Source organism: Glandiceps talaboti, chromosome 12, assembly GCF_964340395.1.
Source record: "Glandiceps talaboti chromosome 12, keGlaTala1.1, whole genome shotgun sequence".
NCBI lineage: Eukaryota > Metazoa > Hemichordata > Enteropneusta > Spengelidae > Glandiceps > Glandiceps talaboti.
In genome coordinates, this window is record NC_135560.1 from 18,395,380 (window position 1) to 18,455,023 (window position 59,644).

Here is a 59,644-nt window from a genome sequence, read left to right on the forward strand (position 1 = left end):
TGAACATTCATTGAACTATAATGGTCAAGGTAGCAAAATAAAGTTAAAGTGATGTGCTTATGAACTCTATAGTGTCTGACATTTGTACCAGGTTTGGTTGAAATCGATCCGAGTATGACTATCAGAGATAGGGTTGTCTACAGACGGATGGACCAATGACACACGGACAGAAATGGGTCATTCCTATAGCCCGCCCTCTCTTGGCTGCACCTTTGTGGGCTAAAAATGACAATAATAATCCAGCCAGTATCCTATATTGCATTCTCACTGTTGTACATTAAATAATTGAAGGCAATGTAACTATTCAACATTCATCATTAATAGCTGATCATTCCTGATTTCATTAATGACTGTTGTTTCAAAACTCACTTTATCACAAGAATCTGTGATGACACAGTATATCACACATCTATTATCTATCTGACATTTTAATAAAATTTGGAACTTTTTTTTTCAATTTTTAATATCTGCTTGTAAAAATCCAAACTCTTTCATACCTATTATAAACAGCACCAATATATTACTTACAAAAACTCTTGAATTTATTAATAATTAAATTACCAATAACAAAAAATATCTTTGCACTAATCTATGACGTTTTTTTTTTGCTTTCACTGCATTTTTTGAAGGACATAGGATGGATCTGAAGAGCTTACAAACCGAGACTCAATACTCATTATCATGCCAAAAGAGCATGTAGTCTGTCAAATCACTTGCGCATAAAATTAGTATAATATTGAGGTATATTTTTATGTAAATTTGTGTGCAGAGAATGTGATTTTGCACATTGTAACTGTAATCACACACATTTGATGCTCAAATTTCCATAAAAATACCCAAAATACTTCATGTGACCACCAACAATCCAGAGCACGTCTCATTCTTTTTTACAATGCATGTATTTATTGTTTGTACAACAGGTAAGATGGTGAGGTACATGAACACCCTACTATGACCGACAATAAATATAGACAAATATCGTTCTCACTGTCCTATATATTAGCATATTTCAAGAAAGAATAAAACTATTTCTAAATGAGTTGACTTCTGCCCCTTTATTCTCCACATCAGCTAACCTCATGCTTCAATCTACAAAAATTCATGAACATGAGTTGCTAACTTTTCGTGGCAGAATAAATCTGTCGGTGATCAAAAACTATATGATGTTACAAAATATTGCCAACAAAACTAGAATACTTTTTCATTTTTAAGTAGTCACCATAGATGAATTCATTCTTTATATGTAAGTTTTTGCTTTGGAAGCCGATGTTTTTGAAATATTTGGGATGACATCGTGCCTAATCTTTACTGCATTACCTGACTGGTGTCATGATATGCAAATAGTAAATTTCTTCTGCAGAGGCAGTTTTAAAGCTGAAAAGGAAAAGCTAGCTTACTGCCAAAATATCATAGTTTCTTTATTTTTCATGTCATTGAAGTTTACATGAATATCTACTTTGGGAGCTTAGTTTATTTTTTTATTTAGAAACCAGAAGATGGAAATTCCCAAACCGCAAACACCCAAAAGTAAAGTTTCCCACTAACAGGTGTACTTGACATTCAAATGTGAGACACTGGCAATATATGCTCGGAGTAAATCAAATTACAAAATTACGTTCAAATGGCATTGTTTTCACAAAGCCTGTTTCAAGTGTATTCAACTGTGATGAATACAGTCAACTTGTTCACAATTTTAAAGTGATTTGACATGTGACATCCCTAAGTAGTGAGAAAAATGAGGTTGAGCCTTTACTTAGTTTTCATTTCAGAAAGGATTTCATTGAAGCTTAACAACAAAATATTACCCCTACGAAAAAAGTATGCAGTACAGTTTTAAACCCTTTATCCTCATCAGAAAAGTAAATATAGAAGTTTCCTTACAACTACCTCTATCACAATGGCATATGCATCCTTGTTTAATAGCAAAGCGTTATTTCAAAACATTGCATTATCCATTACTTTATCTGGTGATTACTGCACTTGACAATTCATACATCAGTATGTCAACATCTGCTATTCTTGTAAATATTGGTATGAACTTACACGTGTGTAAACTTTACTCAAAGATAAATGCCCCTTCATTAGCTATGCTTTAGCATAGCTGTAGCTTTGTCTCACCCCTATCTAAACCCTCACCTCCTTCCCCCACCACACCACACCTCACAACCATCAACGTCTACATGAAAATGTCACGTACTACAACTAAATTCTGCCTGAAACAATCTCACAATTTACAACATACTAGCAACACAGAGACTTGCTATATGTTTGACACATACATTACATTCTACTAAAAATGTCATTTCTTAGCCTATAAAGAGGATGGTCGCAAAACTAAATAAAAGTTCCTCACAGTTGTAAACATTTGTAAATTAATCAAGTTTTGTTATGTAATCATTGCAAGTACATTCCGTGGATCTGAGTGCATCTCCATTCAAAACTCATTATCTGATGCATCTCCTGTGTCTGTATTCCGGGATAACATGTAGTTGTCCATATCTATCGATCTACAATTGTTGATAGCATATCGTAACTTTTCTGCCATCATATGTTGACTTGTGTACGGTGGAATTCGTAATTGAAAGAAACATGTCTGTGCTGTAGGTAAGCCATCAAGTGCCTGTAACAAAGGTAAACAGGTATAATAATAATTTAAAAAAAAATTAAACAGGTATCAATAATTTTTCCCCTTCTGCAAACATTTTAGTACAAAACACATTTACAGTAAATGAATTGCAAAACCTGAGGTAAACCACATCATATTATCATATACTTACATGTAAAGATTTCAACTTTCATAACTTTTTGATGCTTAAAAAGACCAATATTGGATAACGATTAAAATTTGGGCATGGAAAGCAGTTATCTAGCAGAGTTCATATAGAAAAAGTTGGTCTAGAACAGAATGATCCCATCTAACCCTTGCGGCCAAACTGATAACATAACACTACTACAACAACATAGGAGTCAACCATTAACTTCATACAAATTTGACTATTATTATAAAGTTATGATCAATTTCAATATTCAAAATATTTGAAAAGACAAATTATATTCTTACCCTGTCAACTTTCATAATTTGAAACCTCTGAGATATATCGGCAACACTGGCAGGGAGACGAGATCGCCCAGACACAAACCTCATAAATAGTATTCTTTCATCATTGGTGTATTCTTCAAGTGTTTGCCATAACCATAGCACTAAGTGATGGTTTTCATCTATTTCTCGGTACCTGTAGTCAAACATTGATTTTAGTGGTTTTTCTTAAAAATCAATAATTTTGAAATTTTATCTTAAACCTGCACTATCTGTAACTGGAGTATTATTTCATTAATCTGACAACCACCAATATATTTTACTGAAAATTGTTAAAATACCGATAATGAGGAGCGCGGACAGGTAGTACAACCGTTCGTATGATCATTTTTGAGTTTGTACGAGTTGCACCTCCAAGTGGATTCACTGATTTTCACAGGATAAGACAGGTGGACTTTCTTTTCACTTAATATTTTTCTATCACATTACATTACATTGCACAATTTATACATCAATTGATTATTTCCCACAGATTAAACAGTGTTTGATGGCCATTTTGAAATACAATATGAGTACATGTATATTTCATATAATTGTGTTCTCTAGTCAGTAATATTGCATGGGGACCCCCTAAGTTTCTTCTTGATTTTAATAGGGAACTTGCAAACCCACCATGTTGAATGTTGAATCATGGGAAATGTGATGATAAATACTAATCAATTAGTATTATATTATAAACAATAATGTTGCGTTGTTTTTAACCACAAATAACCAATTCATAGTCACCCTAATCGTTGTGGGAGGTTTATTTCATTGGTACTACATGGTAGCTCCAGATTATGTATTACGATAACCACAGATAATCCCATAGTCCTTTGTGTCTGAGCATGCTCAGTCTGGATTGCAAGTTCCCTATTATGAATGGCCTGGTAGTTGTTTTGGATGATGTAACAGCACAATCTGAACACTTTTATTTCTTAGGCGTGTACTACCTTAAAGTAAGGTCAGGGGTCACGTCAACTTACCTTACAACCTTTTTCAGTACACTGACAGAAATGTTAGGTAGACCACACACCATTTGTTCTAACTGCTGCATTGTTAACAGTGATAGAAGTGGTACAGGTATGACCCAAGACATGCCTTCTCTGACGGCTGCCACCTGACAATCCATTTCATGAAGTCGATAACGCAATGCCCTTTCTACATACTCTTTCCTGTTATGGAATGTCAATGGTAAACTCCTACCACCCGGTACAACAGGTACAAATTCACCATCTGCACTCTGACATTCAAATGTTTCTAATGGTATAACCTGTAAAACATTCCACAAATCAAAACAATTACTTCATATGTTAAAACAACTGCTGTCTGATTCACACACCTTGGATCCCAAGCTACAAAAGCCTAAATAGCAACTAGGGATGCTAGAAAAAGACTGTTTCTGAGTAGAAATAAACATAATTTACAAAAGACTTTTGCCCTAAATGACTGTTGATCTAATGGAAATAAGCCAAATTCAATATATTGGCCAGAAGTTGGGAAGGAGAGAAGCTAACATAATGATCATGACATGATGTATTGTGTCTGTTACCCGACAAAAAGCACTTCAATCAGACATGCATATCTGACAGTTCCTGTGGTACCATAATATGTCTGTTAATAACCGACATTTTGAGGAAAGTATTCTCAGTCAAGTTTCAGTCTCAGTTTGAAGTCTTCTACTTTCACTGTCAGTATCAATATCTATGATGGGTCTTTGTAAAATGGTCGAAGTCAAACCAGACAATATGAATGTAGACAATTAAATTAAGTCTCTATGTACCACAGTTTATACGACATTGAACATACTTTACATGTAAATATTTACAACATAGTGGCTGCAAAGCAGCAAATGTGACGTGATTGAAAAAGAACAAAATATATTGCATATGCCCCATTGTATATCAACTTACAAACTTGAAAGAAAAAATGGCCTCCTAGACATGGCAAATAAGTGGCCATAGATGAATGTACACATGCAGTGATATGACCAGTTGGGCTGATGAAACGAAACAAAGCATGAAAATTATGAATGGACAACATTCGCATCTTTACCTCATGGAAGGTATCTTCTGTAACACCACTTCTATCAATGTCTTTGATGCCTCGTAAACTTTGCATAAATAAAAGGTCAACCTCCTCAAGGTCATCGGCAGTTAGAGGCATTCCACAAAGTTGCTTCCAAACCATAGGAGCAAGATGAAGGTCTAATGGCTTCTTAGTTCTTATAGCTACTCCAAATAAAATACCCAGGAACTTGAACATCGATAACTGTTCTTCAGTACTTGATGACGGTTTGAATATAAACCTACACAGATAAAATCAAATAGGGATTGTAAATTCTTGGCAATTGTAATAGTATTTTACCTCATGCTAGAGGGTTGAAATAGAACAAGAAGGTTGACTTATTCTCGTGTGTGTTTATAGCAATGAATTTGTAGCATGTGGAGCAGAACTCATGATGAGATTTTTACTTTCATGACATGCTTAACTGGTAAAGTAATGACAATTATTACATATGTACCAGTTATCACTTCCACCAGTATGTGTGCAAACTAGTGGTATTTGCTATGCAGTGCAATACTGGAAACATGATTGCATACCTGCATGCAAATTATACGCAAATGAGTATGCAATCGTTCATTGAACACAAAATCGTGTGATCTTTTGGATAAACATATGTAATGATAACAGAACCCCATAACGTGTGAGTTCCAGTGTGGGAACTCGGGGATATTTACATTACTTGCAGTGTGTTCTGTTGCACTTTCACTCACTGCGCTAGCAGAAGTGCGATTGTAGAGAACACCACATGCACTATTGCACATACCCTTAGCACATCACACTTGCACTCGCACATCAAGGGATTCTGTTATATTACCAATCAACAGTTCCTGAACAGTAATCTTTCTCCAACAATTTATTTACATCAAGTCCTGAGACTGAAATAAACATATAACATCACCTTTTGTGACAAAACTCACCTGTCCCTGTTTTGTCCGGCATCTGAAGATGAGTTTGGTGTAGGTATGAGTAAGGGAACAATACCAGTTTCTAATTCTTGACACATTTCAGTTATGGTATCATCAAAGACACCACCAGCATCATCAGCACCTTCTCCAACCAGTTTAACTTTCCATGCCCTTGCTGGTAATCTCAAATCAGCAGGCTTCAGTTTCACCACCTGTTTGGCTATCTGAGTATATATGGGTTTGCACTTCCTACCCCTGGTGGGAAGAATGAGAAAATAACATTATACAAGTGGGTATACCTGGGTTTGCATTTCCTACCCCTGGTAATAAGAATGGGAAAATATCCTGTATACAATAACTCAGAAAGGAATAAAATAGAAGGTAACATAGTATATTCTATGGTATTTTACTGAGAGTACTACATTTGGTTTAATTTTAACACAGTTTTTATACAGAGTGATGACATACACCAAAGATTTCTTGTAAAAGATAAGCTAACCATACAGTACTTTACCTTGTTGCTATTCTTTTAACAGTTATCTGTGGACCATAGTTTTTACCCTGTACCATGGTCCTACCAAGAGACCGAACTAATGGCAGTGTGTAAACCCTTGGTGCCAATAGTGGTCTAAGCTGCCCCTCAACAAGACCTCCAATGCCACCTGTGTGTCTACCTATGTTTATCTGTAGATATACAAAGTAAAATCAATTGTTTTTGTTAGCTGGTACTAAAAGTTGAACATCTGAGTGTGCAGATTTTGGTACAAAATTATTGAGTGATGTAGACTAGTCTATGGGGAAGAAGTGATAGGCATAGCTGGTAAGCAATTCACTCTTACAGACAATGTTGTACACTGCACTAATGACTGTGAAAGGATTCAAACTGATCATGTATGGACAGTCATTTGGCATCTGTATCCTGGACAAGACATTCCTAGAATACTATATTATAGGCCAGTATCAACCACATGTTACACCATAGACAGTGGAGGGGAGAACTCCACTGTCTATGGTTACACATGATATATATAGACAAAAATTATACATACCTGGTTTGGTGTAAGATTCAACAGTCTCCATGACGAATATATCAAATCTGAGAAATGATGTAGTAATCGTAGTCTTGCCCTGACTGACTCAACGCTGCAGTCTTTTAATGCTGCATACTGTGGTGGGATAGTCTCAGGGTGTCCTACAGACCAAATATACAACATTAGTGTAAGGAAATGCTGTCTATGATGGTTATTACACAGTGATGATGTCATAGTTACTGTGTACAATACCAACATAAGGTATACATTGTGCCATGACTTGCTATCCATAGAGTGATAATAGTCATCAAACATGAACTTACTTTCGAATACGTAACATAGAATTCAATTGCACTTGAAAAACTTATGGAACATGAACACAGCATACAATGTACACACAGAATTCAGTTCTTCACAAACGTTATAGTACATGAACATGGATTATCCTCTCAAATATATATCATGTGTTTACAAAATTCACACGAAGTGATGATGATGGTAGTTTGTCCTTACCTAACTGTAATGGAGCTGGTGTTCCGGGTTGTCTCTTGGGAGGTGGAGGGGCTGTCCATGCAGCACTATGAGTACGTCCAGCTGATATCTAGTTAATCAAATCACAATGATATTTGACACAATCTTAACAACAGACAAACCTTGTTAAAACAAAAGCCCTGGGCCCATGCCCATATGAGGGTACTAATGCAGTTCAGTACAGTAATACTTTGTTACAAAATGGGGAGGGGTTTTACACTTAGGTTACATGCAAACACACACCTACACTCCCCTCCCCCACACACAGCATGATAACTTTTGTGCTCCATCTTACCTGTCTTGCATTCTTTCCCTGTAGTCCACTAACTATAGCTGGCTCTCTTACAGAATTTGTATGCCCAAGTCCAAGCTGGTGATTTGAAAAAAAAGATAAAAGTCAGCATAAATATTGTGCTTAAAGATTGACAATTACCAAATATGAAACAGTCTCCTGGGCATTGATTATGTCCTCTGTAACCACATAGGATAAAAGTATTCATACAGCAACCTTTGTCCTATCTGGTCCCCAATTATACAGCTGGGATGACTGGACACAATTTTGTGGTTCAAATCTTGCTAAAGGACCTTGGCCATTCAGTGGCAAATCAAGCAGTGGTGAGGCTAGAACCAGCAACTTGCAAGCTATTTTAACCATTTGACTATCATAAGGGATGGATGATGGTTTAGTATAGAAAAATAGAGGAATATTAAAAGTACCTGTCCATCTCCATTGCTACCCCAAGCAAAGACATCACCATTAGATCCTAATGCTAGAGTATGTTCTGATCCCACAGCTATGTCTTCAATAAAATATCCTGCTAAACCCGGTACTTGCTGAGGTTTATTTGTTGGTCTACCTCTGCCTTCAGGGATACCAGTCAAACGATCTGGAAAGCAAAAACTTCATTACATTCATGCTAGGGAAAGGATTCAATGAAGGAGATGTAATTTGATGGCAAATATAACACAATGCACTTCTTATCAAAATATACTTTACAGTGTACAAATAGTCAATGTAATAAACTTTTTTAGGGATAGATCTTCAATGTCAATGTCATAATGTGTTATGACTACATCTACATTTACACTCTAGTCATTGACTTTGAACTGGTAACATTGTTTATGGGTTGATTCTATTCAAAGTGACCATATACTGGACTTCTATTTCAAGCAATTGAAACAAGATACTTTTAGTTTACACTAGATATGAACCTATGTGGTACACAGTAACTTATTAATACTTGGATGTTACAGGTTGTAAGTCTATTATCCAATTTGATAATCTACTGTACCTTGTCCAAACGTGAAGACTTTACCATCCTTAGTTACAGCTACAGAGAATTGAGTTCCACAACAGACTTTCTTGATACCTATACCACACAGTGCATCTACTCTCTGTTTGGATAAAAACATCATCATCACTTCATATTAATACATTAATCTTTGACTTTACACCCCACCGTCTACAACACTGAACCTATCACACTCTCATAAAACTCATGAAAACAAGCAACAGATATGAAATTACTTGCCTTGCTAAATTTACTGTCAAAGCAACAAAGAAATGAAAAATAACTTTACTCTAAACCTTTTTCGTTTTTGTGTTTTGTATTCTGTAGTGCTTCATACTGTGTTGTGTTTAAATCAATGTAAATTAAATTATATGACATTTGAACCTGTCACATTTTTGAAGTTTAGTCACGTTTAGCCTAGTTTATGCAAATAAACTTTGAAAGAAAGATTACTCATTGACATGCAATCATATTAATAGTGCAATCATTTTCTATATGAATATGGCTCAACATTTATTACAATGTCAGATGAGAATTAATTCAAAATGTTGGTCTATAAAACAGTTGTCTAGCAGACCTATAAACAAAGTTCAATGGTCCTGAACAAAAGAATGAATATATTACAGTGTAAAATAACTTTTTTTTTCATTTACCTGTGGCGATGATTTGGCTGTAGAATTACCAAGTCCCAATTTACCGTAGTCTCCATCTCCAAATGCCCAAACAGTTTGACCATCAGCTGATACAGCTAGGGTGTGATTTAGACCACAGGCAACCTATAAAATTCCAGAAGAGTGTACGTTATAGTTCTGACTACTCCCAACAATTGAATGTCAGCAAAAGTATTTAATTCTCATTACAGATAACATAGCCTGGAATAAGACCAACAAGTAAGATATTGGGAAACCCATGAGGTGTGTATGATATTGTGCTCACAGTAGTGTACTCACGATATTTGCATAAATGCTTGCAGTGCTTTCTGTGGCCAAAGTTAGTGAAAGTGTAGCATTAAACTCCTCAAGCACACGCATGCATAATGTCACTCAGGCATGTTGGGGGTTCTAATATTACTACATATGTTCATAAAAAAACTTTGTTAAAAAAATGTGTTCAAGTGATGTAGTGTACATGTGCACTCATTTGCATACAGTGTTTTTGGTACTGCAGTGCATCAAATCCTAATGGTAGGTGTATGTGTACCGATGCTTGTATATATGTGAATTACACTATATCATGTACCATTAGCCTCTCATCTTTGGCTATGTATCTGGTCCAAGTTTCATTTCATACATTATCACCATGTAATCTACACATATCACTGCCTTCTCTGTACTGAGTACATGTGATGTAATTCCAATACGGATACATCACATATACAATCCAAGTTAGCTATCACACACTCTCACCTGACCAACAGCCTGGCCATCTAATGTCAACACTCTTTCTGGTATTTTCTTGTTGGATGTGTTACCGTGTCCAAGTCTACCATAGTCACCATTACCAAATGTAAATAGTTTACCATCTGAAGTTACACAGGCTGAATGTTTGAATCCACAGGCCATCTATAGTAAATAGAACATAGTAGAGGTTATATAGGCATAAATAGACATAGATATACAGACAGACAGACAGACAGACAGATAATAGATAGATAGATAGATAGATATATAGATAGATAGATAGATAGATAGATAGATAGATAGATAGATAGATGTTATACTCTCTTGTCACTCAAGATTGTGAATCACAATATGACAGATCAATGATAGTCAAATTTGCAGATGACACAACTATAGTAGGCTTTATTCTGAATAACAATGAGTCAACATATCGAGAACAGGTGGACAAATTTGTTGATTGATGTGACCATAATAAATTGGAACTAAACGTCAATAAGACAAAAGAGATGATTGTAGACTTTAGAAAGAATACAGTTGATCATATTCCCTTGACAATTCTTGATAAGGATGTTGAAATAGTTCACACTTTTAAATTTCTCGGTACGCTCCTTTCTAATGACTTCAAGTGAGAAAGCAATGTTAATCATATTGCCAAGAAAGCTCAAGAACGCCTTATTTCCTTCATTGTCTGAAGGGTTTTGATGTTTTATCAAATCCTGTACTTACCTGAACTACTTCTTCACCTTGTAAAGCTTCAACCTGTCTTGGTCTCCTTTGTCTATCACTATTACCATGGCCTAGTTTACCATAGTCCCCATCACCCCAACTAAACACCTCACCACTCTCAGTCAGTGCCATGGAATGACCATCAGAACCACATGATGTCACCAACTGTGTCACTACAAAACCTGGTGAAATTACAATTCACAGTAAGATATAAGTTATGAACAAAGAAGCCAATTCTGATATGATATGATTTCTTCTTCTGTAACATAAACTTATAATCAACAAGTGTAAAGTGACTTGCATATGTCCCCAGTAGTGTCTTGACATTTGTGCCAGATTTGGTTGAAATTGAGTTATTGGTATCATGATGGTAGGGCTGTCCATTGATGGATGGATGGATGAATGGATAGATGGGTGTGGATAGGTGGTTGAATGGACGGATGGATTGACACAGGTCACTCCTAATCCTATCTGATAGCTCCAACAGACTGCGCTTGTTTGGGACATTGCAAAGAAGCTAGTACTGATTCAAAATACTTGTAAAATGTAGGCAGGTGAGTGTGTAGGCTTGTGTGTATGCTTGCGAGTATTTCAGTGTAAAGAGTGTGTTGGTTCATGCATGTGTATATATATGTGTGTGTGCATTAGATATATAGAACGAGATGGACAAAGAAATGATAGTAGTTGTAGCGGGCAAATAGAAAACAATGCTTTTACTCTAAAATAACATCTTTTTTTCTGTCCTACCTTGAAGTGCTGATATGGTTGTAAGAGTATGTAAATCATCTGAATTGCCTTGACCAAGTCTACCATAACTACCTTCCCCACAGGCAGACACTGTACCATTAGGATGTATTACAAAAGTACAGTTTTGACCACAGACAACCTGAAACAATCAGACATATCATGCAAATTCAAAAATTTAATTTCCAGAGTAATTACAATACCATATTTTACTCTTTTTTTTAAACAGTAATCTAGAAATTTAAACTTTTCACTGCCATAAAATAAGAAATTGATCATCATTAGTTAATATTGTGAAATACTAAATGATTATGTTACAGTTGTAATCATTGGTTACCTTTGAAAATACTACATGATTATGTTATAATTGCTGTCATTGGTTACCTGTTGTGCATTGCTGAAAGATAATGTTAAAACTGATGTAGAGACACCTCTACCAGTTTCTGCCAGTTGCCCATGACGACCTCCACCCCATAGATATACATCACATTTACCACCCAGCTGCCAGTCCTGTAAAGCACAACAAATTTAGTTAATTGAAATACCACATGTTTATAAATGTACTTTATCATTACCTAATTTGCATATATCTATGGCGAACACCTAGCTACATTTGAATCAAAGTGGTCTTTGGAAGGGCCATAAACTGAGTTTATACTGGGGGGGGGGGGGGGGATTGCTCCTGCACATGACAAGGTACCTGGTAGTATTGTACTTACTGAAGCATCACTTACAATCGGCAAAACTCAAACCTGGTATTCAGGCATACTATATTGAATTATTTAATAACATAATGTAATATATAATATATATACTGAAATGTCAATGAAATCCCTGTCATCCCAACTGTGCTAATAGTTCCAGACAACAATTTTCAATGTCATTGAAGCTGAGCATACATCAACATTGACGTTATACATGTACAAGATCAGTTCAATTGTAGTTCTCTATAATTACTAGGTATACTGTGTCAACCACTCGTCTTGTACAGAAGCTTATAAATTCAGCTTGTACAAACACTTTCTGCATTTTACGGTTTTCTTACCTCAGGTTTTTGGGTAGCCCATGCCATAATTTGTTCATCAACAGACAGGGTCCAGACAGCGTTATCATGTGGTTGTAGAGGGTCATCCTCATTGACTGGTTCAGTATTGGGTACTTTGAAAGTTGATGGCAAAGTTGTTCTATGTAACAGGGAATCAGCTGATTTGACTGCTGTACAGAATGATGCTAACCAACCCCATTCTGGTACTGATATCATATCATTAGGACCTGGTCTATGGTGAGGTGCATGGGGTGTCACACATAACACTTCATCTAAATTGAGACCAAGGGCTAGGGATGCCAGACATTGTAAAAAGGCACTATGTACTAACTGATCACCACAGAGTACATGTATCTGTAAAATTAATCACAATATAAAACTTCAGATCATCTTTTTATCAGTATGATATAATAAGAACCTCCTTCTGAAACAAACAAACAAACAAACAAACAAACAAACAAACAAACAAACAAACAAACAATAACAGCAAAATTTTAAAGCACACAATGTATTTATCCACTCACAGGAAATTCTTCAGTATCCATTGGTTTCCATAATATAAAAGCTAACTTGTCTTGTATTTCATTCCCTTCAGCTAGAGTGTATAACTACACCTACCTTTTCATGAGTGTATTGTTCCTGTAGAATTACCGGCAGTTTTTCCAAGAATGCTTTGAGACAAGGTGCTTGGTGTAATCCTACGATGCCTTGAGACTTCAAAGCAGCTCTAGATGTTATCAGTACTTTATTCCTACTATACCAATCATTGGAATAGTACAGTACAGTCACATCTTTAGATCTACCAAAGCAAGCTACCAGGGTAGAATCTCCAGCCCAACTCATATCTTGTAAGGGACCACTACCAGTCACAGTCTGACAGAGAGCTCCATTCTATACATGAAATGTAAGAAAAATTGTGTAAAGTGTTCATAAAGGATTTATACTACACACAAGCCAAGTTTAACACGTTTGCACAACAAATATGAGATTAATACCCTGATTATTCTATGTCATAGCAATGTGTATCTATACTGTTTGTTGTGTGGTGTTATACATGATACAAAACATTATCAGGTCAGAAAACTAACATCAAAATGTCATTATAACAATTATTACCTGAAATAAAATTTTACCACCTAGGTGCCTTGAAAAAGTAACAGTTACTCATTTTTTAGGTCGATACTATGACATCACACCATATTCCCAGTACTCCACATGTACTCATATGTGGATGCATGTGAGAAAATAAGTCTACCATCTTGTTCCGTTTTAACCCTATAGCATGAGGTAAGGTATTGTAACAAGTATTTTACCTGAAGTGACCATAAGTTAACCAATCCTCGACTACAGCCAGTGGCTAGTACCATACCATTAGGATTGAGAGCTATACAACTTATCCTTGTTAAATGGCCTTTTACTGTCATTACACATTTACAGGCCTGATCTTTCTCAAACACTCCACGCCTTCGGTTTCCTCTTGGGCTACACTTCTGTCAAAATAAAATATTACATACAGTTAGTACAGAACTACCTAGTTAGGGTTTATATTCAGTAGTCGTAAAGATATTCATTCAATGATGAAATACCAATGTGCAAGTGGCAAATTAAGAAACAATAACTAACAAATAAACAGAGAACAACAAAATTAATCACCAGATTGACAAATGAAGAAATGAGTTCATGAATAGATGGACAGTCTGATTAACTCAGTAATTGAACAAATAATATATACACAATTTAAAAGATAATTATAATGAAAAAAAACCATGTGATATTCCAATCTTGCAATATTCCAGCTTGAAATTTATTTCCAAATCTAGAATCGATTCAAACAATAGCTGAAGAAATCCACACCCTGTAAGCTCTGTACTGTTAGTAACTATAGATATCAACTTTTTGAAAAAAGCCTGTTGAGGTGTGAAACTTGTCAGAGTCAAGTCGTTTTGTACTCATTAATGTCCAACTACAGAAATCTACATTTTTAAGCTCTGTAGTGGTAAACATTATAAAACAAAAACACATAATTTGTTACCTGTGGTGAAAATGGTTCATCTCTAGCATGTTCTACATCAACATTAGTACTTTCAATACTGTATTGGTTGTAGGAATACAATGTAATTGGTAGCTTAGCTGAAGTACCAGGTTGCGGTATCGTCCACACACATGCAACTCCGTTTTCACAACCACTGGAAGAAAATAATCACAGTTATATTGAGAATAATGTTTGTTGGTACACAACCATGTTTTTTTCATGTCTATGTTTCAGTAACATAATTAAGTGTTGGCTTCCTCAGGACAAACTGACAACGAACAACAAGGTTTCATCTTGTGCTACTGGTAACTATGTTGCATATTTACAATCAGTTTTCACTCATGTAGCTAGTTATGAAATTACATAATTTCCGTTTTCACTTACGTTGCCAGTAGCAACAATGGTTGTTCTCCTTTTCCAAGTGCTAAACACCAATCCATAGTACCAGCAGGTGAGGAATGGGCTAGACAATAAGCTGGTGACCAATTCTCTCCCATTTTGATCCATAATTTGACCAATTTCTCATCAGCACAAGTAGCTAAGAGGTTACCAGTTGGATCCCACTCCATATAGGATATTGCATTCTGAAATAGTGCAATACATAAAGGTTATATCATAGAAGCTACTCTATGCTTATATCTCAATATATATTCAATGCATATAGGATATTATATTCTGAAATAGAGCAATAAATATTACGTTTACATCTAAGATTCAATGTTTGTGGGATATGCAGTGCAAATATGAACAGTATACACACAAACTGATGCAAGTTATTGCTGCTATGTATGAAATAATGTGCAGTATTTCCATCAAAGCAGTGAGAATTTACAAATAAAACTTACCTCATGAGCATGACTAGTTTGGAGTAGACCAGGTTCATATGGATGTCTGCTACAGAACTGTACCATACCATCACCATAGCCTATAGCGAACTGATGGTCTTCATCATACCATGCTAACTGAGTTACAGATACTAGACACAAAATATAATTATGTTAAAACAGATTTAATAGTGTGAGAATGAATGATTTTGGATTTTGGAGTCATATTAAACATAAAATATCACTATTCACAAAGTCATAAGATTATTGAGATTAATCTCAATTTTTTGTCAATCTACATTATTCAAAATTTTAACATCGAGCTGTTGTCAATGTCCCTTCAGGTTAACCAAATAATGAATTTATCAATATGTAGACTGTACATAGGTCTACAGTTGTAGATATCTCAGCTGATGCATTATAGTGGACTGTGGTAATGAAGGATAAAGCATTGCAGCTTACCTCCTTTTCTACTGCAGTGGTCTAGTTCTACTCTATTAAATGTAGTACTATCAATGACTTCAATCATAGCAACTGATCCATCAATTCTACCAATGAGTAGTAAATCCATTGCTGTTCCAGCTCTGCCTTCAAACAGTGCTCTGTGTTGTGGCCATGTCAGAGCTGTTATCAGATGTGGCTGTGTGTCAAGATGTCCACGTCCACCTGTCAACATAAATATAATGTTACACATCATTGACAGAACAGTCTGTACTACTATGTCTTATGGTCAGCACTTACACCACAGACTGACTATTTGTTTACAAAGACCATAATAGTCTAAAAAAAAACAGTTTTATCCCAGTTTGGTCATTAAAACTTGATCAATATATGCATTGAATACTTACCAGATACTGCCCATATGTTGACAAGATTATCCATACTTCCAGCAATTAGTTTACCGGTAGCATTCCATGATATATTTGTTAACAGCTGACCATCATAGTCATCAGGTGAATACCTATAATACTCTTCACTCTTATTAAAGACACAAGTTTGTTGAAGGAGTGGTTGCATTTTGGCTGTTAGGCTCCAAAGTCTTACAGTACCATCAAAACCACTGAGTAGAGAACAGATTTATAATTGTTAACTTAATGATTAATCACAGTGTATGTAATAAGTATATGGTAGCTGTTTTTCTCCATTACTGCACCACATCTTTGTGCCAGATTTAAATAGAACTGACCTGCAGAAATATGTCTACGTACTGACTCATAGAACCTATTTTAATCCCCTCCATTGCTGCACCTCATCTTTGTGCCAGATTTGAATAGAACTGACCTGCAGAAATATGTCTATGTACTGACTCATAGAACCTATTTTAATCCCCTCCATTACTGCACCTCATCTTTGTGCCAGATTTGAATAGAACTGACCTGCAGAAATATGTCTATGTACTGACTCATAGAACCTATTTTTAATCCCCTGTAGTGCTGCACCTCATTTTTGAGCCAGATTTGAATAGATCTGACCTTCATAAATGTGGCCATGCACCGACTCATTGAACTGATTTCTAACACCCCCCTCCAACAATTGCCAATTGCATCTAAGTGCCAGATTTGAATAGAACTGACCTGCAGAAATGTGGTGATACACTGATTCATAAACCTATTTCATCCCCCCTCCCCTCCGATTAAACTATTGGAAAGAAGAAGTCATATGACATTTGGACTACCTTGTTGCAATGACATTCTTTTTTGGTGACCATTTTGACGACATCACTCTATTCTGATGAGCTTCCAATTTGGCTGATGGACACTTTGGTAGATCTCCGGTGATATCAGCACCAGTTTCAGTTGAACTAAGACTGTCTCTTGCCTGACCAGCTAACATCCGCACAAGTTGCTGTGATGCCCATTCTCGGTGTGTTGAAGGCAGCTTAGCAGACAGACAACATGCAGCCAGGGCATTAGCCAAATGTAGAGGGCCGTAATTGATTCCATGACCTGGTGTAGAAGTACTGGGATCTGTATCATCACTTAGGCCAAGACTAGGACAGCTTAATTCTGTTAGTAGATGGAGATAAGTACCAAACCATCACCACACAGTTACAGGAAAAATCATGCATAGAAAACCTTATTGTTAATACCATATGACCACAAATATCTAACTATAACCACAAATACCTAGCTATAACCACAAATATCTAACTTTGGACGAATACTAACTCTACCCGAGGCTACACTATGGCTTCTGAGTGCTCAGTACTGAAAACATGACACATAACATGTGCTTGGCAACCATTGCTTAGTTAAAACAACCCGTCCAACGAGATCTTGAGGTGGGTGGAATGTACCATATACTATTGAAGTAACAGAAATCAAAACCCAATCTGTCAATGTGTTTCTATCCTACCTAATAAATAATCCAGTATCAGAAAAACAAGGACCTCCCACAATGAATGTCATGATTATAGAGCTGTGCGCTCATAAACCCTGGAATAGGCTGACATTGGAAACAATGTCCCTTATAACAAACGCAATTCCCTAGGGAGCATACACTCAATTGCAACCTCTGTAAGTGAATGCCTGAAATCCTTCACAAAGCACTCTCTGTCCTAACAGGTCCCCATTCGAACAGCTGGGATGACTGAGCCACAATCTTACCCTAAGCCATTAAGAAACAAATGCCAGTGGTGAGGCTGAAACCAGCAACCCTCAGATTCTGAGCTGACCACTCGAACCATTCAACCCATCATGACTCCTCCACCACCTTATAGATGTGCATTACATGTATACTAATTGTGACAGATATTTATACCAAGGCAATATCAAATCTGTCCAATAGTTGGCAGTTATCAATCAATAGACTATCTACACATTGAACATTACATGCACAATTCAGCATTCCATCTAGCTAGTAGTATCATGCGTTATTATCACCATAGCAACACATAAAGTAAATACAAGGGTACGTAATGATAAAACTCCTTGTTACAAACCTCTATACATGGATAGTAGATTAACTTGAGGAAATGCTCCAGTTCCACTATTTGCCAGTAAAGATACAAGGGCTTGGGTGACTGCAAAGTTTGGAGATGACAGTGCTTTTTGATCTGATCCACATGTACTTTCAGGTTCTCTATTCTGTACAGGCTTCTTGGTATCAGTCACTGATGAATTCATACCACAGGCAGCTAACATTAAATCCTGAATAGTATAAGAATGTATATAAATCATATGTAGTTAGAATAGGTGATTCACTTTCACATAAATCAAAACTGAGGATTTTGTGGTCATATTGTGTTAGTGATAAAGCATTTGTGTAAAACAAAGAAGTGGACTTTTATGATGTTGTATTCTTTATGTAATTTTGGTTTAAGGACATCAGGAAAGAAACCAAGTTTTATTTATTCATGTTTTGTCATTCCAGTATCTGGATGACTGAAGTATGAGTGAATAATTGTATGGGTGTGTGGATGGGCGAGTTTGGTAGAGTGTGAGTGAGAATTAATGTTGTATTTAATGAGTGTGGTAGTGCATCAATGAGTGAGTGAGTGAGTGTGGTGAGTTAGTGAGTGAATGTGTGGCGAGTTAGTGAATGAGTGTCATGCAATAGTGAGTGAGTGAGTGTCAATGAGTTTAGTAAGTGTAGGTGACTTATTTAGTGAGTTAATGATGAGTGAAGGGAGAAAGGAGTGACTGAGTCCAGTGAAAATATAAATATCAGTAGTATTTACCTGAGTACATAACTGGATGAGAAGTCTAGAAGCTTGTGGACTATTAGCAGCTAAGGATCCAATAGCAGAACTGAGATAAGACAAACTGGCTGTACATGTACTACGTCCACTATTTGTACCACTTAGATCAGTATTTGAAGTAGACAGTACTCCATCGATAGGACTAGAAAACTCAGCTCTACCAGCTGCAGCCAGACACATTAGTCTAACAACAAGACGGATATCTGCCAACCCTAGAGATTCCAGTCCTTCACTCAAATTACATGCAGATCCACTATTTGTACAGATAAAAAAAAGTTGTGCTCGATAAGACAACACAGTGTGAATATCAAACAAGCCTTCATAGAAGACATACATGTACACCACAACATGTTTGTTGTATGGGCAGTGCCCATTGGATTGCTAATTACACTATAACCAACTGATGATAAAGATATTTGTGACCCTATATATCGCTATGGTTCACATATTTCTTGAATCGGACTAAAAAATTAAAATATACTGCCCTCTATGGCTTAATCATAGAAAACGAAATTTACTGATGGAAAGATGGTGACACCATTGGCATGTTTCTGGGTGAAAATCATTGTCCATTGCTACTCACCCTAAATAATATCTTTACAAAGTTTCACTGCAATCAGCTAAGTAGTTTTAAACTTGAAGTTAATTCCACATACACATCAATACACAGAGAAACAGACAGAGAGACAGAGAGACAGACAGAGAGACAGAGAGACAGAGAGACAGACAGACAGACATCATGCCTATAGCAGTTCAGTTGCCCTAAAAGAGGTCATGCTATCAAAAAGTAAAACTTGTAGACATCACTGTTTTGTTTACCTTATAGACAGTAGAGATAGTGCTCTCATCACCATTGATCTGGCCAACAAGACTTGGGCTGCTGCTGTGGTCTTGTGTAAGGCCAGGGCTCTATCATGACGACTAGTCAACAAGGCAACTTGTTCTCCAAGACTCATCCTCATGCAACTGGATGACTCTCTCTGTCTGGTTCCAACTATAAATAATAATAAAAAAGACAACACACATGATTGATAGGTGACCAAGAATATGATGTTCACAAAATACATTTGCTACATGATGTGACTCCAAAATTTGTCTTCATTTAGGCTAGGAAAGTGTGAGCAAGCTAAGGGGCCTTGTCACTACAAGTCAAAGATGAGAAGTTACAAAACCCTTAGGTCAGAAGTATTTACTTGCAGAAAATAAACATGGGTGCATATTGTATTTATATCTGTGTAAGTGTATGAAAAATCAGGAAAAATAATGGGCAATTTTGAATATGACTTACCACAGAACTAATAACATAGGTGTACTTGTTGTGACAGAATGAACAAACTGGCTATAAATGCTGTATTTTTTGTTCAAAGACATAACACTTGGCCATTCTTTGTGTACCTACAGATGCAAAGTTTATTATCAAACTTACCAACTGATACAGGCATGTCATTTTTATCTCCAATAGCTCTCACAACAGTACTGTTAGCACCTAGTGGATCGGTTTCTTTGAACTGGACAGGACTTGGAATCATTTTCCTTTCTGACAACCCTAGTTTTGTCATTATTAGTTCAAAACTTTCCATCCCAGTCAATTTCAATTCAGATTCAAGGGCATCAATCTCTAGATCATCTATACATAAAACAAAGAACATGAATATGGTATGAAATTTCACAGCTGATTTGTAAAGAAGCTGGAGACTGTTTTCCATATCGCCCAAGCTAGGTATGTGATTGCCTGGTGTAGCACAAACCGTTGTCAATGATTGATATATCTTTGAACCTTACAAATAGATTTGATCAAAAAACAAGTTTGTATTGTGAGAATGTATGTTCATGGAATCTGGGTTCATAGTTACTTTGATATGAAAATTTCTACTCACAGTCAAAAGTTATTTTTTTGATTCCATGAGTCAAACTTTTCATTAGTCAGTTTATAATGCTATAATTCATGCATGGCTACATAGCTTAAGTATAGCCGTATGCCCTCTGAAGCAAATTTGACGTGCCACTGACACTCAGCAGTTTCCTGTGATGCATAACAAATTTGGTGTTCCTCTATATGTGGTGATTCATGAGAAGAAACTTTTTCTAATCATCAGTTTGACCCATACCCAAAAAATATTGTGTTCTCTGAGGGAGCACTTGAGTTGACATCCATTTTATTTTTACACTGAAAATCGGCCTACTGGCAGTTGTTGTTCTAGTGGATAGAATGTATTGATTGTAAGATTGTATATATCATCACTGAAATTTTTGAACATCTGCAACAACTTGACCTTGACCTTTATCCTAGCATATACTTACCATCAATACCTCCATCTGGAGAATTACTGAAGTCAAAGGCAACTTTCTTCTGTGTAGATTTACCTAGGTATTTTTCCCTGCAATCATGACACATCAGATAATAGGGGTTGCCACTTCCACAGGCACCACCAAACCAACCATCCACATAGCAACCATTGCTACGGTAACCTCTCTGTCCACAACTACCACCACAACCTGGGTGGTTGGATCGCATGTGTTTGTTAAATTGGTTGGTAGTTACTCCACAGAGTTCACAGACTACGTTGGTTTCTCCTTCAGAATCTAAATCTCTGGATAGCTGTAATAAAAGTTACACCATGTAATAATAAGTACTGTTTACATAGTGACCAAACTTTCAACATAGAAATATATTCAATTTCATGAATGTTCTAAATCATCTGGGTAGGATGTAAATAATAGAATAATCTATCCAACTAGACTGTTATTGGAGAAAATCCTTAACGATTTTCTCTACCACATGACAATTCAACTCTCTCACATATCATCAATCAACTGTTACAAGATCATTAATCGTCTTGAAGGAATGCCCAGGTTAGGACATGAAACTGTTGCCATTCAAAACAACAGCAACCCCAGTTGCAAAAATTGTAATTATTCTGTAATTAGAAATACTATATTTGGTCAAATGTTATAGAATCTCATCTGCTGGTTTGTTCTGAAGAAAGGGGTCAGGTCTTGAAAGACATATGTCAGATTAGATTTACAGTTCCGATTTCTTTGAAAATTGTTTATACAGAAGTTGATAGATATACACAATCACAATACAAACATAAAACTTGTCTACTAGCAAATTACTAATCAATATTTATCAGCAAGAGGTGAACTTAATATAGACCTAATGTGTAATGGGTAACAGACCACTGTAACTTACCTCAGGGTACCACAATCCCAACAACTCTCTCTCAGATGCAAAGTCAGTGTTGAAAAGATCTTCCATGGGATCATCATCAATCTCCATATCTTCATGGAAATCTTCCAGATATAAAGGATCATACAGAGCATTCCCTTCACCTCTGACATGAGCTCTTTCTGCATTCTCTCTAGAATCACGACCAACTATGTAATAAAGAGAGAAAACAAAATGATGAGTCTAGAATTACAGCTTATGCACATTGACTGCAATAGTTTAAGCCATTATTTGACTGCAACACCTGATACCACGCTTTGGCAATGACTATCACTTAGCTTTGACTGCAATGGCCGCGGTATTTCTTTGACTGAAATGGCTGCAACACTTCTTTAAAGGTCTTACTCAGATAAGGGTTGAAAACACTTGTCTGGCAGAGTTATCAAAAGAAGTTGGTCCAGAACAAAAGTCTTAGGGTTATCCTATCTAATATTCTGCTGATAATTGAGCACTAATGCAAATGGATTGAAACCCTTGACTGCAACTGATGTAGGAATTCTTTAACTACAACTGCTGTACAATGTACTAGGAATTCTTTAATTACACTGGCTACAATTGTTTCAATCACCATGATTATGTTTGTCACCTATCAAGTAGAGTTTATTGATAATTACCCATTATTGTACTATAAAACTCCAAATTGTACACAATACCCACCTCTGTGTGGCATGAGTGATGTTAAATCTGCCATGGCTCTATACCTCTGATGTAAACCTCCTTGCCTTGTTGGTGGACGTTCATTTCTACCTAAATGTGCTAACTCGCCATCAATAAGTTCCCTTTCAGATAATTCCCTAAAAGTAACATGCAAAAATATCAATTATTAATCAATCATTGAAAGCATGAATTCTATTGTGTTTGTAATATACACACAGACATACACATACTACACAGACAAAGACATACACTCACACAGACAAAATTATAGAGACACAGACAGACAGACAGACAGAGTTAGACAGACTAGACAGACAGACAGAGATATATATATATATATATATATATATATATATATATATATATATATATATATATATATATATATATATATATATATATATATATATATATATATATATATATATATATATATATATATATATATATATATATATATATATATATATATATATATATATATATATATATATATATATATATATAGTTTTGGTAGTACTGGAACTCTTTCTTGGGTGTAACTCGGAGTTTCACGCATATTGCGATCATCAGACACCAGACATCAGACAGGTGTCTGATGATCGCAATATGCGTGAAACTCCGAGTTACACCCAAGAAAGAGTTCCAGTACTACCAAAACTATTACGCTCTGCCACTGCGGTATAGAGCACTGTCTTATAGCAGATTGATACTCACCGAGTTATATATATATATATATATATATATATATATATATATATATATATATATATATATATATATATATATATATATATATATATATATATATATATATATATATATATATATATATATATATATATATATATATATATATATATATATATATATATATATATATATAGGCAGATAGACACACACAGAGGCTAGCAGATAATATGAGCTGGATACAGCACAATTTTGTAATGCGATATATGGAGTTGAGTGGACAGGTACTTACATTCTTTCCATTGGTTCTATAGCTGAGCTTTCACTAATTGCCATAGGTGCCTGTGCTTGGCCAGTACCAGTAGACTGAGGTCGGTTTGCTTCACCTTCATTCCTTGGTGTTGGCAAGGGTTCCTCATCTTCTTCCTCCTCAGTACATGGATGCTCAATCATCCAAGTAGCTAACACATTGATTCTCCTTGCATCTACCTCACCTCTAGTACCTGCAATGAACAAACTTAGTAAATCATCCACATATCCAACACATTTGTTCATCTCCAGTCAATTTGAACAAGGAGGTGAACATTTGACATGCCTTTCTCCCTGCCATTACCCTTAAAGTAAAGTTTGACTTTGAACAAAATCATGTGATCCATGGAGAAGACATTGGAGTTTACACTTTGCACAGGGTACGAAGAATATTCAAGTTTGAATGTACTCTATAAGATATGACATGCTGTGTCATACTATCAGCTACCAATTCATATCTATACAATACTGAATACATAAATTCCTGGAACACTGCAACTAATCCTAGTTTCAGCTGTTTAGAGATGTTTGAGAAGAGGTTCTCTAATCAGTGTAGTTTGAAAACAATCTGAATAAGACTTCTTCTTGAAACTGAAAATTTATCAGAGTGAAACTATTAATATGAAAACTTACCTGTTGCAGTCATTGCTGTCTTAATGTGTCTGAGAGAAAATCCCATTTCTAAGAGTGGTGTTGCAATTGGAGGTGGAGGTGGTGATGGTGATCTTCTTTGACTTGTAGGTGGTCTTGAAGGTGGTGCTGAATTTGATGTTGTAGTTGTAGGTACTGTTATCAACAAGTAAATAAAGTATTACAAAAAAGACAACTCAATGTGAGGAATGCAAGTCCACTGCTACATGTTTGTTCTAAATCGTACATGAAACTACACTGGTTTATATTGACTTGCAAACTCAGTCTTTTTGGAGAGTATAATATTATTGTATTATATTTCAGTTTAACTAACTTGCAGTCAGTTTCAAAAGAAAGGTTATGGGAGATTGCTCATGTATAGTGAGGAAAAATGAGGACTAAAATCAACTGACTACCGTACATAACGCAGTCAACAAAATATGGTGCAAACAACCAAGTGAGTTCCTATTAAATGAGCATATAAACATCAGTAGTGATAACTGGCACATAGTGTATTATCAATATGGGTAGGTATTGGAGACACTTTCAGTGATCAACAATAAATCAAAACATTTATCAAGTATTTTAATTTGTTTCTTGATGTAGGATATACCCTTACCAGCTGATTCACTTGTATCCCTCAGTTCCGTTTCACTCTGTCGTCTTGGGCTGGGTGTCAGAGGTGGTGACAGAGATGGTGACAGAGTTGGAGGAGTATCCGATGTACATGTTGCTTGTGGAGGGATAACAAGGCAAGGTGGAGCATTGGGTCTCAAACTACTACGCTGTCTTTGGAAAGCTCTGACAATAGGGCCATCCAGAGAACTATTTAGAGCTGTAGCAAATGTATCCTGGACAGTTGAGGATAGAGATTTCAGTGGTGTTTCTGCTGTCTTCTTGGTCTCTTTACTCTTCTCCTTGACCTGGTCATCTGTTGACATTTAACAAGATTGGTATAAAAAATGAGACACATCACAAGTACACATATCAGTGCTATCTTTCACATTGTGCAAATCTCTAAAGCAAAAGTAAAATGGTTGCTGAAAACTAAGGAAGATGATTATGTCTTCTAAAGTTTGTGTATTTGTTCATGTAAGATTAAATCCTTCATACAGCAAATTCTGTCCTACCAGGTCCCTATTTAATATGCAGCATGGTTGTCTGAGACAGAGCAGTAGTTAAAATTGTGCTCAAGAACTTTAGCCACTGAGAAACAAACAGCAACAGTAAGACTCAAACTACTGATAATTCTGAAGCTGGCAACTATGCTGATACAAAAAAAAAAAAAAAAAAAAAAAAAAAATTGACAAAAAATAGGTTGTTTCTGTGATGAGCTAATACAAAATCAAATCTGACTTACTAAATTTTGCTGTTCCTTCCAAAGTTTCTGTATATTTGCCAATTACTGCCATCTTTAGTAGAACTGAGTGTGCTCTTTCCAATTCTATCAATGAGACATTTCTTTTGATAGGTGAAGGCATAACAGCTCTTTTCACCATCTGTTTCATGACACTTCTCATCACATCTCTTACGTCCGTATCTTTCTCCTCATCTTTCTTGCCACTCCCATCATTTTCTTTGTTGTCTTCAGAGACATCCTTACTATCATCCAAGTCAGTTTTAGGTACTAATAACATTTCAGCGTATCTACTACTACCCAAAATCACACTCAGACTCTTCAAAGCCCCAATTTGTAAATGAGCCATTTGCAACGCTCTCATTTCAGTTTCTCTATACCTAGGAAGTTCTCCTTCACTGGACGACATAAACTGATGTTCAGAGGAATCAGTTTGTGATGCTGGAGTTTGTGCTGAACTTGACAATGAGTGCGTGCTAACACCAATACTTCTCCTTTGTTCTTCACTCTGTGAGCTGATGCTTCCTGATTTTGACAAACTCTCCTGCATATCTGACGACAGAGTCTGAAATACTTCATTCACCAGCTGTGTGGTTATACTTGCTGCAATGGTCTCACCAGGTTGAGTGCCTGTATCTTGCATTGATTTAGAGTCATTCATTGGCGAAGAATCCGATAAACTGGAATCGGAAGAAGTAATCTGAGCAGGTTGTCTGCGTACAGTTCCATTACCATCAGAAATCACAGTAATAGCTGAAGACACTGCATAGTCTAGGGACTCTGGCCCTTCAGTGGTTGACACAACTCTTTCTGCAATATCAGCCTCCTCTTTAGGAGTTGAATCTCCAGAGCTATCATTACTACTATCAGCATTCATGGCACTAGCAATTTCAGCATCCAGAGACTGTTCCAGAGTACCTTGTGTCTTTTCTGATTGAACTGATCTCTCAGTCTTGGCTTTCATGCTGGATGCTAATTTGTGTTCAGCTGCAGCATTGTTTTCCTCTATGGCAGTCAGACTCATCAGCTCTGTCAAATGTATCGCTGAAAGTCCATAAAGTTTTGAGGCATCAAATCTTGGCGGCTCAATGGCATCTAAGTTAGAAATTGCTGTATCACTGCAAATGTTAGATATGATGATAAACAAGATTAGGCAAGTTATGAAGTCTACATTCCTTGATATATATTCTCTCAACTCAACTTTTCAAGTTTATTAAATGAACTAGGATCAATCTAACAACAATTCCAACTCACCAAATATAGTTGACATCAGGTCTTGAAGGAAATACTTAAGTTTGATAATCAGACAAGACTACGAGTCTGGTTCTAAGCTGACTAGTAAAGAAACTTGTACATGGAAACATACAAGAGGTACGCTTAAGTCTCATAAATGTTTTTCTTGAGTTTACCAAATGAAAACTTTAGAGATTTAAGCAGAGTGAGTCAATACACTACTAGTCTAACAATATTACCAGGATTTGGTGAAGTTAGCTTTTACTCATACTCATAAAAACAAAAGCATTTCATTTCCTACCTGATGGTGGCTTCTACATCTTCCCACTGCACTTTAGCAGAGGTGCCTCCTTCTTTGAGAACACCCAATAAAGTGGCTTCTCTTGATGTTTGTCTGTGGATGCATCGACCACCAAGACGAAGTCCTCTGTCTACACCTCCAACAACAGCAAGGGCAGACCAAATATGCTGACATAGAGAGGCAAAAGTTTCTTCATCGCTTCCTTTCTTATCTTTCTTTGTACTATCTTTCTCTTTTTCATTTTCTCCTTGTACGCTGTTGTCCTTTTCGTTTCCATCATCAGTTGATAAAATTTGATCTGGTTTATCTTCTTCCAGTTTACCTGACTCATCACTATCCTCTTTCTTCTCGCTATCTTCATCAACTCTCTTCTCATCTTCAGTTTTCTTCTCGCTGACTTTGTCTGTTTTTTCATTTCTTTCTACTTTGCCATGAATAAGTGACTTCAGTTTGCTAATTGATGCAAATCTATCCAGTATTGAGTTGTTGATTGGTGCTGTCCAGTTGCTCTCTCTGTGAAGGGCTCTGATCAGTGCTACATTGGCTTCTGCAATAACAGCTGGCATTGGTGCACATAACGGATCACCTGGTAGCAGGTCTCTGGGTGCACCTCTCACTTGCATGTCACAGATCTTTACCTAATAAATTAATAAAAACACACAACGTTGTCTCAGGTTATATTTTGTTGAATTTTTCACATCATGAAGCATCATGAGAAGGCACCCAAGGTTTGGTAAAATAAGGGTTAAACTTTTCATCATGTACACCAAACTCATGGCAGTACAACTACAAGAAAGCAGTCAATGAATGTGTGTGTGTGTGTGTGTGTGTGTGTGTGTGTGTGTGTGTGTGTGTGTGTGTGTGTGTGTGTGTGTGTGTGTGTGTGTAAACAAACTTCATGAGTTTCTGAAACTTCAACAATCTACAAATACAGAAGGAGCAGAAGTATTTGATTTAACCAAGAATGGTATCAAGATTTTGTCATGATAATGTTGGGAAAGGATGATTTACAAGATATGTTAAAGTATTACATTGCATGTTGACCCACTTTTGGTCAAAACCAATTGTCCATTGTGCCCCTAGTGGCCAGTAGAGTAGTAACGTAAAATAGAATGTACATGGTCCAAACAAGTTTTTCAAAGGCAGGCATTTCAGAATAACTCTTCTCTTTGATCCCACATGTCTGCTAATAGTATGATTATGACGGTGACAAAGGGGGTTCTTTATAATTCTTACCTTCTCTCCAGGATTACTGCTGTAAAACATAACAACTGGGTATAACTCTGTCACATCCACATCTTCAAAGGCTAGTCTAGGTTCCTGTAAAAATGTCCATAGGATACTATTAATGGGGCAAAAGCTGAGTTTATCTTTTCTGTTTCTTTTTCTTTCTTTTTTTTTTTTTTGGGGGGGGGGGGGGGTGGGGTGTCGGCAGCATATTACTAGTATAATGTTATATATTCTACTAACTGAAGTATACTTAATCATTACTTTCCTATTGGCAGAATTCAAACCTGATATTCCTGTATCGAGAAAGTGTCATCAAATCTGACCTATGAGCAAAAGCTTTATCGATAAAACTTACATATTATGTAACTCTTTTCAGCCAACTTACACAAAACATTAGAATAAGAAATTCTACTGGTATAACTTACATCTCCATTTTTGCCAAATGATATTGTTCTTGCTTCCATGTCAAGGACACAGGTAACATAGTCCCCTTGAGTGAATCCTGGTAGGGTTAGTGAATGTTCACCATTGTGATAAAGGTTACCACTGTATGCCCTGTATAACCACATATCTGAAGTAGTACGGTGACTGAAGTCTCTCACAGGATACTTGGACACACCTACACATGTTCCTTCATTTCCCTTGTTTTCTTTCACTACATAAAACTGTGAATGAAATGTCATAGTTAGTACACATCATGTATGAAAGGTTAGAAATACATTTATCATAGCCTGCAAACAATAACACATGTTAAATTATCCATGAAAACATTTGTAAACCGTGAAAGCTCACCACTGATAATGTGGGTAGACACTTGGCATCTGTTTCTATTAAACTTTTGGCAATAAGTGACAAAATGTGACATTTCTATGGCAAATATGGCCACCATTTTCCCATTAAGGTCAAGGTTGCAAAGTCAAGTAACATGCACATGTACACTATATTGCCTGACTTTTGTGTCAGGTTTGGTTGAATTAAATTGTTGGTGTCTGAGATATGACTGTCCATGGATGGATGGATAAACATGGAATTCCTGTAGCCCATTGACAGCAACATCCTTTTTATGTTGAAACTGAGAGGGCATCATGACAATACTATGGGAGAACTTTCAAAAGCCTGATACTTACCTTCCATTGGTAACACCCTGATGTTATACCAGTTGATCCCAATCCATACCCTCTCCCACCAGATCCATGGACCAATGTATTTCCACCTTCCACACTACAACATACACTTCTCTCTGGGTCAAAGGTCGCTTCCTGCATGGCTAGTTTGTCATCATCATCATCAGGAGTTACCTGTCCTTGTGTTTTCACCTGTTGTTTTTCTTTGATGGCTGTAGTTTGGTCAGGTACAACGTGTGGTGTACACCATGCACTCTCAGCTATGCTATCAAAGAGGATCTCAACTACACATTGGATCTGGTCACAGTGTGTTCCAATATCACATGCTGGTAACACAGCCTCTAACAAATGGACTGCAAGAAGCCTAGTTCTGATATTCTGCACAACAGGTATCACTGTAGATTGCGACAAAGAAATGAAACTTCATTTAATTTTAGGTCCAGTACAGCAACAGTTTGACTTAAAGGCCAGGATTTCAATCCCAGATTCTCACATTAGTAGAATCTTATCAATGGAATTATATCACATCATTGTTTTAGTGGCGATGACAGAGACAAATAAATAACAACAAAAATGTCATACCTGTAGATACTTTGTGACCAGCAATAGATAATAAGAGACAGGTCCATTTTTTGGATGCCATCTTTTCTTGTACAATTCTGGATGATGCTACACGTCTCAGGAAAACTAGAAAATCACCTAGTGAGGTTTCTGCCAACTTCCTAGAGTGTTCACTGATTGGTCTTACATTCCTACCTAGTTAGACCGAGGAGAAATTAAAAAATTAAAAAAAATGGTACTATTTGTGAAATATTTCTAGCCTGTATGAGACAACTAATAACACTTCAAACATAGAATTAAACCTTCTATGAGTAAGAAAATAGTACCTCAATGAACGTCTTTCAATGATTTTTTACATTGAGTAGCTGTTTGCTTGTGTGCTCATGTTTAATTCAAACTCTGTCTTGTTATAAGTATTAATTCAAAATGTCATGAACTTTTTAGGGACTGCTACAACTTTGCATCTTTGAATGTTTTATGTGTTGTTTATGTGTTCATTTCCTACAGACATTATTTACACTTATATAAATTGACAACATATCTAGTGTGTAAATCAGGATGTTAGCAGTTCAGAGACTTATATACTCAATCTTACGAATGGCATGCCCATGTAATAAACTTACTTTTTATTACATCCTCATTTTTGGTATCATGTTCTGGATTCTCTTGATCAGTTTTGTTGTCATCTTTGCCTTCTGACTGTCCATTCTCTCCCGATCTGAAGAGGTTAGTATTTGCTTGATAGCTGTATCCACTTGATACTTCTAGCAGGTTGTTTAGCTGGTTACATAGCACATCAACCACTGCCTGTACAACATTGCAGCTCAGTTTATCAGCATATGTTCTAGTGATAGCACAAAACAAAGATATTACAACCAATTTATCCTCTCATGGTCCTAATTTTAATTTGTAAAAGTTTTTCAAGAATCAAAGGCTAACCGGGACTGTGGTATGCCTAATACTGAAATAATGTTCAATACTTACCATTACGTGGAATATAAAACAAAATACATAAACACTTGGCCACAAACATACATACACACTCAGAAATAGAGAGACAGATGCACAAATACTAAACATACACACACACACACACACACACACACACACACACACACACACACACACACATATATATACATATATACATACATACATACATACATACATTATTACATACATACATACATACAAGTGCGCGCACACGTACACACGCACACACACACATACACATACACATACATACATACATACATACATACATACATACATACATACATACATACATACATACATACATACATACAAGTGCATACATTCATGTATTCATTCATTCATAGACACACATACACAAAATAGACAGACCAACCAGCATAGTGATATAGACATCCATTTTTAAACACAGATATACATACATACGTACATACATACAAGCACACACTTGAGAAATCTGACTAAAGACTTACCCAGTAGTGACAGCTAATATTTGAAGTAATCTCATACTAGCAACTTGTAGAATAGTGTTCACCTGCGATGAACCTCTGGACATCCAGGGTAGTAACGGTCTGATGGCAGCCTGGTGACCACATAGTCTGGACAGCAGTGGTAACATTCCACTGGACACCGCTAGCGAAATATCCACTGGTTGGTATTTGACACTCAATGCAAACACTGTAGTCAGTAAGAGTCTTTGTTTAGCACCTGAAATGATAAAAACAGACAAATCAATCTATTGGAAAGCAACCTCCAAATAACACTTCATACGTAAATATATAGATAATTCTACAGGCATCTATAAGCTCAGGACAAATCTCATATCTTAGATTAGTTGGCTACAAAAGTCTCAATATGATCCAGGAAATGGAGAGATAAGATACTTTGAACTCCAGAAGATTGTTTCTCCGTCTGTCCCTCAACAAATAACAAATGACTCTTACCTTTACCAGCTCGGCTATCATGGGATTTTTCAGACAATGTGCTGACCAAGTGTTCATAAATCTTATGTACTGTTGCTTGAATTTCTTGTTGTGTGGAAGACCTGGCAGCTTTAGCACCATCCTGTAAAGATCAAAAATATTTATTGACTGAAGAAGTGGCAACAAACACACATTATACCACACACAAGTTGTATGCATTTGAACAGAAAACATAGGATTTATCTTGTAGACACGGGCTGAATGAAGAAAACTGTTGGAAAAATATACAGTATCAATAAAATAGATTGAAATAGGTCATAAATTCTCAGTACCTGCGACAGCATGTCACCTCATGTTTGAGGGTCAAAATAGAACAAGAAGGTTGACTTATCCTCATATGCACCTATACTAAATGAAGCGCCTGGGGTAGAAGTTATGGCGACGACCAAGAAACTGAATGTTGGTTATTTTTATGATGCATCTAGGGAGTAATAATCTATTTCAGGTACCGAGAATTCAACATTGTCACTTTAAAAGGCTATAGAGTCTGAGTTCTACTGTACCTGATAGTGATATAGTTGTGCCACGTGGGGTCCTTCCATAATAGGTTCTAATATACCAAGTCCAAAACATCCAAGTAAGAATTGTAGATGAACAGAACTAAGCAGTGAGATGGAACTGAATGGCGGTACCAGGACTCCGTATTTACTACTGGGTTTCTTGTTATCAGTATTGTCATCATCACCACCATTGAGCAGTGACAGAATCTGGTTTACAGCTGCCAGTCTTGTCTGTTACAATCACAACAAAAAACAGTGGGAAATGTTTTTGTATTTAGAAGGCAAAATGGCTCCTATGGGTTATACCAGTATTTGATAGGAATACAAATCAAATCAGCTAGTATACACTGAACCATGCTCAGTAATTTCAATTTTGACAAGTTCTGGGTAGACAGTGGATCCTGCATTTTTCTATAGTTTTCATTTGATTTTTGAGTTGTACCCAAGAAACACTGATGGGTTGGGATAAATGGGATACTTGGCCATTTACAAGTCAATTGTTGTAATGATATTTCAAAGCCCCCCCCCCCCCCATTAAGTTCCTAGCCTTAAGAAGTTACACTTTTCACATGAATGCCATAGCTTTCCATTTTGCACTTGAAACCAGCTTGAATTGACAATATTGTAAAGTAATAATGCATACCAACCTCAGCTCTATGTTGTTGTAGCTCCATGGCAACCATTACTGTATGAGGGTCGGTACACATATTAGTTGTGTCTTGGTAACCATGGTGAGGTTCAGCTTTGATAAATTCACCGCACACAAAGTCTCCTATTTCATTTGTGAGTGTTTTGATTAAGTGTGCTGTGAAGGGAACACTACAGCGTAAACATCAATGTTTTAAATCCCATGGTCTTGGATTCGTTCTGTCATATCAGTGGAGCCATAGTATTAACATAGAATCATTCTCTCATTTAGAGCAAACTTTGTCTATAGCTCTGCCAGACACTGAACTGTTTTTCACATCAAAACTTAAAAGATTTACCACACACACGCACGCACGCACGCACGCACGCACGCACGCACGCACGCACGCACGCACGCACGCACGCACGCACGCACGCACGCACACACACACACACACACACACACACACACACACACACACACACACTGGCCTTTAAACTTAATACATGGGTAAAAAGGGGTTGTTGCATGTTCTGGTATATGAGAAAACCCCCTTTAGCTGTAATGCATGTACACATCAATGAAGTCTTCTTGATCCGACCAGATAAATAATTTCTGGGGTTATCGTGGTAGATTTTTATCTCCTTCTTCACAACCTAAATACTGGTCCTTATTCAAGAAATGCTTGATTTGAAATTTTAGAATTTAACAGTGTGATTTACAAAGTCTGATGATCCTAATTTCATTTGAGGCCATGTGGTAGATTTTTTATCTTTATTTCTTAAAACTGAAAGCTATAAATACAAAGCATTGGCTATGAATGGTTATGACTAGGCTCTGCATACCAACCTGTGGTTTGATGAGCAATGTTCTGATACTCTGCAAGATTGTAACCTGCTGTTCCATGAAGTCCCATTCTATCACGTCTCCATCTTAGTCTTCTCCATGCTTCCTTTACTATCTCCAAAGACATCAATCCCTGTGACTGGCCATCACCTTGGTCTATGTGTTCACTTCTACTATATGTTGGCACCACTCTCTCCTTCATGGCAAATAAACACCAATCATAAATTAGATGATGCAAAATAAGTTCAAATGTTGGCATATATTTATTTGCATTCCCAGGCCTCCGGCCCATATGCAAAGAAGTTACACTTCAACATAAATGTATACATAAAAGTAAATAATTTCAAATAACATGTTTAGTTATTAGACAATTACTCTTTAAATTTAATATAATTTAATTTAATTTAAAAAATTTTTGTTATTATCACTGTATAAGCCTTGAAAGGTAAAATCGACATCCAATGGATCATTTATAACCCATTCTTACATTGATAATTGATATTAATACAACTTACCGATAGTCGATGATCCTCTGTTCTGGATGCCTGTCCAAAGCTTGGTTGACTAACAGCTCTTTCTGCATATTTACTGTTTCTGTCTAAAATATTCAACAAAAATCCAAAAGCAAAGGGTCAGATTTACTAAACATGTGACAGATTCCAACTACATTATAATGTGTTGAGCCAAAAAATAGTTCTTTCAGGGAAACAGTAGACTAGTATCATAGTTGTGATATTAAAAAGTGAGTCTCAAAGAATGAATTCTATTTCCCTCTGCAAGACTTTTGAAAAATTGTAAATCTGTGAGACTGAATGTTCATGGAGTCGAGACTCTGGGTTAAGAGAATCAAATGAAAAATTTGACTCACAGAGTTAAAAAACAATGCTGATGAGACGTCAGTGAAATATTTTTGGGATTTGCTTTAATAAAACAAATGTTCGACTCGATGAGTTGAAATTTTCATTTGAAACTATAAATCTCTGATTTTCATTTGTGGCCGTTATTTGTAAGAGGATATTGCTTAGTTGAATGTACCTGACTCTGTTGAATCCTCCACTCTGTTCCTGTCAGATATTCCTTGGGATGATGCATTTAATAGGTCTTCTTCACCAGGTACTGCACTGCATACACCAAGTACAAGGAAAACACAGCGTTTGATCAGAGATTTACAGGATTCAGTAAAATGATCTTCATCTTCTTTGTCTTTTGTCTCTACATGAACATGTGGAGTACTTGGTGTACTTGTATCTATTAAAACAAAATGTGTAAAAAGGTCAGTGCAAATACAAAACTTAGAATACATACAACTAAACAAGTTACAAACTTGATAACATTGGTAACATTTCATGCCTTGAATAATTACAGAGACAGTTTCGAGACTATGTCGTGGTCTTGTGATGACAAAAACTAGATTTGATTGTATTCTCTAGGACTAAGTCTCCAATGTAGTGGTATATAAATGATTGCAAGTGCTTTGTAAAGTAGGCATACAAATAGATAGTGATCCAATCACTTTTAAATGACATACCTTCTCTATCATCTGATTCTCTATCTCTATCTTCATCTACATCACCTCTACTCTCACTATCTTCAGTTCCTATATCTTCAGAAGCAACACTGACCACTCTGTTTCTTGGTTTGGGTTGTGGACTCACTCTAGGCATGGCTTTAGTAGCTAATAATTTCCTTCTGACTTTGTAGACACATCTATAGGCTTCCACTAGTACTTTACTGATGCTGAAAACAAACAACAAATAACATCAATAAAGAATTCACAATTTACATCATAAACAGTGACATATGTTGTCTTCCTCTTCTCTCAAATTAGTCCTCTACATGGGTCTCTGTTTGTCTACCACTCCTGCATGTATAAGCACACATACACTCCCTTCCTTTCCCTTCGATTCCCATCCCTGTTTATCTCACCTCACCCCATCCCATCCCATCCCATCACATCCATCAAAGTACTTAGGCCAATGTGACATAGACATACACATGCATACCTTTGTCCTAGGCAAGTAGTAGGCACAAGATGGCAGTGTTTCAGTAGGCAGGCTAGTGTACATCTGGAGGCAGCATCTAACAATGGCTCATCAATCTCTTCACTGGTATCCCAATCTGTCAACAATATACAGGATACAGAATCATAGATGGGTCCATTAAACATACTATAGATTCTATGGGTATGGCTGTCTCATTCAAATAGACACACCACTCCAAACACATACTGTAGGTTTCCTGAGTCTGGCTGTCTCATTCAACGAAACCATTCTTCTATTAAAAAACAAAAGCTACGCAAACTCTAGATTTATTGGGTATCAATGTTCTATTCATCATCCCACTCGTCCGCAGCAAAAATAAGTGTACTACACTTCTGGTATGGTGGATTCACTCAACAAGTATCTTACCTCGATGCTTGGCATACTCTTGCATACTTAGAATTATAGACTGGGCTGGTTCTCTACTGATTCCCAACATTAAATCCATCAAGATATTTGTTCTGCTGTCTGTAGATTGCTGCTGTTGTTGCTGTTCAAAGAACTGTTGTTCATCTCCATTTGGTAGTATTGCTTCGGTAACACAGTTGAGGCGTTTGTCTGCACAAGATAACATGTTTGATGCTGTCATTTTACAAAGCAACACTGTGGAGCAGTTGAAGCATTTACTACACTTGGACAAACTTATTATTAGTTAACAATGTAAAAATGCAACATGGCTATGTATAAAACATTAAACTTCATTTCACTGAGTTCAAATATTGTTGAGGAATAATGGAACATTCAAGAAGCAGGAATGACATACAATTGAAGACATATACATAAAGTTGTTGCATAGGATAACATAGTAACAATTTGTTCATGAAATGTAAGTAGGCATACAGATGAAACTCCAGTTCTTGTATTGCTTGAAGTACAACCACTGTAGCCTATGATCTAGATAGCTATTTACCAATAGTCAGTCTTTGAAATGACCTTTGAGAGTGCTACTTCGAAGTCTTCCAAAAACTTAGTTCTGATAAATAAACACATTGTAACTGTAGTATACTTGGCATGCCTGTCAGTGACACAAGTGATATAATGTGTTTATTATCAGAACTGAGTCTTCTCTTGTCAACCCTGTCCAAGTATGTTTCAAAGGTCTCCCACTGGTGCATGATAAGCTGTTGTTCTGATAGCCACATGGCAAGATCGTAGTAAAAGTAATTCACCAAAGTCAATAGGACATAAAAATGTTTCTAAACTGACTTACCCAACTGTGATATTTGTAAATCAGGCTCCAAACCATTACTAAGTAAATGTGACCTCATCCAATATTGTGTGTCTCGTTCTTCTGAGGAAGAAGTTATCCCAAGTAACATACCGCCAAGACATCGCCCTACTAATAGTGCACAGGCACGTTCCAAATCTACCAACCAAACCCATGCCTTGGCAGGCTGAGGTAACGGTAATGCAGCAGGGTCAATACTTTCTGGTGTGGCTATAAAATAGGAAAATATCATTTCTTGTAGTATGAATTATGACTCACCATTTGTTGTGGTACTAAATATGACACATAATTGCTTCTTGTGGTACAAAATATGACTCATCAATTTTTGTAGTAAAAAATGTGACTCATTATCACTTCTTGGGATATGCAATATAATACTATTTTGGGGGGTATAGAACTTGAAATACTTTTTCTTGCTGTAGCAGAGAAATGTGAAAAATATTTCAGGTTACATTACAACTTGGCAAGTAGATACTTCACATAATGTGCTGAAGTTTTAGATGCAGCTGCAAAAGAACACAAATTACTTTTGTTTGTGTCAAAGTAAAGGTACATCTAATGATTACATGTAATATCTTAAAGTTTCCATAATGTCTTAAGGTCAAATTGAACATTCAAAAATAAACTTCCAAATGCAAATCATGGATCAGACTGACACATTAAATACTGTATTGTATTTTACTGTATTATACTGTACTGTACTGTACTGCTCTGTATGGTACTGTTCTGTTCTGTACTGTACTGTACTGTACTGTACTGTACTGTACTGTACTGTACTGTACTGCTCTGTATGGTACTGTTCTGTGCTGTACTGTACTGTCCTGTACTGTACTGTACTGCTCTGTATGGTACTGCTCTGTATGGTACTGTTCTGAGCTGTACTGTACTGTCCTGTACTGTATTGTACTGCTCTGTGTGGTACTGTACTGTGCTCTACTGTACTGTACTGTACTCTTTTGTATAGCATATCATGCTGTACTTTAGATACCTGGTATTGTACTATCTTAATCATGGTGTACTCTGCTGTACTGTGTTATACTGTAGTACACTGTACTGTACTGCACTGCACTGTACTGTACTGTACTGTACTGTACTGTACTGTATTGTACTATACCATATTACACTGTACTGTACTGTATTGTACTGCACTGCACTGTACTCTACTGTACTGTACTGTATTGTACTATACCATATTACACTGTACTGTACTGTACTGTACTGCACTGCACTGTACTCTACTGTACTGTACTGTACTGTACTGTATTGTACTATACCATATTACACTGTACTGTACTGTATTGTACTGCACTGCACTGTATTGTATTGTACTGTACTGCACTGTATTGTATTGTACTGTACTGCACTGTATTGTACTGTACTGTACTACACTACTGCATTGTACTGCACTGCACTGTACTGTATTGTTGCACTGTACTATCCTGTATCGTATTGAACTGTATTGTACTATACTGTACTGTACTGCACTGTACTGCACAACACTGTATTGTATTATACTGTACTGTACTACACTGTATTATACTGTATTACACTGAACTGTATCATAGTGACCTGTACATAGTATACTGTACTGTACTATACTGTGGTGTACTGTTCTATATGTATACTGTTCTATACTATTCTACATTGCAATACATTTTACAAACGACACAAGAGAAAAAAATCTAGTGCTTACATTGTACATAGTGTCATGTCTGCACCAAACTTTTCTATAAAATGTAAATTTTGATGAATGCACAACTAATCACAGCATTTCAGGTGATCCCCTTTAATTTGATATTGAACTTGACACATGTACAGATGCCAACAACTGGTACTACACTTTCATGAGGATTGATCCTGCCACTGTTTAGAAACTACCTATTCATAACATGCTGTTAGGGTGCATGATTACACACACACACACACACACACACACACACACACACACACACACACACACACACACACACACACACACACACACACACACACACACACACACACACACACACACACACACACACACACACACACACACACAGGAAGGTAGTTCAGTTGGTCAGTAAGTAGGATCTAGTATCATTGTTTGTCAACAAAGTGAAGTATGTCTCTAATATGTACATCTCCTGACTTAAATACACAACAAAACTTTTGAAAATAAAACACCTCAAAACAAATTCCACACAATGTGTTAGAATTCAACATACAATACACTCATGTTATGTCTTGGACTGCACTGGATTAATCTTTAACTATATTTTTGGAATACAGAATCCAACAATTTGTGACAGCAGACATATGACTACTACATACTGTGTGCATTCTATAGTTACATAGACAACAAGTGACTAGTGGTAGTAAGCATTCATTAGACAAACATGCAAACAACATGATTCAAAACAGGCTCATCTAGTAAGTACTACATAATGTAACGATTATCACAAGCAGGCACGTTATAACAACTAGTGGTGTTTATGCACAGAAACCTTGACTAGACAAGGGGCACGTTGTAACTGAAATTGAATGATAACGTCGCATTCAGATTAATGGGTGTTAGGGGGTACTTAAAGTAGGTGCATTATATGGGTACTAACACCACAGTGGTAGAAGGCAAACTAGTGAGATTGGATGACACCCAGTTACCTTGAGACATCCATACTGTGGCAGAAGGAGGGTAAGGTGGAGGATCAACCTCATGAGTTGCTGACTTGTTATATCCACTGAGGACAAAGACTGAGAGATGGAGTATTGGAAGAATGAAAACAGTGATCAGACATGATAGACATGATAGATAGATAGATAGATAGATAGATAGATAGATAGATAGATAGATAGATAGATAGATAGATAGATAGATAGATAGATAGAGCTGAGACTGACAGACAGACAGACAGATAGATAGATAGATAGATAAGATAGACAGATAAATAGATAGATCGATAGATAGATAGACAGATAGATAGATAGATAGATAGATAGATAGATAGATAGATAGATAGATAGATAGATAGATAGATAGATATTCCTGTTTTAGGTGTAATTGTGTGAAATATTTAACATAGCTGTGTGAAAGATATTGAAAATATTAAACTATGTGAAAGATATTCAACATATTGTGTGAAAGATATTGAACATATTAAACTGTATGAAAGATAATCAACAGTCTTGAATGAGACAGGTGAACAGACATAAACACAGTGCTGGTGGTAATTCTATGACCAATATCAACATTATACAATGAATACCTACATTATATGACAAATACCTACATTCTATGACCAATACCAATATTATATAACCATTATCAACATTTTACAACCAATACTAACATTCTATAACTGATACCAATATCAACATTACACGACCAATACCAACATTCTGAACCAGATGCTCAATATGACCAATACTGGCAGTCTACAACCAATACCAACAGTCTCAAACCAATACCAACCAATGCCAAGGCTATGACCATGAAACGCCAACAATTTGCAACCAATACCAACATTCTATGACCAATGCCAACTTTATACAACTAACAGCTACAGCCAGCAACCCATGCCAAGTCTGTGACAAATACCAACAGTCTGACTCTAAAGATGTTAAAACTAAAGTGAATATTTACTAATTTTCACACTATTAAAGTGCAATGAGTTCTAGGATCACAGTCCAAATGTTCCATACAACTATATTCCAAGCATGACACACAAAACACTAGTCATGAAATGTCTTTGCTGTGAAAAATCTATGATTTGACTACCGGTAACTGAAAATTCTAATAAAAAACTACAATATGTTAGCATTGCTAATGAATGTCGTACCATGAATGGGCCATTCCAGTTCTTGTTCTTCTAGTAGTGATGCAGCAGGTAGAAGTCTGTTCAGCTCATCTAGTTGTGGTAATAATGACAGCAGTGCAGGTAACAAAGGTCGTATCACATTGACTGGTAGAAGTAGTAATGAATGGATAATTTGTGACAACATGGCACCAGCAGCTGAGTTGTACAATACGTCTAAAATGCAAACAAATCAAAAATTATCATGAGTGTTTTATTTAAAGATACAATTAATATGCACTTAGTAATCATGAATATTTATCTTCTGCTATTACATATACATGTCTGTTGACTCCCATGAGACAATGTGTGCCCAGAGCAAGGACCTAGTGTACAATGAATGGGGAACAAGTTTCAACTTGGTCATTCTAGGCATTCATGTGTATGGTAAGTGTAAATCTTGCAATGATTCTCCAGAACGCAAAGTTTATAAAAATGGCTTTATTTCTTGCAGCAGCATTCCCTTTTAAGTCTATAGGAAATAATGGACTCAAGGTAATTTCTTTATCATAAAAATGAAATGACGAACTACATGTACCAAATTTCTTTCATGATTTCAGAAGAACTAGATACAAACTTCCTTTTGGCAAAGTTTCAGGAGATTAAAGTTACTTTGATTTTCAAACTGGTTAATACCAAGGTTTACTGTTCTTTCACACCGGTCTGACTGAACCTTCCTACATTCAGTATCATAAATTCAAGTGAACATACCTCTAAGTTTATCCCTTACAGCTGATGAACTGACACCTGCACTTTCTTGTAGCAATGACACAGACCTTGTCAACACCTCCACTGCATGTGGTAACAACAATGACAAGTGTTTATGGAGCAAAGACACACTGGAAGCAATACCCATCTGAAAATAACAATCAATCCAGCATTTAAAGAGGTCTAATATCCATAAATGCTCTCTATTTTTGATATGGTTAGTCTCACAATGGTTAGTACACCCTCATACAGTGGGAACTCAGCTTTACAGCCTAAGGGTAGTACACCCTCATACAGTGGGAACTCAGCCTGCAGTTATCAATGGCACAGGTTGACCAAATATTTTTACCAAAACGACTGAACACATGTCAAGTGTAGTAGAGCCTCAATCAGATTCCAGAGTTGAGTAAGTTACCAAGATGCTATTTTATCTAAAATGTTTTACCTAAAATCACATATAAGTTAATACTGGTAAACAATATAAATGTACTAAAGGCAGAAATAAGTCTGACTGGACTTTTCCTTTAAGTTGATAGCAGTAATCAATACAAGTGTACTAAGGGTAGAAATAAGTCTGACTGGACTTTTCCTTTAAAAATTCAACTCTGTGTTTCTGTGACTTACCTCTTCACCAGCATTGACATGTATATATGCAAGTAGATGTTTCTGTAGTGAAGACAGTAATTCATGTAGATGTGAGGGTGGAGCACCATCCTCACAACAAATAGAACTAGGATCTTTATCACTATTTTTCTCTAACTCTCCAAAAGCTTGTTCCTGTAATTCATAAAAATTACGTATAAGTATAAAATGCAAACTATCTATAGCAATATGCCATGCTTATATCATAAAGATAAAACATTGTTTAGTTTTGGAAATTAGAAGGTGCCCATCAACAACATTTTAGCTGGAAGACGAGTGAGCATAATCACTCAATATCACACTTTCCCAACATTTCAAAGTACATTTTGATAACATTCTTGGCCAATTGAAATAGCACGGTTTCTTCTGTTCTCCTTTGCTTTACATGTATGTTATATGAACAAATGAATTTTGTTTGCACTCATCTTGGTGACTGCTTCTTGTACTGCCAGGCATTTGGCATACATAATGATAAGTTTAACCCTCATATAGGACACCCTCAAGTGACACTAAACTCAAAAGAAGGAAGCCGGAATACAGAATTTGAGAAAAATCCCACGACAGACATATATTTTCACTGTAAAAAAATATTCCAACTTGATGGAGGGAGTATGAATTCTTTTGAGGCTACAAGATTCTAGTAACTTTATTTCCACAGAGTAAATCTGACTTACTGTATGAAAACCAAGGTTTCGGAGTAGTGTTTTCATCAATACTTCTGCTAAATGAGTATCTTGTTGACTACTTGAAGTTTGAGTAGGTCTTGGTTCTAAATCTACATCAAGAGGTGAGGAGAACCCAAGTAGAGAAGCCACATGTGTGTTGTCTTGTAAACTTGTCAAGATGATTCCCAGTTGCATCCTCTGTAAAATACAAAGTACAAAATGTTATTGAATAGCAGTAATAAAGAACTACAGGGCAATTCTCATTACCTGCAGTAGAATTTTACTCCTCCCTAGGGGCATAATAGGAGTAAGGATCATCCAATTTCTTGGTCAACACCATGGCTTCCACTCCATGTGTACACATATATACATTACTATAGCCAAGGTGTGCATGATAATAGGTCAATCCTCTTGTTCCCTTTTGACAGATAAAATTGACAAAGGAAGAAGTAAAAGAACAACTAACTCCATTTTTCTTATGTGAGTACAGAGGTTTAAATGAGTACTTACTTGTCCCTTTGACAAACCATCCCACCTATCAGGTCCTTGGGGTAACAGAGAATGAAGCAATTCCATCCGTTCACGTAGTGGTGGTAGAAGAAGAGGAGCACCAACTGAAAGTGTTTCACTGACAGCCTATAAATGGCAAACATATACAAGATGCTAATACATCACATTCATTACATTTCTCTCATATGATTGGCACTACATTGTGGAACAATCTTCCTTTCAATCTCCGCCACTCTAAGTCTTTTACATCCTTCCACTGTTCTCTCAAGACCTATCTCTTTAAACATTAGTTTCAGCCTTCTCCAATTGTCTAGTATCCAGAGTCTGTGAATCCACATTTGCTCTTACCATAAAGTAATTTTCTTTCCATTCACTTCTGCAATCTGGAGCACTGCTCACAGAGATTAGGCACCCTATAAATCTTCTTTGTTATTATTATTATTATAGTATTAGGGGGATCATGTGGTTATCAATCCGACATGAGAAAAGTGGATAAAATCCTTATCCTAAGACACAAACATTCATATATGGGGCTGTAATATATTCATTACATACTGAGTGAACAATTCTATGGTAGGAAATGTATTTTGATTTGCGTATTTATGATTTTCATTCGGACAAATTGCGAACATATGACTATCTAGCAAAATTATATTTTATACAAGGTGCTACCTCTTCTTTCAAATTGCCATGGCAACATAAGCTTTAGTATTCCAGATGTTCCTATCTGGACAATAGCCCATTGTAATAGACCCCTGATGAGAAGTTGGCGAAAATTTGAGCCTTGTTCAAGAAATGTTTTGACTCTGTGAATAGAAAGTCATTACTAAGATTGCATGTGTTTATTGAGACATATGATAAACTCACCTGTTGAACTGAATCTGGTGTGTTGGAATCCATTAGTCTAAACAGTAAATGTCTGAGTGGTCTAGCCTGATTTCCTAGAATACTGGCTGCAACACCACCAGCTAATGCCAACTGGAGATGTGTACATAGCAGCCGTAGACATATCAACACAAAGTGGTGATGTTCTCTGCAAGATTGAACAAAAACAAAGCCAAAAGCTTAAACAAGGAACAACACAACAGTTTTGATTGCATGACTGAGATATAAACATTGACTTTATGAATGCAATACATAACATATATGGAATCATTTGAGATATTCCTTATTACACTAGAAAGGGTGACAGAGTGAATACCAATTACCATGTCAGCAAACATCATCATAAAAATAAGCAAAAATTCAGAAGTTTTGAATGAAACTTTCTACCAACTTTAGCAAGGTTATCTAGATATGACATGGCATTACAAAAATAGTTACACTGATATATTTGGATATTTGACATACTGATGAGAAGTAACTAGCACAAATTATATGTTTTAACATATAATTTCTTTGCTGGGTAAACAGATGTGGCAACATTGAATTACAACTTACCGTGCAGTAGGAAATGGTGGTGGTGGTGTTGGACTATCAAAACCATCACAGTAACGTTCAAGAAATGTTCTCAAGTAAGTAAAGGTACCTTCTTGAAGATCTACACAGAAAGGTCTGTGCCAGGCCACCACTTGCCTGTTAAGAAAGATATGTATAAGTTGAAAAATTACATACAAATCAAGTGTGCAAACTGAAGTACCAATATGTAATGCTATCCCATAATATGATACTGAAGACTCAAACTCACCTATCAGTAGGCAATGCTGTCCAGGCTATACTGTGAGATGTGCCAGCTGATATTTGATTCACACTGATGCCATCTAAGCCGAGAACTTTCTTAGGCCTGGTTATAGGACTGGTAGTATGGGCCTGTCCACATTGCCCCATAGCGTTGTTTCCCCAGGCATACACTTCATTATCTATCAGAAATGAATTTGGGATGTTTAGTTTGAAAATTGACAGGATTGTATATCACATCTACTACACACTACAGTCCTACTAAAATGTTATGGTCTAACATGAGGAGGACCTGAGGTCTTAGGTTGAAAGCCAGGATTTATACTATAGTATTTTGATGCAGTACAATGGTTTGATCTATTTATACTAAAATATTAGAAACTGAAAGCAAAGCATGCACTAATTAATGTAATAATATAATTCATACAACATGCAAACTAAATTGTATGCATCCAAATAGAAAATACAGAATTTCCACCCTGGCTGTTCTACTGGTACGTTATAACAACGCGCGTCTACATAATTGGTTCTTTGGTGCTGTACATTCAAAATCATGATTATTTCCAGATGATGTCTTAAATTCAGCTTGCATACTATTAAGTACGGTTTTCTTCACTCAGTCAGAAATACTCATGACTAGGAAATTTGTCTTTAGTTGTATTCAACTTGTAGTGACAAAGCCCCTTAGGTAACTGATATTTTCATTTGCTGAACAACAAATATATTATTGGGGCCCACTAACAAAGTGTGTTTTTGGCATCATCAGTGGTAAAACAAAATCTGCATCAATGTTACATGTAACACAAAAGTAACAATGTTCTGGGTTGGATATTTGATTTAATGCTTACCATGACTTAGTGCCAAACAATGGCTATCACCACAAGCAACATCTACAATCCTTGTAGACTGTAAGTCTTCAATTAGTTTAGGTCTGAGAGCTGTAGATTCTGATGACCCACAACCTAAACAAGCTCCACAACCCCAGGCATACACCTACAACATAATCAATCAATTAATCAATCAATCCAGAAATCAATAAATTATCAATCAATTCCTGTATAAGCTAGCCACAATTCTACATCATTTCAAACATTGATACAATCTTCTAAACACTGATAGAGAGTCTTGTTGCTCTAGAAGTCTGTCTCAAAAACATAGTTTTACAGTATATCGTATATGACATTAATATGGGCTATTTTTACAAAACACAACTTCCAATATTTACGATTCTACATCACATGGATCAATTTACAACATGGTTGTCAGTGCTTCTCAACATAACCAATTATTTGATCAAAATTCTACAAAGTCTTCCTTAGTATAAATTTCCTATATCCCATCACTTGATCAAACCTAAACACAGCCTTTACTGCCTGGTGGCTTTACACAAAATGTTGATTTATGGTAAAGTTTGTTTGTTTTGGTTTACAAAATAAACATTATTAGGTAAATTTATTTTTGTTTTAATACAGTAGTTAACACAAGAAACACTTATAAATGGTCCTGTTTGTTGTGTTATATTTTGGTTGACACAGGTTTATATTTTTATCTGACATCATGGTACATGTACTAGTCATCAATAACACAACACCATACACATGTACTCACCTGTCCAGTTGATGTAAGTGCTAGTGAAGACTGGCTTCCACAACCCACTTTCCTAACATACAATCCAATAAGAGCCTCAATTATTTTGGGTTTATATACTCTGTTAGTATCACCATGACCAAGTTTACCTGTCAAAGAAACAATACACGAGAATTGGTTTTCATGTAAATATTAACCCAGAATCATTGCACAGATTCATGGACTCAAATATACACAGTTAAGCTATAAGCAATGTATATTTGAAAATGTTCTTAGACATTCCATTAATGATATAACATATGGCCAGAAATTTAAAAAAATTTTTTTTAACTAAAGCTGCACTAGCTGCAACTGGATCAGGGTTTTAAAAAAAAATGTTTTGTGAGGTACAATAACTTGCTTGTAATATTGTACATCGTGAACAGTATTGCATCACAGGTGGGTGAGCACATTTTTGTAGCTGTATACATGATAAATCAAATCAAAGCTGGTTAGATTATTAAGTGACTTACCGTTATCACCACCGCCAAAAGACCAAACAGTTCTTCCATCTTGTGATACTGCTACTGTATGTGAACTGCCACATGATACCTGTCCAACGTTACTGATGTCCTTAACTAACGTAGGCAAACTTTTACTGTTACTATCACCATGTCCTAAAACAAATTATTTTTAGTACAATTTTGGTATCACTGAGTCCACCACAAATAATATCAAAGAAACATTTCAATATCAACACTTTGTTATTTTTATTTCACAAACTCTAGAGACATATGGGCTGATACTGGTTATATGGTTCAACTATTGTCATGGCAACCAGTTTTTTTATATCATAAACATCTACTACAGACAAATTTGTACTGCAATGCAAAACCAAAATTATGTATGCAAATGAGATTGCGATTGATACACAATATACATGCAGTTATATTTTCATAAAATTTCCAGCTTTGGAATATTAGCAAAGCTCAATAATGAGTACATGCAAGTTTGCGTACTTGGGTATTAAGTTTGCACTCATGCTTGCAGTGTTTTCTGCTGATCTTTTACTCACTGCAACCACAGAGAACATTACAAGTACTCATGCAAATACCAAGAGTATGTCTGTCACATTGGCACTCATGCACCATGGACTTCTGTTACAGTAACTTACCTAGTCTCCCATAATCTCCTTCTCCCCATGTGTACAATTCACCATCTTCAGTAACACAAGCACTGTGTCTATACCCAGCTGATATACACCTTACAACTTTACCAGTGAGTGGACCCTGTATCAACTTGGGATATTTCTGGGTGGAACTATTTCCATGGCCTAGTTTTCCATAGTCTCCATCTCCCCAGCTAAAGACCTGACCCTCTGCAGTTAATGCTAAAGTGTGTCCGTCAGAACCCTGTAATCACACAAATAATAATACATGTACAAATACCATATCTGTCTGCATTAGCACTCTCATTCGAGCAAACACACATGTTCCATCCAACAAGTTATTGAAATAATGGCTAAAGTCTTGCATCTACAAATCTTGTTCAATTCAAATCAAACTGTGCTAAAATACATAAACTTTGAAAGGGAGTCTTTTTCTTACCTTAGAAGAAGATATTTTTCTGATGACGTGAGTTTCAAAGTTGAGTTTCTTCAATTGTGGTTGGTTATTAGAATCCCCTAATCCAAGCCTGCCATAGCTTCCCTTACCACAAGCTCTAACAGAACCATCAACAGAAGTAACAAATGTACAGTACTGACCAGCTTCAATCTGAATAGCATCAAATGGAAAGAATTATAGTTTATGTGACACAACTTTCTTGTATTGACAACAAGTAAACAAGACAAACTTAAAAACCTCCTATTAATGGCGATATTCTCATTTGCTGGTGTAATAAGCCCATTACATAAAATTTAATAAATCAGTTTTATTCACAATTTTTGTCCACGTGGCTTCAAGTACTTTTGTTGAGATCATAACAATACAATAATACATCGTCTACTTAAAGGGCCAAGTTTCAATCCCATGTTCCCATGTTAGTGTTATCTTGTCATAAGGATTACACAGGATCATTCTTTTGTTCTGGACCAACTTTTTCTATAGTTTTTGTAAGATAACTGGTTTTCACGCCTAATGTTAAATCCTTTCTCAAAGTGGGCCTTTAAACTTGGGGAAAAAATATAAACGTTTTACTTACGAAACCATAGCAAAAACTCAAAATAACATGGATTTTTTACTACTGAACAGTTAGTATTTGCATTTGAGTAAACCAATCTAATGAATTCCAAAAAACTAAGTAATTGAAATTGACTGACCAAAATAATTTGATAAAGAAAACAAAAATAGTTTACATATACTTACCACAATACTATTGGCAAATGAGGGTGCAAGTTTAGGTTGTAGTATTTTCTCTTGACTACCCTCAGCTAGTTGATGACTACTATTACTACCCCAAACATAAACTTCGCTGTTTTCCGACACTACACTGCTGTTTTCTTTCGCAGAACTTTTGTTTTCATCTGGTGAAATGCATGTTTTAGCATATTCTGATGCTAATTTACATATCTGTTGAAATCAAAATATGTAAATGTATGTATTAGCACACCATTGAACAAACACACCTGCACAATGTGCAAATAAAGAACCCACCTCTGGTATATAAAGAAGGTTTGCCTGTATGCTGTTTTGTCAATAACTTGTGGAACATCTGTCATGACACAGACAAGTTATGACTCATCCTGTTACTGTATCCTTTAATACTAATGATATCAATATTTGTAATTTTACATATGTTGTTACACTGTAAAGTACTGAATGCAGTTCTGCTAATATTTTTGTTGAGCCAGTTGATGAAATGTAGCAACATAAATAAGATATTTGTCAAACCAGATGACTTTCTGTTTCAGGTTTACTGGTTTCTATTGTGACTGATCGTACTCATTATATACCATATTAATTTATACAAACCTCTTCAATTAAACACATAGCTGCTTGATAAAGGGGTGAAAGACCATCACATGAAGTGAATTCTGTCAGTGCTGAATTTCTCTCACTCCCTGACCCCTGAAATTATGAAAATAATACATAACATGTAAATTTCAAATGATGAAAAACATAGCAAAATAATTACATAAATCTGATTACAATGTGATGTAGGCATTGGCTCATTTACATTTATGAAAAAAAAGACAAATAGTTTTGACTTACTGCAGCTTTCTTCATTTGTTGTAGAGCACCGCTAAAGACATCAGTAGTTATCATTCCCGGTCTGTTCTGTACATTTTCTGATGCAATCGTAACACCATATGCTGCAGCTGAAGCACCCAAAGCCATCTCAATCCAATCCATTAAATACTGCAGTGACCCTCGCTGCACTGCAATGCCTAGAACTAACTCAGACGCTAGTCTTTTACCTATTGTATCTGCTCCAGAATTAGGCATGGTAGCACTTTTTAGAAATCCAGTTACTTGCTTGAGACATTCAAGTCCCATTGGTGGGATTTTACTTTCATTTGCTAGTGACAATGGTGGTAATGAATTGACTACATCAACAGCTGTATGCAAGACATCATTACATAAATCAATACCACCAGCAGGGTTAGGCGCAATCCAACTCTGGCGAAGTAGTGAAAACAGTAAGCTAAGACCAGTACGCACTCCCATTTCAATCAAGGCTTCTGTGCCGGATCGAGATTTGTAAGAACTGCCTTTGTCATCTATGATATCGGAATGGCCTTCCTGTGCTTGTTGTTGTTGTCGTACTTTCTCCTTGTCATGAAACTTGCTAGAAATGGCATAAAATATTCTTTGTAACACTACAAGTCTTTTGCGGAGACTTGATGCGAATGGTGACTCTGAGCATACTGAGCGGGCTAGCATTAATTGACTGTTAAGTAATGAGTCCAAGTAGTGTTCTTGTTCCTCCTGTGATAAAATTTCTCTTTCAAAATCTGGCAGTTGCGGTCCTTTCAGATGTAGGGCTTGCCTTGGCAAGGCAACGACCTCTTTATTTACCAGTAGTCTGTCGTACAAAGAGATGATACCTTCACGACTTGCTATGGTCTCAGCATCTTCACATATCCATGATGCATTAAGATGCTCTAACCATTTCAACTTGACTGGTGGATTTGCTGCCATTTTGAAGATCTATCTGCAACATAGAAAGTGTCCAACATACTAAATGACATAACATAGATTTAAAAAGAATAATTTAATGTTCCAAAAAGTCTGAACAAAGGAAAAAATTATCAAACACAGCAACACTCCCATTAATCAGCATTAAATCTTATTTCATCTGATCAAAATTATTTGTTAAAACTTCTTTATCATATTACAAGTCAATTTACTACTACTTGCATAAATACACCTACTATTACTGTCATATAATACCAAAACCATTTTGCCATTGTTCTACAACAATGATTATGAAATTAGTAGTCCGACTATTATTGTATAGGCCATAAAGCTTTCATGTCACTTATCTTTGTTATTGTTATATTTTATAGGTTTCAAGGACATGGAATACTCTCATGCCTATCTGTATACATGTATGCAAATATAACATTTGCCTAGACTAAACAAGTACAATAATAATCCATGCTGTATGTCTCTAGACTTATACTATTTTATATCTAAATTCTCTTTGCGTGTGAGGACTATAACATTAACAGATTCACACACCTCATTACTGTATCATAACTACATGTAGTATGTCAAGTATGATACACAACCTTGGTTTGTAAAATATCTAATAAAAATACAGCATAAAGCTGAGACTGTAAAATCTACATCGTAACATATGTATCAAAATAAGCAAAGGGACATGCTAAAGACTATAGCCCTGTCCCTATGTGGAATGTTGAATCAGTTCTAAATTGAATCAAAGTCAGTTCCCACATGCACTAAAATTGGTTTGAAGAACTGGTAGTTACTGGTAGTTGAATCAGTTTGAAACCACTTCAGGAGGATAGTCTTGAAAAAATTCAAAGTATAATCAGTTCAAAATCATTGCAAAAGAAAACATGAATCGATTGAAATACATTGCTCAGTTTTCTCATGGGGACAGAAACCAGTTTGAATTGATTTAGCTGAATTGATTCAGTTTGAATCAGTTTCAAATCGATTCAGGTCGGGAATTTCAGTGCTATTCTCACACTGGAATTGTAGCTTTGTTTTTGGTCAAACATCAATATATAAAGAATAGACAGACCAGCAAACACTGCAATTATTGCAACATTATCTGCTCTTTGGCTATAATAATTTAACAAAGATAGAGAAAGAATGGACAAACATGGACCAATCAATAACTGTCTGAAAACTTAGACAGACAGTTGCCAACTAATGCAGCTTGGATGACCATCAGGTAATCTGAAAAGTAAGCAGTTAGAATCAGAATCAAGGTCATGGACAGGTCATTTGAGGACAACTATAGCTCGAATGACCATATGACAAGTTGGTTGGCGCCAGAATCAGTTTGAAAGATCACTAAAATGACAAATGTATGACTACCATTGACTCAAAGACAATCTTTATCTTTAATTTCAAGTAATTTTTGCAAACAGACATGCAAAGTGGACTCATTCCTGATATCATCAAATGGATGGGTGAAGTAAGACCCTCAGTTGTCTCTCAGACTCTGGTATCATTCCTGGCTTGCCTGATTATTGTCAGAGTTCTTTAGAATTATTTAAGATCAGATTGAAACTGGTGCCAGCTTTAGAACAAGTTTTAAAGGTTATCTAAACTGATTCTGTTGCTAACATTTGAACATCTATGATGGATGAGATGACTTTAGGGTCAAGATTACCAAGGTCAGGGGTCAAATGACTAGACAATTCTTAGCATCACTACCACAAATGTTAAACTAAATGCTACTACTAAAGAGAACCTTTAAAACTCTTCAAAACATGCTAAACTCTAGTTAACTGGTGTACAGATTACGATAAATACAATCAAACGACACGTTCCCAATAAATCCACTGCAGTCTGCTTGCTAGTAAATAACATTACTATTATTAGAACTACAGTACATCGTGAAAACACTTATTGGCAGATAAGGCGACAAACGACAGTACTGGCGCCATATGATATATTTCAATTGTATTTATGTACCTACCAGCTACAGTACAAGTCAATTTCTTGTCATTCACATGAAATCATCGCATTATACTCCCGGGTTATACTATTATAGGTTACACTTACACTTACACTGTTTTACAGATAGGTGACACATCGGTCATTCTTACACAATGAATAAGTTTGGGATTTCAGCCATGCACACTTAGTAAAATACTTTGTATCACGTTTGGACATACCTTATTAACTACGCAGAGAATAGCTCACTTAATCCATTTCAGCGATTCCAGCAACAATTCTGAAAGAGTGTAAATATATCCTGGCACTATATTTTGTCTAGTCGGTTTCAACGGTCCGCCATTATGTATAAATGCGCATGCGTAAAAACGGTCACCCTAAGTTACTGAAATAACTCGCTATACTTTACAACGTACAAACAAATTGTAGAACAATTAAACCGGGCCAGGTCCGTTCACAGGGAGCTCAGACTCAGTTACTTTTGTTTACAAATACAAATTAGCAAATATATAAAGAAATAAAGAAACAAACAAAACACAAACAAACAAATAAATAAACAAACAAACATAAATCTAATGACAAAAAAAAAGGTGTTTACCCAGTATAATCAAGGAGGAGCTCGATTCGTCCTCTTCACTATGTTTCACATCTACTGATTGTTTGTACGTTCTCTTTTGCACATCCTTTTGATGTACTTTTGAAGTTTTGTCAATTGTAGATCGATAAAGACTGGAGTGCGACAATATACTAACGTTTACCGAGACTACAAAATGGAAACAGCGAGTTTATCCATAGGGAGCCCAGGAACCGTGTTACAAACAAACAAACAAACAAACAAACAAACAAACAAACAAACAAACAAACAAACAAACAAACAAACAAACAAACAGACAGACAGACAGACAGACAGACAGACAGACAAACAAACAAACAAACAGACAGACAAACAAACAAACAAACAAACAAACAAACAGATAGGCGGGGGGATAATATACTATAACCATCCATGCAAAGCATACGTTTTGTATGGATGAGTATATATAGAAATATATAGTATATTATTAACCCCCATGCATAATGATGTTTTGTTTGTTTATTTGTTGGTAACACGGTTCCTTGGCTCCAAAATGGAAACATCGAGTTTATCCATAGGGAGCCCAGGAACCGTGTTACAAACAAACAAACAAACAAACAAACAAGTAAACAAACATATAGGCGGGGGATAATATACTATAACCATCCATGCAAAGCATACGTTTTGTATGGATGAGTATATATAGAAATATATAGTATATTATTAACCCCCATGCATAATGATGTTTTGTTTGTTTATTTGTTGGTAACACGGTTCCTTGGCTCCCTGTGGTGCAGCCAACGAAGCTGTTAACTTTCGTTGACGATTTTATCATTGAGAGTAATTGTATCAGCAGGAAGGGAAAACAGTTGGTATTTTCAGTAGGAAAAACTTGTATTTCAGTTGATCATGGGTAGGTATATGGGGAGAAAGGAAAGATATCGGCAATACGGGCTATTATAGTAGAATTCAATAAAATGTCATATCCTCTGATCCAGAGTGATTTCCTTGTTTTTTTAATGACGTTAGATTAGTTAGAAAAAATGTAAGGATAATATGTTGAATGATCTATAATCTGAGGATGTATACCAGTGCAAAAGACAAGATCTGGAAAACAATCTATGGTATGGCTTTGATATCTTGGTACTGTAGTTGGTATGGCTTTGATATCTTGGTAGTTGGTATGGTTTTTGATATCTTGGTAGTTGGTATGGCTTTGATATCTGGGTAGTTGGTATGGCTTTGATATCTTGGTAGTTGGTATGGCTTTGATATCTGGGTAGTTGGTATGGCTTTGATATCTTGGTAGTTGGTATGGCTTTGATATCTGGGTAGTTGGTATGGTTTTTGATATCTTGGTAGTTGGTATGGCTTTGATATCTGGGTAGTTGGTATGGCTTTGATATCTGGGTAGTTGGTATGGCTTTGATATCTGGGTAGTTGGTATGGCTTTGATATCTGGGTAGTTGGTATGGCTTTGATATCTGGGTAGTTTTTTTAATACTATTTAATGACGATAATCCCACGCAATAAGTTTGACCTCAGACCACTACTAGTTAGTGGTCTGAGGTTTGATCAGCCATTTACATGTAAAGAAAATAAAATGAGATACAATCGGAGACAGCCTGCAAGTATATGTTCGAACTCACCCAAGCCATCGAAGAAAGCCGGTGATTGTGAATAAAACAAATTCCTTCCTCCCCTACCCTCACTTATTAATATTAGAATACAACAGAATTGTAGCCTGATTGCTTAGTAGTTATTTCCTTGACATTTTCAAACGTATAATATTTATATAATACCATGACCTTCCAATATATAGTCCCAATCTGATTAAAATCCGATGTAGATGTCGGCTAATCGTTCATTGCTATTTTACCTTCGTTATTTTGCATGAATTGACCTTCGTAGTACATGTTTACGTTTTTAGCTTGATCGCCTTGATCAGGGTAAAAACGTAAACACGTACTACGAAGGTCAATTCAAGCAAAATAACGAATGTAAAATAGCAATGAACGATTAGCCGACATCTACATCGGATTTTAATTAGATTGTATATAGTCCCTGGTGGACCAATTTTGGAAGTGAAGACTACAACTATAAGGCACAAGGTAATATATCACGTAATCGGAAAAAGTAACACCACAAGAGCCTTTTCAAAGATTTCCCGAAAGATTAGTTTCAATAAAACTTTAATAACTGACACGTGTTTGTACCGTACTACACGATTACATGTAAAGTATGAAGTGGTCAACGTTCGGGTGAAGTGATCAACGTACGTTCGGGTGCATTTTCACTTCCTATCTGGTTGGGTTTTTTTTGCTAACTGTAAAGATTTTAACAGCTGTCCTTCGGAATGAGATTGGGTCATAGCTCTCACTGATCTACTACATTTCGAAATCAAATATATCACTTAAAAAGTTAAGGGGGCTAATTGAGTTTGAAATCTTCATTTGAAATCCATAACCCTCTTGTTTTTTGTAGTTCTTCGTCGGTTGACCCCTCAGCCAACCAAAGCAAGGTTGGAACATGAAGATGAAAACATACACAAAAGTACCTAAATAGTGTTATCTTGAATTAAAGCCTGGAACCAAATACAGTATACAAAATTTTACAATAAATTACACAAAAAATCATGACGCCAAGCAAGTGTTAATTATTTACAAATCACCATAAAAATCTATGCTCTGCTATTACATGTGCAGGTCTGCTGACTGTCTAGTCTGGATGCCAACGTTCCATATATATAATATATATATATATATATATATATATATGCCAGACAGAGGCCAGGGAAGGTGCACCCATGGGTTTTGTGGATGTTTTATGCATCATTGCAGAAAATTAAGTTGTAAATTTGGAGTAGATTTTATGCCATCAAGGAGATGCCCAGAACTTAGAGTGTTTGGTGCCCTTGTTATTGTGACTGGAGGTGTATGGTTTATACAATGAACATACTACTGTGGAAACTGAGCTTTCTGAAGATAGACAAAAACTATAACTATTGTTGTTTGATGCAGTAAATTACACAAGTAGGTTATGTATTCATCCTGTAATCAAAATAGTGTAAACACTGGAAGTGCCTGAAAATAACCAATACACTGTGAAATTATGGAATCATTAGAAATTACACCCTTCTGTATCATCCATTGAATTTCGGAGGGGTTGGTGGCAGATTTGGATCAAAAGTCACATTTTAAAAACATAATACAATTTTTATGAGCAACTAGACAGTAAGGATATTGAAATGTCAGCTTTCAATTTGATTACTGTCCTTGCATCACACAGTCACATAGGAAATTACTGACAATCCTAGTCCATTGTTTATCAATAAACATTTATTATTTCTTTGATGGTTGTATGCATATATACATACATACATATATATACATGTAGTCCCAGTCTGATCACTAAATTTCAGGCGTGTTCTATTGGGTGCATGCGAATATTAGAACTTTTCACATGTATAACCGTTAACCACGTACAGTTGTCGTTCTGTTCCATAACATTCAGATGTGTTCAGGTGCTTACTTAACATGTCTGAAGCTCGCCGATATTACCTTGAAAAATAAAAAGAATTTTTATTCGAAACATCAGATTTTACATCTATTTATATGGACTGACTTACAAGTTCCATATGCATTTCTTTATACACATACATACATACATACATACATACATACATTATGTAGTATGCTTTCTGGTGTTAGTTACAATACTAGGTTACCTGGTAAAATGTGATACAAAATACAAGGGAGCAGTGTGGATGCGAGTACAAGGGGGAGGGGGTCCCCTTCCACCCCTAGAATATTTTGAAATTCAGGGGCTAAAAGGGTGTTATTTTAACATGTCAAGATGATAACAATACCCTTTCCTGACCACAACAGAAATATGAATTTAAAAACTAACACCAAGAAAAATTCCAAAAGTATATTGTTGCATACCATTTAAAATTATTTTATCACTGAAAAATTAGTCAGTATTCTTAGTTATTTGATTTGATGGTAGTGTTTCATTTTGTTTCAGCATTAGCCAACAGTTAGTATTATAATCTTTGACAAGAATAAGTATAGATATGTGCCAGAGAAACATGTAGCTGGGAATTTGAAATTTGCAGCATGAAATCACATTTTTTTGTCTGTCTTGAATTGGTCAGCACTTCTTTTCCCTGCTTTTGGCCTGCATCATTTTTTTTTAATCCTCCATCCCCCCCCACCCCAAAAACAAATAGTTTACCCATTTTTGCCACTTTCAGTTAGCTGATTAAGTTTCCATCGCTGTATGTACATAATATTATATGTACATGTTTGTACAGTGAACATGGGTCACCTATGATGTTTTACACGATTTGACCTGTATTGGTTTCTTCCTCTTCGTTATTATCTAGTTCAGATTTAATGCGAGTATGTAGGTTTGGCACAGACAGTTTTGCAAAGCTGATAACCACAGTCTCTAAAACTGATGCAGGAAGGGGCCAGCTTTCAACCATAGATCTATTAACATGCATTAACTTCATCCATTTATCACGCAAAGAGGAAACATTGGATGCTGGAATACCAAACCTTACAGCTAAATCTTGGTCAAGAAGTCCTAATTTGTATTTGATCATGACCAAGAAAAACTGATTCAGTGGCGATAATGCTCCTTTTTGAAATATTGAAGTTTCTCCTCGAGTTAGTTGATCAAAACATTGTTTAAAGTGGTTGTAGTCTTGGAATCCTGTGTAAAAGTGCATGCCCTCTGCATCATCCTTGAAGTGATCAGCACTGAACAGTTTTTCATAGCAGAATTGAAGTTGCGATCTGAGAGAACCATTTTCGAGTCTTAATTTTTCAGCATCCAACTCGTACATGGCAATAGTCGATTTCAGTTCAGCCACTTCCATTTTGAGAGCCTCCAATACTATATCAGGATTACCGGGACGACACTCCACGTCTGTGGTACTGGTAGTGCCAATGTTTACCGTTTCGTCCTCTGGCTGTGGGTTGTAAATAAACACATGTGACATGCCATTCGATTGTTGAGTTTCCACAACAGTAGTAGTGCCGGTGGTGGTGTTAAGATTTTCATTGGAATTCGGTACTTCGCCAGTCTCCATATTGGAATCAAATCGCGCATCTGTAGCTCGACAACTGTTATTTTTGCCGTTGAGTGTTTCGTCAATAAAAGGTGCATGTTCTACCGGTTCTAGTTTTACCGGGACCACCCGGCTTCTTTTCGTTGTGTCCATGGCCGGGAAAATGCTCGGCAAGTGTATTCCGAATCGCTTTTCGTTGCCCTCGGTGTAAAAAACGGTGTATACGGTGAATTCAGTTTCAACTTGGCGTTATCGATAAGCTCTACGCACTGCTTCCTCGACTGAGCGTTTTTAGGTTTTCGGTAAAATTACAAATTCCGATTTTACAGTGTGTTGTTGTAGCGATGAGCAAACACATCAGTAGCAGATACATATCATGGCGA

General features: G+C 36.2%; 1 protein-coding gene across 1 annotated transcript; it reads right to left on the minus strand.

Moving 5' to 3' along the window:
- Positions 1-658: 658 nt before the first annotated feature.
- LOC144443186 (putative E3 ubiquitin-protein ligase HERC1) lies at positions 659-51,654 on the minus strand. Its single transcript, XM_078132571.1, has 71 exons — positions 50,725-51,654; positions 50,485-50,580; positions 49,879-50,082; positions 49,120-49,287; positions 48,687-48,924; positions 48,046-48,189; positions 47,555-47,682; positions 46,795-46,939; positions 45,957-46,128; positions 45,710-45,844; positions 45,137-45,302; positions 44,270-44,395; positions 43,769-43,957; positions 43,077-43,229; positions 42,456-42,600; positions 41,730-41,921; positions 40,555-40,644; positions 37,894-38,121; positions 37,053-37,241; positions 36,648-36,762; positions 36,173-36,381; positions 35,680-35,892; positions 35,160-35,242; positions 34,648-34,840; positions 33,818-33,975; positions 33,174-33,401; positions 32,632-32,752; positions 32,161-32,395; positions 31,314-31,538; positions 30,716-30,885; positions 30,137-30,528; positions 29,435-29,674; positions 29,016-29,099; positions 27,780-28,417; positions 26,245-27,363; positions 26,019-26,025; positions 25,516-25,802; positions 24,892-25,046; positions 24,242-24,452; positions 23,260-23,396; positions 22,567-22,751; positions 21,675-21,972; positions 20,800-21,000; positions 20,193-20,367; positions 19,353-19,626; positions 18,615-18,822; positions 17,349-17,679; positions 16,522-16,733; positions 16,136-16,339; positions 15,695-15,825; positions 15,234-15,433; positions 14,850-15,003; positions 14,131-14,307; positions 13,436-13,708; positions 12,818-13,171; positions 12,157-12,282; positions 11,776-11,914; positions 11,029-11,210; positions 10,309-10,464; positions 9,556-9,678; positions 8,903-9,005; positions 8,328-8,497; positions 7,906-7,980; positions 7,593-7,680; positions 7,098-7,240; positions 6,563-6,732; positions 6,061-6,303; positions 5,132-5,384; positions 4,063-4,349; positions 3,062-3,233; positions 659-2,620 (listed from the first exon to the last, which is right to left on the minus strand). The coding sequence occupies exons 1-71, from the start codon at positions 51,652-51,654 to the stop codon at positions 2,435-2,437; spliced, it is 15,051 nt and encodes a 5,016-aa protein (XP_077988697.1). The 3' UTR covers positions 659-2,434.
- Between the last annotated feature and the right edge of the window lie 7,990 nt (positions 51,655-59,644).

Excerpts from the sequence above, each read along its gene's own strand:
- LOC144443186 (XM_078132571.1), bottom strand. The coding sequence starts at position 51,654 with ATGGCAGCAAATCCACCAGTCAAGTTGAAATGGTTAGAGCATCTTAAT. Across the intron at positions 49,288-49,878 it reads CATTTGCCAATAGTATTGTG|ATTGAAGCTGGTCAGTACTG; the intron begins GTAAGTATATGT and ends GATGCTATTCAG. Across the intron at positions 25,047-25,515 it reads GAACTGAGGGATACAAGTGA|AGTACCTACAACTACAACAT; the intron begins ATCAGCTGGTAA and ends CTTGTTGATAAC.